The sequence below is a fragment of the Vigna umbellata genome, chromosome 5 (assembly GCF_029865625.1).
Source record: "Vigna umbellata cultivar VRB3 chromosome 5, Vumbellata_1.0, whole genome shotgun sequence".
Lineage (NCBI taxonomy): Eukaryota > Viridiplantae > Streptophyta > Magnoliopsida > Fabales > Fabaceae > Vigna > Vigna umbellata.
Window position 1 is genome coordinate 16,848,829 of NC_142169.1, and position 72,089 is coordinate 16,920,917.

The following is a 72,089-nucleotide window of genomic DNA, read 5'->3' on the forward strand; positions in this document are numbered from 1 at the left end:
ACATTTTAAAAATACTTGAAATTTTACGCTCTCCAGGAAGATATGTTCATCAAGAAGAAAATCCAATTACTGATTAACAAATTGAGAAAGTCTTTCAAAGAATTACCTTGTACAAGCCATCATAAGTGTATACTTTCCCAGAGTAACTACTTGAAGAATCATGACCTCGAATCACTCTAACAGGCACACATTGCTCCACACAATTCTGCAATTAAAGTTTAAGCATGTTAGGCGTGCCTTGGTAACATCTAAGAATCCTACTTGAAAACACATACAAAAATAATATACAAAAGAACAACTTGAAAATCATTGATACAACGCAAACACCCAATAAAAAATAATTCAAATATTATAGCATACAATGGAGACATTAAACAACACGAATAATCAGTAGTTTAAACAAGAAAATGAGTAACTACAAGCTTAACAAAATACTAATTTATTTAATTATTTTGAATATTGTGAATTGTGGTATTCACATATGATTAAATGGATTTTAAGCATAATTCAACTTTATAAAAACTAACTTATAAAATAAGATTTACACCTATATATATACATACATACATATATATATACATACATACATATATATATATATATATATATATATATATATTGTAAATTAATTTTATCTCTAGTCGATGTGAAACTTTCAACACACAAATTGTGATTTTCATGTTTGCATAAATATTAAAGTTATAAAATAAGTAAACAAAAAAAATATGCAATTCAAAGTATTTGAATTGTCTATGAAATGTTTGAGACTATAAGACTAAGGCATATCTAGCATGAGTGTGACCAATGTTTTTGTAATGTGCTAAACAATTTATCAATGTACCTATAGGCATACATAGTTCTGCACCTAGACGTGCAGTCCCTTAATCTTCCAAGTTATCTTGTATCAGTTTTCTATTATAAATAGAAGATTGTAAGAGGGATCTCTTAAGCGCTCTACAAATATATTTACTTGTTTTAATCTCAAGTGATGCAATTAATATACTAGCAAGAAATTATTAACAAAAATCAAAAGTATTAAGAGATAACAAAAATGGCAAACCTTGAGAGCTAGGTTCCCACGCTCCAACTTTTGATCCTGAATTTGACGCTTATCACCAGTAAGATTATGACCACCTTGACCAGTGTACACAACATCTTCAGCATTGTCCTGGTCATCCTCATACATGCCCGACAAAACAATTGCAATAGCAATTGGAAATTCAAAGCTATACTGTGACAATGAAAGCGGGGAAAAAGAACAAGGAGCATAGGTTTAGGTTTATATTGACAATAAGAAATTCCAATCAAACTCTAAATATGTATTCAAATTATTGAAAGATCAATACAAGAGACAGCTAGAGAAACTCTCCATGCACACCAATACAATTCAAAAAGTCATACCACCTAGTATTCCTTTATTCCTTCATGAAACAAAGTACTATTCTTTATCTTATTACTAACCTTAACTTCCATCTCTAGGATATATCTATTTTGGCCTTCATGCACACTCTAGTTGGCTAATCCATGTTGGATCATCAGTGGAAACCCATGAAAGCAAATACTTCAAAAATGCAAAGTACGACGTTGTACCTATGTCAAATACTAATACTCCTTGGATACTAAGTATAGTATCAGATGCCCAACAAAAGGTCCCAACAATTATAGTCTCAAAATGTGCTCTCGTTCCACAAGACCAAAAGGCAAACCAAGTCACAAACTCTATCACTGTTTTTTTCTTCTAGTGCCAACAATAGAGCATTATTTGATTTCCAAAAATCAAATGAGGATTTATGATGCTGTATTATGCATGGGTAACTTGGACTATAATGTTGAGCACATTTAAAACAAAGTTCCTTGATTCCATTCATCAACTCCCGATACAACTTGCTACATTGATTTGCTTCACCTCCTCTATCCATTGTTTATACTAATTATCCAAAAATAATCAAAACCAGTATAACTTCCCTAGCCACAATCTTCAATTGGATTCAAGGTTGTCAATGCAACAATTCCCCAAGTAGGGCATGCATTTTTCCACTTACCATCCCTCCAAAGAAAGGCACCCAATCCAAACACTACTCTTTTAGTCACACATTTACATCAATGGCTCCTCCATCAAGCCATCCAAAACACAATCAATAGATTGATCCTCCAACATTGGTGGAACCAAAACCATCAAAACCTCAAAAGTTTTTATGGATTTACTGCTGGAGATCTTACATTAACAAGAGATATGACCAAATTATAATATATGTGGTGCAAATCTCATCTAAAATATCAAGTTTGTGAAGTCTAAATAGGCTTAAATTTCAGTTTCTAAGATAGTATCACAGTTTATCCATAAAAAGGTTATTAAATTTATTATGTCACCCATTGTCAAGCCAGTTATAAATATTTAGTCTCACATCAAGATATTGAGTCCTCATGATAAGAGAGCTTATTCAAGATCTCACCTCAACTAAAGACATGTCCAATTTATACAACACAATCGATCAACCTCAAACCCATTAATGAGGACTCAAATCTCTCCTATAGTTCAACTACAAACCAATATAGTGCATTACTTTTATCTAGTGCCACATCATGACTTGCACATGAATATGCACCAACTAAATGTGCATCTTCAGCAGTGTTCCCAAGAAAACAAAGTAGGTCTATGTTAAGAAGTGGACTTTAAGCCTAATTTAGACTCCACAAAATCGGCTTGCAAAATGAGGTTTGCACCCACTTATATATTATAAATTGGCTTTATCTTTAGTCGATGTGAGACTTCCAACAGTCTCAACCTTTGCTACCCACCTTTTTCTCCAATAAATGAAGCAAGTTCAACACACCGTGATTGTCCCTAGATAGCACTAATAGATGAGGTATAAGACTATTAAGAGAAGGAAAGGTGTTTCATGCCTGCATTCAACCTTAATAAATGAGGTGCTAGCCAGCATAATGCATCTACAAACAACCAAGCAAGAATAGGATGAACTAAATGAAAAATATGTTGATGATTGAAGGGAAAAGTCCATCAAGCTATTTTCAATAGTAACAATTGAGTTGTATGTTCCTTTGGTGTTTCATCATGACAACACTCCAATTGATCTTTCCCTTAGAGGAATGCTTCTTAATTTTTAATATTCATATCATCCAGCCTCTAAAACATCATTTTTATTTGCATACACCCAACTCAACCTAAAATTGACTATTATTGAAAAAAAAAGTAAATTTTCAATCAATTAGTGATTACAAAAAAGAACATAAAAAACATGTATTCAAAAGGAGAGTAAAACACCAACGATAAGAAATTACTATCTATTATTATATATTCAATTTAGTGAAAGAAAAGGTAATTCATTATAATAGGGTAGACAAAACTCTCCAAGCTCCGATCAAAATTCCAAAACCCTTGTTCCCCAGTAACGTACTACTATTTTCTTTTTCCAGTAACCAACCCTATGAAAATAACATTTATAATTATGATCTACAAAATTTCAAATTAGAGTATTAATAAAATACACTATAGAAAAAGATATTTCATTACCGCTTTGGCATAAGACTGGCCCATATAATCAATGCCATTTAACCAGTGACTATGAAAACCAACTGCAACCATTTCAGCACGAGAATAGAACTGATACCCAACTTCAATACCTATCATAAGAAGTAAAATTAAATCAGCTGAGTAAGGAACTACCAGCACTACAAAAGTTTATCAAGAGGCAGTGTCTATCAGTGTGAAGGGACAACAAGAAATAAATCCACTAGGTATATACGCTAAAAGTAATAGCAATGAAAGATGGCTCTTGGCTACCAACCTGGAATGCTGCCAATTCTTTTCTCAGAGTACAGTATTTCATTATTTTCCATCATCTGCAAAAAAAAATGCCCAAATTGGAGATGGTGTTAAAAGAAAACAAGTTCACCTTACAAGGTACAATTAAATTGATTTCAATCAATGAAATTATCCAAATCAACCAAATGATAGTATAAATAACAATAATAAATGCATAGATATGTTTAAAACAGTTAATTTTATTGTAGACATAACTGAAATAGTCCATTGAATTGTTTCAAAGATACCGCTCATAATTAACTAATTAACAAAGTGAATTGATAAAATATTAAGCATCCATCGGTAAACAAAATAATGGCAATGAAAAATGGATAGTGTAATCTTATGACAATGCTATTGACAAGGGTCAAAACAGTAAAATGCTATACTAGATCATAAATAGAAAAAAGAATCACAGGACTTATAACCAATATTCTACCAAATAAAATAAAGCCGATGAATTTTCACTTGCCTTGGATACGGCCTTAAGATCTGGTCGTTTGGCAGGTTTCTTTGAATCTACATGTGGAGCACCTTTCTAAACAAATTAATAGATGAAGACTTTCAGTTAGTTCATAGTAAGACAATTATAAAAGAAAAAATCATTAGCAAAGCAGAAAAATGTCCACCCGCCTACATGCTACGCTACACAGTTTTAGCACAACAATAAAATAAAGAAACATTATCAACATCCCACCAAACATGTCCACCCACCAGTTAACCATTCCGTCATTAGACATTTCAATAATATCATAACACTAGCCCTACATTAGACACACTTAACCATTAGAGCCAGTAGTAATAATAAATATCGGAATATAATCACATTCATTTACTCTTATTCACTTGTGGAACAAAGTTAACAATATTTATACATGTGTGACAAGTGGACACTGAAGGGAGAATACCCAGAAGTACACCAATTAGTACTCTAAAAAAAGTCATCCTGAAACTTGCAAGAAAATTCTTCTAATGATCAATCAAAAGTTCAATCACATCAAGCAAAAAATATCACTGCCAAACCTAGCAGAAAAATGACATAATAGACCAAGACAACACACACAAACCAAACAAAAGAACATGCAGTCCAATGCAAAACATTAATAATCACAATTCTTAGATTAACTCCCCGAAGAAAACATTCAGATGCTTCTTTCACTTAAAACAGGTACCTCAAGAAGCTTTTTATAGAAAATATTTAGGACCAAAACAGAGGGAGTCATGATCACACTCATTATAATCCACAATTAACAAGTAATGGATAATCAGACACACCAACCTTTGATTTTGAAGCCTTCTGAGAAGACTTCTTAGGAGAGTTAGCATCCTTAGGCTGAGTCTCAGCCCTTACACACCTTTTTTCTTCTTCCTACACATGACAGAATTACAATTTCAACAAATCAGCATTGGATGGCAGAAACACATTGTCTTACACTGTAACTCACCTGAACAAATTGCAGATAATGTTTATTGAATAAACGTATGGTATCTTTAACTTTAACTGTATCACTCTTATCTCCAAGCTGTCCAACCGCATTCTCTACTTTCATCTCATCCTTGCCACAAGCGAATGGCTTTTTCTTCAACAGTAAAACAGACTGTTCCTCCACCACCAAACTCTCTTCAGGGCCACTCTTTCTACTGCGCTTCTTACCCTTCCCTTCTTTAACATTGTCTTTGTCCTCCTCTTTAACTACCACTGCATTTGGTACGGCTAGTGACTTCTCCGCTTTCTGCAGAGCTTGAATTCGAGCGCTCGATCTCCGCGGCGCTGTTGGAGAAGCCTTCGATTCTTTCAATTTCTTTAAATCCTTATCTTCTTTAACGCCATTCGTAACAGGGGAATTTGATTTAGTTTCTTTAACGCCATTCATGACAGGAGAATTTGATTTTACACTCTTCTCGGCTCTGGTGGAAACCATTAATAGATACTGATAAACAATGTGAAGAGCTTGCGCAACCTTAAAAAAAAATCCTAGGGTTTGGAAATATGGGAAATACGAAGAAAGAGAATGCGAAGAGCTGGCTAACGCCCAAGGGAAGGGTTTTTTTTATTTCGTAGGTAGTAATAACGCCTTCACTCTAAGTTCAGAAGCGCCATTTCCGATATATTGGAAAATTGGAAAATTTTCCAATGTCTCTCTTTGTTCTTCAACCGGTTTATCTATATTTTTTTTTCTTTTCATTTCTGGCGTTTAGGTTCCCGCTCTCAGCTTTGGATTTTGATCTCTCTCTCACCCATAAATGAAACGCGGACTTACAGTGTAAGGAAATTAGGGAATTTATAGAAGTTTGAAATCCTATTAATTACTTATATTAATTTTAAATTGGACTGGAGAACATGCACTTTTACTATTTTGAAAATAAGTTATGTATTGAGATTTTTAAATTATTATTATGTATTAATATAATTGAATTATTTGGCTTATACATCTATAATAAAATTATTTCATTTAATAGAGAATTTTTTAAAAGATTTTAGGTTACAGAATTCAATGTATTTCCTTCTAGTGTAAATAAACAGATTTTACTGAGATAAAATTTAGATTGTGGTTGTTTTTTTTATATATTTTTGAATGAGACGGAATTGTGAGTAACATATGTGTTTGTTTTTCATTATTAAAGGAGATGTAAAAGCCGAGTTCATCTTTTGTTTGGTGAGATTATTAGAAAGGATTGTCGCTTCATATTTTCATTTTACAACATTGGCTTTTGTGTTTCTTTATTATGTCTATTGATTTGATTGGTGAGAAAGATATGTTCCATTCGGCTTTGGTGAGAGAACGTTGAATTCCGTGGTAGGTTTAAAAAGATATATGTTAGATGCATTTATTAATAAATAATAATATTATTAATTTTTTAATTCACAAATCATTAAAATGATTTTTCAATCAATCATATTTTATTTTAAATTTATTATATTTACTAAAACTTTGTTCTAAACAGATTATATTTTTGTTAATTATAAATTAGTTTTACTTAAATAAAATTTATTTTCTATTCATTTTAATTATAAGAACAAAAAAATAATTTTATATTTTAATCTATTGAAACGTTTTTTTATCTTTCAAATTTATCAAATTATTTATGAAATTTAAAAAAAATCAAATTCTTTCATATATCTCTTAAAATAAACAATACTATAATCACATTTTTATTTCTTCAAATTCATCTCATTGTTATTCTTCAAATCCTCTTCTCAATCCAAACACATATTTAATTGATATTAAATAACAACAATAAATGAACAACTTTTATATTTTTTTTATAATTTGCACACATGGAAAAATCAAAACCAATATGATTTTACTAGAAGTCTTTAATTGATATTAAATAAGAACAATAAGTAAAAAACTTTATGTCTTTTTTTATAATTTGCACACATGGAAAAAGCGAAATTAATACTTATTTTTGTGATTTTACTATAAGCAGTAAAGAAAATTAAGACTTTTTCTAATAATCTTTTAAGAAAAATAAATCAAATGTTTTATTTAATTAAAATACTTTGATTTAATTTAAAAATAAATTTATTTTGATGATTAATATATTGGATTAATTGTTCTCTTTTCTATTATGTATTATTTGAACTATTTTGATTAATATATATATATATATATATATAATATATATAATATATATATATATGATATTTGTTTTGGTTTAAAATATAGTGATTTCAAGTTAAAGAGTTCAAGTATCAATGACCTTAAATTGCATTCATATTTTATAAAAAAATTATTACAATATTATGTCTTTGATTTTGTTAAGATGTAAAATATTTAAAAACCGACTTCACTGTCTTAGTTCATAATGTTTATTGATAAAAGAATCTTTCTGTGATATTTTTTCTCTTTAATTAATTTAATTATATTTCTATTAGTACCAACACCAATTTAATTACCCTACAATTTATTGTGTTTTTACTTAAACGAGTAGATTTGGGAGAGAAATAATATATCGATTTGAGAAAACTTTGAGAGTAAATTGTGTGTTATTTTTTCTGAAAGGATTTGAATGTAACTTAAAGTGAATTTGAAAGTAAAGTTTATAAGAAATTGATGATGTGATAGATAAAAAAATATTTTAATAAATAGAAATTAAAGATTACCAAAATACTTTTAGTGATAAAAATAATATAAAATGATATTTATTAATAAAAAAATTATAAGTAGAAAATTAATTAAAAAATAAAATAAAAATGTATAAAAGTAAACTTAATTTATTTTGTTTAAAATTAATTTAATCATAACTGGTATAATTTTTTGGTTTTTATAATGAAATTGAATATTCATGATAACCAAATAATATACTTTTATCATAATTCATTGTGAAGTTCTTTAACATATTTAAATATATTATACTGGATTACTATTAGAATAAGTTATCGTCTTAAATGTTCGTTATTCTTGATAAGTTACCAATTTTTTTTAAAGTATGTTAAGATAAATGAGTTCTAACAATTTGGTGTTGTTACTAATTTGTCACACTAATATAATTGTCATATAATATATTATTCACTAAGTAAAATATAAATAATTTTACTGGCGGAAATGGTAAGAAAGGTAAGATGATTTCATAATGATGGTCAAAAACCTCTTTTAGACCTTAGTATTAAGCATTAACCAACTACACATCCATTCCTGGGTTTCCATTTTCACATAAAATTTTGGTACACAAATTGTTCAAAGTTGGTTCATCTAGAGACACTAAAAGCTTCTCTTTATTAGCTTTATCTTTGTTTTTCTTCTTGATTTCATCCTATAAATCCTCTTGATTAAACTAATCTTCAAAATTTATTAAGCCAAAGTTAAGTCATTAAATTGCGTATCCAACTAATAAAATTGACCAAATTAATTTTCGTGATACCTTGCTCGTCACTAGTTTAGTTATTTATTTATTTCTCTTCTAAATTTTTTCTTTATTAATGATTATTCTGGCTAGTAATATGCACATTGAAGAAAAAAATATTTTGATTATTAGAAATGTTTTAAAATTTATTACAACATATTTATTTATTCATATCATCATTCATGTATACATAGATAGAGTTATTCATTAATTGAATTTGTCTTACACAATTATATCTTTTGAATTGTTCTGGAGTGGATTTGGACCTGATAGGACTTGTCGCTTAATATGATAACTATTACTAGATTGTAAGAAATTGTTATGAAGTGGATTTGGACCTGATGGGACTTGTCGCTTAATATGATAACTATCACTGGATTGTAAGAAATTGTTGTGAAGTGGATTTGGACCTGTCGGGACTTGTCGCTTAATATGATAACTATCACTTGATTGTAAGAAATTGTTGTGAAGTGGATTTGGACCTGACGGGACTTGTCGCTTAATATGATAACTATCACTGGATTGTAAGAAATTGTTGTGGAGTGGATTTGGACCTGATGGGACTTGTCGCTTAATATGATAACCATTACTGGATTGTAATAAATTGTTGTGGAGTGGATTTGGACCTGACGGGACTTGTCGCTTAATATGATAACTATCACTGGATTGTAAGAAATTGTTGTGAAGTGGATTTGGACCTGATGGGACTGTACGCTTAATATTATAAACATCACTTGATTGTAAGGAGTTTGAATGATTGATATATGAATCTTTTGAACCCCTCCTTAAAATCTGATCAACTTTTCTTGTTTGCATTGAGTAATGATGAATTGGTTCTAGACCAATTAGTCTCTCTTTTACACTCCGAGGAAAGTTTCTGGCTATTGCATTGTTAATGAAGAATGCATAAAGAACAACGGTAACAATGGATGCATATGAAGCCATAAGAAATGTTGCCATTAAATCGATGAAAATATAGTTAGGTGGATTTAACTTGAGAAAAACTAGTAATATATACAGGCTCAATTCAATAACTTAGTGAATGTTTGCGTTGTCGTTATAACTTCGGAGGTGCTTGTATCAGTACACTGTTAACGTATCAAAAAGTAAGGAGTTAGATCTTTTTGTGAACGTCTTTTTGAGGGTCATGAATTGTAACTGAAACTTACTATTATTAAAGTTGTTGTTTTTTTTAATTTTAATGATCAGAAAATAGTACTCCCCTTTTTGGAATTTTATTTAAAAAGGCGATTTCAAATAATTCTTGTGATAATATTATTCAATCTACAATGTGATATATTTGTGAGATAATTTTTTTTTAATAATGAATGTTAAAATTTTAGGTTTTTATTTTATTTTTTATTAACATATTCACACATTTTAGGTTGCTTATTAGACGTATATATTTGAAATATTTTTCAAAAAAACAGGGATGTTAACAGTTTTTAGTTGCTATTTTAACTTATAACCATTCATTATATTTTAATGCTACCATAAGTGCTTTATAGCATTTCTCACGTATAACTTTATGTAATAATACAAAATTTATGTAAATACGTTTTCCTCCCAATATTTTACTGTTTATTTTTTGTTATAATATTAATTATCTATATTTCGTGTAAAATAATTTATCTTTAAAAGATACAATTCACTAACCTTCACATAAAGTCAAATCGTGATGTTTCGTGAATATAAGTTTTAGATTTGTAATCTATAAATTCTTAGTTATTTTGGAAATATGAGTTTTATTAAAAATGAGATTCTATATTGTTTTTGTTGTAAAATGAACATTTAGGATCCACCCATGATGATGTGATGCTAGTTTAATTCTATATTATTTTGGTTAATTTGGAATTCAAGATGAAAATATAGAAAATAATTTTTCCTTATAAAACCCTTTTCATTTTCATTTCCCTTATTTTTAAAACTTTTATAAACAAGGACTTTTATATTAATTGTTTCAACTACCTTTAAATAAAAAATCAAAATAAGTTATTTAGTAATTATAGTTGTGTTGTGGTTAAAATGGCTTCAAAACAGTAATACGATCATTTTATGCATAGTTAAACACGCGTCAAGTGAAGTATGTAGTTATCTTAGGAATTTAAACAAAAATTAAGATAAATATCATATAAATATGTATTTATATATTAAGGAGTGTTATTGTCTGAGACAATTGATAACATTAATGCAACATCCATTCACTTAATAAGAAATTCACATTATTTTTAACTACAAATCTTAACGTGATGGTTTTAATATTACTTATGTGTTTTATTTATATAGAATTCATTGGGATAGATAATACTAATGAGATATGAGTTCATTTTACATAAATGATTTACATCACTTTCAATCTAAAACTTTAAAATAAGGAGTTCACTTCACATAAATGATTAACACCACTTTCAATCTAAAACTTTAAAACAATAAGTTTATCGTATTTTTTTTTTATTTTGTATAAGGTTTAGACCTATATGTTTAACTTTCTCATATTTATTTAACGTGAGACCTTAGACTCACACATAAGATTCTAAACATATATGAATTGTTTATTTTGTGTACACAAATAACTTCTATTTTATTTTTCATAATATTTTAACATTGTATTAAAAATTCACAATAAATAACACCAATATAAAAAGAATAGAAAAGAAAAAACAAAATCGTATTAAAACATGATGAAGAAAAAAAGTAAATATAAAATAAACTAACAAAAAAAATTCTCAAATAAATTAGTAAAAACAAAAGTATTTATATATTGTGGAGAGTTATTTGAGAAATAAAACATAAATATATGATCAAAATCACGACCCCCAAGAAAAAAGTATTGGGAAAGAAGAGTAACATCTATGGAAATGTTTTCCTTGAAGCCCTATGGTTAGTCACATCGTATAAGCTCAGTTTCGATTAAGGCCATGAGAAAAAAGATATGAATCCTACAAAGTAGACTAAAGTCAGACTTCACATCTAAACGTTACCTACTCTTATGAAGTCAACCTTTTTGTGTAACAATCATATTTTAAGAGAAGCTATATATAGAAGAAAGCTTGAAGAAAAGTTGTTGATGAAAAGTGCAAAAAAGATGACATGCAAAGAATAGAAACGTAAAAAGATAGAAAAGCTCAAAGTGTTCTTATATCGTCTGAAGCTCAATATTCTTTGAGAGAGAAATATTAGTGAAAGAGAGAAACACATTCAAGTGTCACATATTATATTGTTTTATGTTTCGGTTGGGTAGAGATCCCTTACTCAAAGCATTCAAAGTTGTTCACTCTATCCTCTACGCCACGTTGTTCTCTCTTCTTTCCTTGTCCTAGCCGTGGGGAGGGTGCCTGCAGAAGACACTCTGATGCACAAGTCAATGACTTTGCGTAATAATCTTGTAATAAAGATTAGTAATTAGAGTTAATTACCTGCCTTTTTCGTTTATAGATATTATATTGAGCTTACCATTAGGTCTGACTCATTTACTACCAATAAATGACATTATTCCTATTAATTATCAATCAATGACTATTATTCTCATTAATTGTCCATTAATAGCTATTATTGCTCAGATTACTTGTCATTATTGACTATTCCAAATCGGTCGGTCATTTCGTTGTGAAGGGTCGACCGCCTAATCTTTGGCTGACCGATGGTCATACAGTACAGAAGCCCTCCAAGCCCAAGCAAACTATTTGGAAGAGGTGTGTAGGGATTATTATGAGCTTAAGATAAGCCCCTCACGTTGTATTAAGGAGTCTATTTTCGATGCACTTTAAATCTTCATTCCTCTCTACTCTGAGCAGCGAACACTAAGAGTTACGAAAACCTTCCCTTGGTCGAAGAGGCTTAAGTGAGAGCTACAGAAGCGTTCCTCACCGAGTTGCAGACTTTAGGAGCTATGGAAGCATTAGGTCAAAAAGACTCAGGTGAGAGCTACGAAAACATTCCTCACCGTGTAGTGGACTCTAGGAGATACATAAGCGTTCCCTAAGTCAGAAAGACTCAGGTGAGAGCTACAGAAGCATTCCTCACCAAACGACGGACTCTAGGAGCTAAAAAGCGTTCCCTAGGTCAAAAATACTTGGGTGAGAGTTTACGAAGAACTCCTCACCGAGCAATGAGCTCCAATTGGCCAAGTGGTTTGTATGCAGAGTCTTGTCCTCTACACTGAAGAATAATAATTCGAATTTAAACGATCAAAAAAAAGTTAGACAATCAGACTAACACATTTATGACTTAAACAATTAATATTAGTGTATTTTGTTATAAGGCCGAACGACTAGGCGAGCGAGACCGTTCGGTCCTAGGTTGAACGTTTGAAGACAAAAATGATAAATCCATATTAGGATGTGTCATGGCCGAGATATTAACGATTAATGCTTGTGATCAAGCGGGAGAGAGACCAAGGTATGTCCGGGCTATATCCTGCACAAAAGAAAAATGGTCTACCATGACCTAAAACCATGGGATAGGAAGACTAACACATTTTCGAGCAATTAACATTGGAGCCTGTCCATGTTTAGATAATTGCATTAGGATGCGTTGAGACCAAATGGTCACAACCATTTGAAGACCCCATTCACGGAGGGTGCTTCTGGTGAGGGACTCCAATCACGAAGTCTTTCCTTTACTCAAGTCTTAGATGGACTATGTAAATTGTTTTACGATATCCCTTATCGTGTATGAATATTCCATCCGTAGATATGAACCTGAAAAGTAGCCTCAAAATACACAAGTCAAAGAGTAAAATTTTATCGCTTCTAGTTAATACAGAGATGACCATGTTTACATTAGAATGGAGACAAATAAGAAAGCATTCCCTCTGAAGTGCATTGAAAATCTTCCAGCATTCATTGTAGAATTTAAAATACCCTCTTTTTCATGAGGACAATAAGTGGTCAGTTCATCAATTAATTTATCATTTTTTTTTATTTTTTTTTGCACTTGAACATAAAGGTTATTTGGTAGATGGAGAGGAGGACGACTGTGCCGCCTATTCGAAAAATGCAGTTGCAGAGGAGCATGGATTAATCGTTGTTGAAGTACCAATTGAGAGTTATGTTGTCCATGTTGGGCACCAGGGCATATGAGTTAGGGTTGGCTTTGAGAAAGTCCTTAGCCAGGTCAANGTTCCGGGTGTCCGTTTTGGACGTTTCTTAAGTCGTTTTGGAGGTTTTGGACCCTTCCGGAACTGTTGGTGATGGTTTCAAAGCCATTTTCTTTGTCTAAGTATGAGTTACGGGGATTTGTATTGTTTAGTGGTTCTCTTGAGACTATTATTGTTTAGTAATGTGTATTGGATTGATTAATGTTGTTTGCTTAACAGATTTTTTATGCATGTGGAATGTTGGAATGTATAGTATGATGTGATTTATGTGGGAAGTATGTAAATGTATGAGGTATGTGGGATTTGTTGTGATAATATGGTGATATCTGGTTATTCATGATTTAGGTTAAGTTTCAAAGTAACAGTATAATTCATGGACGAAATTCCATGATCCTCAAGGAGAGGATACATGGTGGTGTTTTGGGGTTGTATAGAATGATTACATGGTAGCTCAGTTTTGGGGGTCATCCTGAAACTCCAATGGTCTTTCTTCTCACGTAGAGAGGATTGAACATGTGGTGAGGAGTAGCAGGAGGTCCTAGTCTTGGATGCTTCCATATGATCCAAGGTGAGTGATAACGGATTAACCTCGTGATTGTGGCCGGGCGGGAGTGCCCAGAGTTCCACCGGGCGGGAGTGCCTAAAGTTTCACAAGGCACTAGTGCCAAAGTTTCACCCGGTGGTAGTGCCAGGGCGGGAGTGCCCAAAGTTCCACCAGGCGGTAGTGCCAAAGTTTCACCAGGCGGTAGTGCCAGGGCGGGAGTGCCCAAGTTTCATAAGGCGGTAGTGCCAGGGCGGGAGTGCCCAAATTTCATAAAGCCACCACGAGTGCAAGACCCGCCATAGCTCGGTAATCATTCTAGTCCGGTCGAGTCGGTCTATAAAGCAACAAGTCGGGATTTAAAGTAACAAGTCTTGTGATGTCAGTTTGCCATGTTTGGATGAATGTTTACATGTCATGGGAGTGTGTAAAATATGGATCAATGAGTATGCTTTAATTGTTCGAATGATTGCATAAATTAACTGTGTTGTATGTATAACATGCTTTTTATATCTAGCTCACCCTTGCATTGTTTGTGTTATGTGCTGTTTGGGTATGTTTCTTTGGCGATGATCATCCACTTGGATGGGAGCAGATGTTGAGGAGGAAACTTTGGGAGCAGCTCTTGATGGAGACGGCAGTGCTACAGCTTAGATGACTAGTTCTTATTTCGTAAACTCGTTTTATTTGGAAGGATGTTTTGTGTATTTTAAGTTTTAAATTTTCCGTAATTCCCATAGAGAAATCCTAATACTCTAGTTGTCAATTCCGCTCTATTCTGAGGATGATTGTAATCCTTAATTACTCTTGACTGCTTTCCTATATTATGCATGATGATGTCTTTATTATATATGCATGATGTATATAATTGGGATGTCACATTAATGGTATCAGAGCAGTTCGTCCTTAGGATGACCTTTGTGTTATGGGTTTGCCGTGTCTTCTCTGTGAGGACTTGAGGGTAGATGGTATGATTTACCATTTCTTTCAAGTCTATATAGTAAGGTATATCTAACTAGAAGTTTTAAGAATAGAAAACGTCTTGATAAGAGTAATGAGGGTGCACACTCATGACTTTTACCATAGATGGTTTTCCTTTCTTAAATCTGAAGGTTTGAGGTAAGAATGAGTTAGAGTTTTAGTGTTGTTTCCTGTAGTAATTCCTGTCTTGCTCTTGCTTTTGTGGTAGTGTATTGTGCTCGATAGTAGTAGAGGAATGCATATTCAAGGGCAACTTGAGTTGTATACCTTTATTGGAATTGGTTTAAGCCTTTGAGACAAGTTCTTGTCTCGAAGATAGGAGTTAGAAGACTAAAAGTTAAGCTTCCGAGGACGAGTGAAGATATTGGAGTTTAGAAGTAATGTTATGGGTGAAGAAAATTTCAAGAAAACAAAGTCAGAAGATCTTATATCGTACGTTCGCAAGAAGTTTAGAGGTTAGATTTAGAAAAGCTTTGGATAAGCATGGTTGTAACAAGGTTTGAAAAATGAGTTGGGTTTAGTATATCAGTGACGTCAGCAGTCAGAAGAAAGGGAAGTGTGGGCGAGAAATGGGGTGACGTTACGAGAGATTGGTAACATGAATCTAGGTATTAGTGATGGTTGGAATCTGAATAAGCAGGTGGTGGATGACCTAAAGTTTAAGTTAAGAAAGGAATAGGAAATTCTATAGTGGATTAAGGGGAACAAGTATCAAGAAGGAAGTAGAAGGAGAATATTTCGAGAGGCAGTCAGATAAGGCAGAACATGAGGTCTTTGAAGAAGAATGATGTATTGTTAGGGTCTTAAGTGAAAAATTTGAAGGAGATGATCAAGTTTTCTCAACAAGTGAATGATTCAGAGTCAAGTTTAGTTGGATGTTTCAAGATTAGTAGTTCACCCAGAAGAAAGGTTTGAGCATAGGCTAAGATGAAAGGTTTCAAATGATGAAGACAAAGGTATGTCTCTGTCAATCAGTGTCTTGAGACAAGACCTCCTAGATGATGATGGTTGCTTCTTAGCGTTATCACCTGTGGAAGCGACTCAAGTTCCAAATCATGCGGCGCAGGAGAAGAAGGTAGTGGCGTATGCATCAAGACAACTCAAGGTTCATGAGAAGAAATAACCCACTCATGACTTGGAGTTGGGAGCTGTAGTTTTTGCCTTGAAGATTTGGAGACACTACCTGTATGGTGCGCAATTTCAGGTGTTCAGTGATCATAAGAGCCTGAGATATCTCTTTGATCAGAAGGAACTTAATATGAGGCAAAGGCGATGGATGGAGTTCCTTAAGGATTATGACTTTGATCTTTTATACCATCCTGGGAAAGCCAATGTAGTGGCAGATGCATTGAGCAGAAAGGCAGTACATATGTCTTCATTGATGATCAGAGAATTAGAACTGGTAGTAAGTTTCAGAGATTTGAGGTTACAAGTAGAATTTGAAGCTGACAGCATCAGATGCAGTAATTTGGTGGTATCCAATGACTTGTTGAGGAATGTTAAAGAAGAGCAGTCGAAGGATATTGAACTTCAGACGTCAGCTAGATTGATTGGAACTGAACAAGGAAAAGATTTTTGCCTTGGGGACCGACGGTATTTTGAGATTCAAAAGCCGAGTCTGTATCCCTAGCAGCTCAGGATTGAAGAAGTTAATCATGGAAGAAGGTCACAAAAGCCATTTTAGCATGCATCCAGGTATGACGAAGATGTATCAAGATCTCAAGAAGTCCTTCTGGTGGTCGGGTATGCAGAGGGACATGGCACAGTTTGTGGCTTCTTGCTTAATTTGTCAAAAGGCAAAAGTGGAACATTAAAGACCTGGAGGTTTGTTGCAACCGTTGGAGATTCCAGAGTGGAAATGGGATAACATCGCGATGGACTTCGTTACCCATTTGCCACGCACTATTCGGAAGCATGATGCAATATGGATAATAGTGGACCGATTGACCAAGAGTGCTCACTTCTTGGCAATTGATTTGAGAATGTCTATGACAAAGTTGGCTCAACTATATGTTAAGGAGAAGAAAGGTTTTAGAACAGATGATAAAGGGTGGTTGTAGTATAAGTTGTTAAAGAGGGTATCGAGAATGATCAGAGAAGTTTGGGTTGGTTGAGATGTTTAGAGTTATGAAGTTGCATGTTGTGATAGAGTTAATTTTCTTTGGATATGGTTTTATGGTGATGTTTAGTGTTCGGCTGAGTTTGATTTATTTTGACGACTCCGAGTTGAAGAGGACAATCCTTGAAGAAGTGGAATTCACTTTGGAGTGGGGTCTTAGGCAACACCTGCGTCCGAAATTTTTGGGTGGTTCCTGTTTAAGTCGTGTAGTGCAAGAGGAAGATGGAGGTTGAGTTAGAGCAAAAATATTTGGACTCAGTATAATCATAGGGAGAACTACAAGGTTGGAGAATCACAAAAGAGAAATAGAGGACATGTTGGCATAGTCTAGTGCAAGTCTTAACAATCAGGAGTGATTTCAGGCATGGTCGTTTTGTAGAGTAGGAAACAATGTTGAGGAAATGGAATGACAAGGCTATTATGCAAGGGAAGAGTTTTCAGGGTTTTGTAAGGCCGTATAGAAGTTCTGAAACAGGTTCTTCGAGGGTGATCATTTGCTGATTACAGTTGTCAGGAAGGAAGTGTTCTTTTAAGTAAATTGGTGAGTAAGGAAGTATAAGGATCAGAGTAGCGCAGCAGATGATGGTGAGCATGTTATTGTCAGTAATAGGTATTCATGAAGAGCTTTCAAAATTGTGGATTGGTGGTTTGTGAGGGACGAGTTTTTAAACAGTATTGGTGTTGTTATATGAGCATGAGTCGGGAGTGTTGGTAATCTTCAAGAGTCAGAAGTGAGTTTAGGTGTGAAAGAAACGTGTATCAGGTAGGGAAGATAAGTGAGCCTTCGGTTGCAAGCTACAGGGTCAACTTTAAAGTGAGAAAGTATTAATGGCTTTGGAATGGGAAGAGTGGGACAATGGACGAAGGAGACGATTTGAGTTGTGGTTTGAGTTATAGTGGCAATCTAGAGGTAAGGTTATGTTAACAGACGATCAAGAATAAGTATCCGTTGCTGAGAATAGATGATTTGATGGATCAACTACACGGAGCTACAGTATTCTCTAAGATTGATCTGAAGTTGGGCTATCATCAAATCTTAAGTGAAAGCGGATGATGTGCAGAAGACGGCGTTCAGGTCTAGATATGGTCACTACGAGTATGTGGTTATGCCGTTTGGCGTGACTAATGCTCCAGCCAATTTCATGGACTATATGAATCGAATTTTTAGACCTTCTTGGACAAGTTTGTGGTAGTATTTATAGATGACCTACTTGTCTATTCTAAGACACGAGAAGAACATGAAGAACACCTTAGTGCAGTACTTGGAGTACTGAGAAAAAGAATATTGTATGCTAAGTTGGCTAAGTGTAAATCTTGGACGGTAGAGTAGGAAACTCTACCGGGAGTTAAAGGACGAGATAAAAGAAACTTACTTGTTCCGGTAGACTTAATTTTCGAGGACGAAAATTTTTTGTTGTTGGGGAGAATGTAAGACCCGTAAATTTTGGGAATGGTGGGGACATGGTGGGCACCACTTTTTCATTTATTGGGCTGCATTATTGAAGGGGAAGGGAGGAAGCTGAGAAAAGGGGGTGTCTTCATTTTGGCATGGGAGAGGGAGCGAGAAAGCAGCCCGAGGAAGGGAGCCTTCCTTCCTCCATTTCCAGCCGTCCAAAGAACACCATGGGAAGCTGTACCAACTTCGGAAGGGCTGAGAGGAGGAGCTGGGATGGGCATCTGGTGAGAATGGAGTCTTTTGCAGTAAGATCTGGGAGAGGAAGTGAAGAATTGTGGAGGATGCAAAGAGATCTTGATCTGCACGTTTGGAGGAAGATGGATCACAAATTTTACAAAGAAAGTCTTCAAGAGGTAAGGGGAGCTAGATCTTTTTCTATGGGTTGTATGAACAATACATGTGTTGATCTTTGTGTTACTATGTTGTTTGGATTGAAATTGTGCTTTTGATATTTGTTGTATGAACTGTATGCTGGAAATTGTGACTGTGGATGTGGTTGGACTGAGATGATATTTGAGATTGGTGTGTTGATGTATGTATTCTGTTGAAGGGGTGATCAAATGGAAGGTAAGGAAAGTATACACTGTTTTGAACAAGCTGATAGAGTTTTGGGTCACTTTGAGAGGAAGTGAGGTAGTGATTTTAGGAAGTAAGGATTTTGAGTACATGTGGGTTATTGGGATATCTTAGGTAAGTCATTTGTGACTTGTTAGAGTCATCAAACTGATCAAAACAGGTGCAAAATGGTTGCTGTCAACTGGTATGGGGCTGGACGACTTCTGGTTCGCGCCCGGCGCCCCCGGTGGCGCCCAGGCGCGAGAGTCTCGCAGAAAGTCGCGCCCAGCGCCCCTCTTGTGGCGCCCGGGCGCGAGGTGTTCGCAGAAAGTCGCGCCCAGCGCCCCTTTTTGGCGCCCGGGCGCGAGGTGTTAGGAAAAAGTGACTTTGTCTTTGTTTTTGATAGTTTTTGGGGTTCCGGGTGTCCGTTTTGGACGTTTCTTAAGTCGTTTTGGAGGTTTTGGACCCTTCCGGAACTGTTGGTGATGGTTTCAAAGCCATTTTCTTTGTCTAAGTATGAGTTACGGGGATTTGTATTGTTTAGTGGTTCTCTTGAGACTATTATTGTTTAGTAATGTGTATTGGATTGATTAATGTTGTTTGCTTAACAGATTTTTTATGCATGTGGAATGTTGGAATGTATAGTATGATGTGATTTATGTGGGAAGTATGTAAATGTATGAGGTATGTGGGATTTGTTGTGATAATATGGTGATATCTGGTTATTCATGATTTAGGTTAAGTTTCAAAGTAACAGTATAATTCATGGACGAAATTCCATGATCCTCAAGGAGAGGATACATGGTGGTGTTTTGGGGTTGTATAGAATGATTACATGGTAGCTCAGTTTTGGGGGTCATCCTGAAACTCCAATGGTCTTTCTTCTCACGTAGAGAGGATTGAACATGTGGTGAGGAGTAGCAGGAGGTCCTAGTCTTGGATGCTTCCATATGATCCAAGGTGAGTGATAACGGATTAACCTCGTGATTGTGGCCGGGCGGGAGTGCCCAGAGTTCCACCGGGCGGGAGTGCCCAAAGTTTCACAAGGCACTAGTGCCAAAGTTTCACCCGGCGGTAGTGCCAGGGCGGGAGTGCCCAAAGTTCCACCAGGCGGTAGTGCCAAAGTTTCACCAGGCGGTAGTGCCAGGGCGGGAGTGCCCAAGTTTCATAAGGCGGTAGTGCCAGGGCGGGAGTGCCCAAATTTCATAAAGCCACCACGAGTGCAAGACCCGCCATAGCTCAGGTAATCATTCTAGTCCGGTCGAGTCGGTCTATAAAGCAACAAGTCGGGATTTAAAGTAACAAGTCTTGTGATGTCAGTTTGCCATGTTTGGATGAATGTTTACATGTCATGGGAGTGTGTAAAATATGGATCAATGAGTATGCTTTAATTGTTCGAATGATTGCATAAATTAACTGTGTTGTATGTATAACATGCTTTTTATATCTAGCTCACCCTTGCATTGTTTGTGTTATGTGCTGTTTGGGTATGTTTCTTTGGCGATGATCATCCACTTGGATGGGAGCAGATGTTGAGGAGGAAACTTTGGGAGCAGCTCTTGATGGAGACGGCAGTGCTGCAGCTTAGATGACTAGTTCTTATTTCGTAAACTCGTTTTATTTGGAAGGATGTTTTGTGTATTTTAAGTTTTAAATTTTCCGTAATTCCCATAGAGAAATCCTAATACTCTAGTTGTCAATTCCGCTCTATTCTGAGGATGATTGTAATCCTTAATTACTCTTGACTGCTTTCCTATATTATGCATGATGATGTCTTTATTATATATGCATGATGTATATAATTGGGATGTCACATAATGCATGAACGATAAAGTGCTTCGATGCTTATATACCTTATTCTTGATATTTGTGCAGTTCACAAAAGTACAAAAGACTTTATCATAATCACTACACACAGGAAAAATACGTTGAGAGGTATAAAGAACATTATGGGTATGTTTCCCTTGAAGACTTCTACTCTAACACATCATACAAGCTACGTTTTGCTAAAAGCTATGACAAAGCATTGTACCTCTACAAAGTAGACTTGAGTTTGACTTCTCACCTAAAAAGGTCATTTCTCAAGAAAAGCTATAAATAAATGGAAGTTTGAAGAAAATATAAGAAGGATAATATAATGAACTTGTGAACATTCATACAAGCTTATTGTTGCTCTACATCGTCTGAACTAAATTTTCTAAGAGAAATAACCATAGAAAAATCTCAGATTTTATTATATTGCCTGTATCCTCTCCTTGATAGTTATCATCTATATTTTCTCTTAACACTCATTGTGTTGTACATTATGAAGAGAATCAAAACACTTGATGTTTAGCTCAGTTGAGTTAAACACTCTAGACAATTGTCTAGGATTGAACCAAAATGGTTAAAATACTTGTATACTAAGAGTGATTAAACTTAGACTAGTTGTGTTGACTAGGTGAACCATGAGTGATGCTAATACTCGTTGTAAACCTAAAGAGATAAAACTTGTGTAATATTTTTGAAGATTAGTGAAACCCCTTAAGAGTTCTTAAGGGATAACTGGACGTAGCTCAGGTTGAGTGAATCAGTATAAAATTTATGCTTTATTGTTTTGCTTCTTCAAACATTTTCCTTAAAACTATTTTTAAAGACAATCGTCTAAACATATATTTTGACTATCAATCTTTTGAAAACCTATCAGATGTTGATTTGCGAAAAATTTTAAAAATACTATTCAACCCCTCCCCCTAGTGTTTTCTTGTGATTTTACATTCCTTGTCAAAAGAGTGAAGGCGCTAACCATGTGGGCAATTTATTTTTCAAGAAAGTGGTAAGACTACATGCCATTTCAAGGAGCATTACATCCGATAGAGATGTAAAAATTGTAAGCCATTTTTGGAAGGTATTGTGAGGTAAGTTAGGTATAAAACTTCTCTTCTCTAAAATGTGTAGTCCTCAAAGATATGGATAAATCAGAGTGGTAATCAAACTCTTTTTCAACTCCTTGGATGATTTATAAATAAAAATTTGTGAACTTTGGAGGAATGGATACCTCATGTGGGATTTGGTTATAATAGGATAGTTCATTCTACTACTTGTATGTCTCCATTTGAGGTAGTCTATGGTTTTAACTCACTAAGTCCCTTCTATTTGTTGCCTTTTTCCTAATATTGATTTTATGACTAACAAAGATAGTCTTGTCAAAGCTAATTTTTTTTAGTAACTTGCATAAGGAAGTGAAGGCACAAATTGAAAATAAAACGAAGAAACTGGCTTCTAAAGCTAAGTAAAGGAGGAAGAAGATGAAGCTTGAACCCAAAGATTGGGTGTGGGTACACCTTAGGAATGAAAGGTTTCCTTCCAAAAGGAAATCTAAGCTCCTTCCTAGAGGAAATCTAAGCTCTTTTCGAAAAGAAATCTAAGCTCCTTCCTAGAAGAGATTGACCTTTTCAAGTTCTTAAGAGAAATAATGATAATGCTTACATTTTGATCTACCTAATGATTATGGAGTAACTTACAGTTTCAACATTAATGACTTGTATCCGTTTGATGAAGGTACTAATTTGAGAAAAAATTCACTTTAAGAAAGGAATGATAAATTACTATCCATTGATTCTATAGAAGAAGAACTTGAGGAAGAGTTATTGCAATTCAAAAGACCTAACAAGGTCAATAAGCAAACATTTAGAAGAACAAATCTTCTCGAGATTCATGATGTTCCATGAAGATTGTAATTCAAAGGACATGAAGATCATGGCTTGGAGTACAATTATAGAATAGTTTAGACAATTCAAAGTATTTGTAATTTTCTTATAATTTTTAAGTAGGCTGTTTCTGTTTTTAAATTTTTAAGTTATTTTTGGATATAATGTGTTTGGGTTTTCTTTTAGGGTTTCTTATGTGGGTTAAGCATTTGTGGCTTTATATAGGGATAACAAATACATATTGGTTGGTCAATAAATGAATTTTGAATTCAATAAGAGAGAATTCTCTTGGTTCTTGTCATAGAACTTTAATTCTTATCAAAGATAGACTTCTTAGTAAAAAATCTTCATTGACTCATTAATCTACTAGATTGTGATGTCCTAACTCTGGTTCTTATCAAACATGAAAATCTTTGTAGTGAATCTTCATTGACTCATCAATATGCTAGATTGTTATGTCCTCGTCTTAATCTTAATTTCACGTTCTTCTCTGATTTATTTTTGTTTATCTCTTAAGGATTCAAATTTAAAAACAATATTATTTTTTTCTATCCCATTTACAAACAATATTATTTTTTCCTGGATAGAATCGTATCACTAATATTAGATTTCCTTGCACTACACCTTCACTTTGCAATTCCTTCACCCTTTGCACTGCCTTAATTTTCGAGAGCTTCAACTGATGCACTCTATTTTGGTTCATAGATTCCTCACAACCAATGTTGTATGTCATAGTTTCCTCACGCCTAATAATCCTTTAAAAGGAATAAGTGTCATAAGACAGTGTCTCACCAAATCAAGCCATAAGTACAATTTTAAATAACAATCTATAAGCATGACTTTGGCAACAACATCTAAGTTTCTTGTATTACATCACAAATTGCGACCACATTTATAATCAACTTTTAACAATATCCAATATTACAATATTATCTAAACCGAATGCATGTGAAAAGCATAATGAATTCTACAATGATTTTTCATTTTAGATTTTACAATCCGACATATGTATTTCACGATAATCCATAATATATAAAAAGTATAAAAGATTGAGATACCAACATTTATTTAGTGTTAATAAAAATTATCTTGGTAAAATAGAATAAATTAGACTCAAAACTAATGATGTTTTCTGGAATTGTATTTTTGTATAAAATTCCACACAAATTTTCTTTTCATTTTAATAAAATTATACTTTCACCAAAGTAGTACCTTCTAAGTTGAAAAAAAGAACATTATATTTTTTAATTGAATTTTTATTATTTAATTATTTTAAGGTGATATGAATATTATTTCATATAATCATTTTAATGTCTTCATATTCGAAAAAAAATGATATTAACGCCTTACATTTTTTAAAACGTGCAAAGAGAAAAATAAAATAATCAAGTTATTCAATTAACAAAAAATTAAAAAACATAACTTATTTAAAAAATATAAAATTTTTAAATACTTAATAGACAACAAGTTTAATAAAAATTTAATTAAAAATATTTAAATTTATAAAAACTTAAAATTTAATTAAAATTAAAAAATGTAGAAAATATTATATATAGAACATGATGCTAAATAAAAATGTACGATTTCTTTAATTTTAGGTTTAATTGCTTCCTTTGTCCCCAGTTTGGTTGAATTGTGTCAAATTCATCCTCATTTTTAAAAAAGTTTCATTGTCGTCCTCACGTGGTATAAAAGTGTCAATTGAATCCAAACATAGAAAAAATTTGTGTCAAAGTAGTTATTTTTCCTATATCTCTGTGTCTTCCTTTCATATGTCACTTCTCTGGAGCTATGAAAAGCCTTAAATTGGATAAGGTAAAATGAATATCTGTACTTGATTGTATGAAAGGAAGACACAGATATATAGGAAAAATGACTACTTTGACACAAATTTTTTCTATGTTTGGATTCAATTGACACTTTTACACCACGTGAGGACGACAATGAAACTTTTACACCACGTGAGGATGACAATGAAACTTTTTAAAAAATGAGGATAAATTTGACACAATTCAACCAAACTGGGGACAAAGGAAGCAATTAAACCTTAATTTTATTATTTAAAATGTTTTGTTGAGTGTATACCACCGTGAAAGGGCTAATAAAATAGTTTCAAAAAGAAAAAAAAAAATACATAAAAGGGTAATGTAATGATTTAGTTGAAACCATGGCCATTGCGTGAGAAGCATCCCAAAGACTTCCGAGTGACGCCAATAATACCCTTGCCTTTTCTCCCTTCTCTCCCTCTCACCCTTTATAAACAGATTTCTGTGTACGATTTGGTGACTCACTGCAACGGCATGGAGGATAGTTTCAGAGTGCGAGTAGAGAGAGCCTTTGGTTCTCTTCCAATACCCTCTTCTTCTATCAACTCTCTGTGGTCTCTCACCGAAGACGAAATCGATAACGCACGCTCCAAACGAACCCTCCAACCCCAACCCTACCCTTTTTCCAGTTCGCGGGTTCAGCCGGAGGACCTAGACGATCTTGAAGACGACGACGTCGACGAAGAAGCACCACGTGGACCCTCTAAACCCCCCGATTACGATGATGAACAGTGGCAGATTAGGTCTGGTATTGGCCAAGATTGCACCCTCGATTACGAGGTATATATACCATTCATCCCTCTTTATTCTTTTCCCCCAATAATATTTTATCATGAACTAACATTATGCAGTTATAATTTTAATTCAATCAATTTGATGATGAAAATTGCTTCTTTTTTTCCTTTTTGAAAAAAAAAATCATTTAGACCTGCGATGAAGGAAAGCTTTTTCCTTTTAATTTGGGTTTACTATCCCTCTTTTTTGTGTGTGAGGAAATTGTCTAGGAAGAAGATTTAAATATATTGAAGAGTCTGTTACTGTTACCACTTAGTCCCCCCATGGGTTCACTGTTGTTCCACCTTAACTAGCTGTTGTTCCACCTTAACTAGTGGTCTCTAAATTTGAGGGTTTTTTGGTTTAATGTGAAAATTTGTGTAGGAAGATGAGTTTATTGAAGAGTATATTATGAAGGTGATGGACTAAGATTGTATACTTAAATTTCATATATAATGAAACACGTGGATCTAATCGGATGGGGTTGTTTCATTTTAGTTAAATGGTTTTGTGTTTGAACCCATGGTATGCCTGCACCAAATTCCTTTTATTGTGGTTGTTATCATTTGTGTAAGCAAATATATAATTAAACTTGAGAAGGGCTATCTGTTTTTTCTCTGTGATTGTTGTTTTTGTTGTCAGTTTTTGTTACCAGTTTTTCACTGTCAAAGTTTGGATTGGAAAAGAAAATTGAGTGAATCACACTTTATGTAGGAAGAGGAAGATCAATATGACAAACAGGCTATTGGGAAAGAGGATTCGGGTGATCGTGTGTACATGAAGGATGTAAAGGACGATGGAGTTGAGATTAGTTCTAGCAGTGTTTTCCCCACCTCGTTTAGAGATTTTGTGCGAGATCCGCGTGCAAATCATTTGGCTGCAAGGATTAGGCTGAAGCAGGATGATGAAGCCGCTAAAAAGATTGATGCTCTACATGTCTCTGAGAAATCCACACCAGACGTAGGCAGTGGCGGAGATGTTACTAATCCCAAGTCAATTTTGAAGAGTAAGGATAATTCTGGGGAGTCCAGGCCTCAGAAACGGGTTCGGTTTGACCCTGAATGTGATGATAAAGATAATTATGATGATGATGGGCACGAAGAAGCTAGGGATGTTCGCATGAAGACCTCTTCAATGGAAGAGGTTCCTGCTTCGGACCAGTTGTCAAAGTCACAAGAATTTAATTTAGCAGTTCCGGATTACATTCGAAATCCTTCCAGATACACTCGATATACCTTTGATGATTCTCCTAGTGAAATGGATGACAAATCAAACAAGGAAGCATACATGAGCTTCCTTTCGCAGTTGAATAAGGGAACTGCATCTCAAGCGGATGATGTTCTGGATGATCTTCCATCTGTGACCTTTATATCAAAGAAGAAATCCGGTGATTCCTGTATGCGTGACAGTGAGATGGTTTCAAAGCACAAGCTTGATGATGGCGCCGTGAATAGAATAAGCTTCCCTGTTGGCATTGCTGCTGGTGACTCTGAAAACAGTGACGTTTCTGCAATGGAGGAGGATGAACAAGAAGTTGGGGATGTTAAAAAGAGCATGCAGAAGTTCAACCGCAAGTACAGGAAGAAAACCCAAGAGGAGTTGGAGGAGCCAATTGTGTAATATGATGTAGTTAGTTAAGAAACCTGTGTTATTTGCCATAATCAGACTTGTACCTTTTCCCCCTTTGTGTCTCTCAGACTAATGGTCCCATTCATACATTTGTTGAACGACATCATGCGCCTTCAGTTTCTGGATGGATAACTGCTGTAGATGTAAACTTTAACTCAAGCTTTATAACAAGAGGTAAAGATTAAGATGTGTTAAAATATTCGTATGTTTAAGAGTATCAAATGCTGAAGAGTTGCCCGTAATTTTCATTTGGTTTAATTCGTTAATTTCAATCTGTTTCGCTGAGTTTATAATGTGGCATGTTACAATTACGTTTTTAGGTTGTATATCACAATTGTATGCAAGAATTAAAAGCATGTGTGTAAAGTTGAATCACGACAATGGGACCCTCAGACAGGAATTGTGTCATTTATTTCCTACAATGGAGTAAAAGACTGTCACTTCTTTCACCCCAATTATTTCTTCTGCACCTCCCCAATAATTTTAATATCCACTGAAAAGAGAAAACACGTGCACCTCCCTCGCAGTCTAACCTCACAGTTAGGCCGCCGCTGTAACCGCTGTTTGGTGGGTGTTGTACAGAGGTCGAGTTGAATGAGATGCTGAGGGACATTCTGGTGGGTTATTTTGTGGACCGTTCTGAAACGTTTCTTCGAATTCAGAAATATGTTTTGGCTTATTAAAATTTATAATTAACATAAATTATATAATTTAAAACAAAATTTCATTCTTATTTTATTGAGAAACTCAATTACAAATATATCTTATTGAAAACAAAAACTTAAGTTTAAACACTATACCAAATGTCTCGTTATTCATCTCCCTAACATCATATATCTTCCTCACCTGTATTAAATATGTTTCCGTATAATAGATAGAATAACTTTTCAAAGAAGAAAAAAATACAAACTCAAACAACAATTTAAATATAGTCGAATTTTCAAAACATGTCATTAGAACAATTTATATAATCATAAGTTAACTCAATGTTAGGAGTCAATTTGTAACTCTTGCATGCATCTTACTAATACAAGTATCATTTTTTATTACTTTCTTTAGAGGCCTTGACATATACAATTATCACATTCCATTACTTCCCTTGAGAGCCTTGACGAAGTATATAGGTGTCACTTCTCATTATTCTCCTCGAGAGTCTGGCCAAGTTCACCTCTAGTACAACTACGTAGAGTTACCTTTCATCACCTTTTGCTAAGTCACCACATATAAACACGCAAGAAGACAATAAAAGAAAAAATGTAAACTCCTCTTATCTTTTACTCTTCACTTCTTTCTTCTTTCCCATAAAAACTCAACCTCTTTTAAGACTTTCTCCCTTCTTCCTTAACTTGCCATTGTTTATATTTAAACACTCTAGCTTAACTTGCCATTGTTTCTATTTAAACTATCTACCTAGACTTTGTTCTCTTATATATTTATAAGTCTAATATTTTCAAGGAAAATACAATATTTTATTTTCACTTATTATTATCTAACAAAAATATATAATTATATTTAATAATATCTTAAGATATCTTTTAATTTATAACAATATAATAATATCCAAGATTATCAACTCATATACAACAATATCTAAACTATCTTTCCTAATTGAATAATTATTCACAAAATCTTATTTCTTAGAAAATCTTTTACAAATAAAATAAATCCTTTATATTATAATTAACAAACCGTTTTATTTTTTACTTAAAATATTTAACCATATTTATATTTTTTTTAATTATTAAAATTTCCATTCAAGATATGTGATAGGGAGGTTAGTAAAGAAATTGAAGTTTGATGACAATTTTGCATTTTATATAGTATGACACATACATTATGTGTACAATCGAGAAAAATTGAAATTGGTAACAGTGGCAAAATGGGCCAACCTAGCTTGTTTAAGCCAACCCAATATTGCCCCTCTAAAAATGGGCGAGGTCAAGCTGGTGTGCCAGTTGAAAACAGGTTAAACTTTACAACTCGACCTGGTGATAAGTGTCCCATTTAAGTGAATTTTAAGATAATTTTGACACATCTTGTTTTGATTTTGTTTATCTTATGCTTAATTCACCTGTATTTAATTTGCTTTTCAATTCTTGATATCAATAAAGAATCAAATGAAAAATGAACAAAATAGAGGAATTTTAAGCAATTTCTGGCAAACTGAATTTGGTGCGGCTTCAACATGAAACTTAAGGCTTGAGCCACATGAAGAAACCCACCTTAGAGGAAATCCTCAAGCATTGCATCTGAGGCTAGGTCATAAACAATCCTTCCCATAGAAGTTATCTCTGGGGCTGCAATACAAAAGCATGGGGCTTAAACCATAGAGGAAATCCATGTTGGAAGGAAACCTTTGTAATTGTAGCCATGACATCATCGCTGAAGCCACGCCCTGGACAATTTATAAATACAAACCTCATGTCCTTATTTTAGGCATTGAGTGGATGATCAAATATGTAATAATAGAGTAAGAATGAGTTTGTGAGGCTTGAGAGAGATGCTTCCATTGTAAATCTTATGTTTAGATGCTGTTAGGATTACATTGCAATATTTATGAGTAGTTGAACTCTCTTGTGTCGAGGTTGGATGTAATCAATTTTAATTCTTTGTACTTCTACTTCTTGGATATTTATTTATGCTTTCATTCAATCCGTTTATGAATTAGTTTGTGCTTTTTGTTAGATGAACTGATCACTTGCCTTATTTCATTAGCTTGGGATTGAGTAGGAATTGATTCCAAGTTGTGGTCCCACCAATTCTTCTCGTATTTTTAGATGCTAGGAATAGATCTAAGGCTCTAGTTGGTTATAAAGTCTTGATCTTAGTGCAAGTGATTCATTTAAGCAGTCAATGAGGAATCAAACATAAGTTCGATGAACTTAGACTCTAGGTGTTAAGAATGGACCTGGAGTGGTGCATGAGTACATAGACAATATCAATAGTGGTGCACTGGAAGAGGATGGGATGAAATCCACTCATAGCCTCTACTTCACTCAATCTATATAATATATACTATTATCAATATTTTTCAAATACAAAATCCCAAAAGAAAAATTACCAATATGCTTGTTAAATCCCACTAGATAGGATAACCTCATTCTATTGTACTACAAATGACTTGGTACACTTGCCAATTGGGCTCAATTAAATAAATCTTTTAAAACTTGATATTATGTGGTTTTATGGATTTTTGGGCTTAAACCTAATGAACATAAAAATTACAATCCAAGATTACCCCATTAATATTTTGGATGTGGTTAACGGATATTTAGTTCAAGTATTTGGTAGTTCTAACCATTATTTTTGTATGTAGATATCTTGTAAATATTGGATTTGTATAGTTGTAAAGTTTCATTTTTTTTACTTTTGTATAAGTTTTGTTTTCATTTTCTATTTTGCTCACACAAATATTTTAGTTTTATGTTTTTCTCTCAAACCAGAGGAAAGTTAAAAGATATATATTTGTATTTTTGTTTGGAATGTTATGTATTTTCGACTGTTTGTTGAAAGAAAAATTCTACATAAAATATGCTCTTTAATTAAAATATGACAACTCGAATCTCTACTGATTGTTTGATGTATAAATTTCTTTACAGTTATTCAATTGAGTTGATTATTTTTTTTATTCAATTTTATTTAATTTGAATGTAAATTCCTAATTTTTGGAGGTATTTGGAAGGTGCAATTTAATTCTGAAAACACCAAACAAATTGCAGATGACTTGTAGAGGGTTACTCTTTACACCACCTCCTATTGCTCCCTGCACCACAACATTTTTTAAAAATTTCAAAACAAACCTTTATATTTTAAAAAATCCTACACTTCCACTTCTTTTTTCAACGAATATGCCACATCCATTAACGGATGTGTCCACATCAGTTTAAGCATTATAATTTTTTTTTAGTTTTTAGTTAATTAATTTATTGTATTAATAATAATTATTTAATTAAATTAAATTAAAATTAATTTACAAAATATATTATATTAATCTATAAATTAATTAAAATATATTATTTAAATAAACTAAAAATTAAAAAAAAAACTTAAACGGATATGACCCGGATGTAGCACATCCATTTATTATAATAAATTAAAAAATTTTATAATTAATTAAATTAATAATTATTATTTAATTAATTAAATAAAATTAATTTATTACGTAATTATATATAAATTAATTTTATTTTATAAAATAATTATTATTAATTTAATTTATGTATTATTTTTTAATTAATTATTTAAATATTTTTTATATAATTACCTAAACGGACGTGCAATCTTTTCTTTATTATTTTTTTTTAGTTTTTAGTTTATTATATTTTAACATAATATATAAATATTATTTAAAATGTTTTAAATTTATTACATAATTATATATAAATTAATTTTATTTTATTTAATAAAATAATTATTACTAATTTAATTTATGTATTATTATTTAATTATTTAATTAATTATTTAAATATTTTTTATATAATTACTTAAACGGATGTGTCACGTTAAGGTTTTTTTTAGTTTTTAGTTTATTAATTTATTTTATTTTGAATTAATATCGAAATATTATTTAATTTTTTTATATTTTAAATTAATTTATAAAGTCTTAATTTTTTTTTGTTTTTTTATAATATATTATGTAAATAAAAAATATTATTAAAATAAAATCTAAAATAAAAACAAAAAACTAAAATATAAAAAAAAAGTTAAAATATGTAAACGGATGTCAACATCCGTTCACAGATGTCAACATCCGTTGAAGGTGAAACAGATGTTCACATTCATTTTATAGCAAGGGTAAATTGGGTATGGGGTGGTGTAAGGAGCATTTGGTGGTGGTGGATGGAGCAACACTCTGACTTGGACCTTTGCTACTTGTTTGATAATAACTTTCAGGGTGTTGCTCCCTCCACCACCCCAAGTGCTTCTGCACCTCCCTATTATTTTCTTTTATTCTAAAAATATTCTACATCTCCCCACTATTTTCTTTTATTCCAAAAATATCCTACATCTCCCCACTATCCTCAACAATCTTTCTCTTTTTCTCTCTGCAATAATGGAGCATTCATATGGCTTATATTTAAAATTGTGATATATTAGGAAACTTCAATATTAGTGCTTTTACCACTTCCATTTTATAAACTTAAAAGTTAGATGAAAATACAAAATAATAAACATAATAATATTAATAGTAAATAATAATAATATATTATTATTATTATTATATACTAACTTTATAATAACGAAAGAACTAAATAAATTCCAAATCTTTAACAAATAACTTTTCTTTTATATTTTAAGTATTTAATAATGTTTTTATATTATTTATCTAATAAATTAAATACTTTATTCAAGTTATTTAAGTCAAACATGTCGGTAAGTTAAAACATAATATAATGTTAAAAATTATAGATATTAAATGTAAAAAAAAACACACATATATAAACATTTTTCTAGAAATTTAGAACAAAATTTTATCATTTATTAAGTAATTTGAAGAAAAAAAATATATTGAACAGTGAAAATAAGATTGAATCAAACTTATTTAAGGGAAAGTGTAAATAAAATTTTGCAATACATCAGAAGTTTAAATCTGAGCCATGTGAATGCTCCATTAATCTGGAGAGAGAAAGAAAAAGATTGTTGAATATAGTGGGGAGGTGTAGGGTATTTTTAGAATAAAAGAAAATAGTGAGGAGGTGTAGAGTATTTTTGGAATAAAAGAAAATAGTGGGGAGGTGTAGAGTATTTTTGGAATAAAAGAAAATAGTGAGGAGGTACAAGAACACTTGGGGTGGTGGAGGGAGCAACACCTTAACTTGATTTTTTTTTCTTTACATTCTTGATTAAAAGATTTAATTTGAATGGAAGAAAAATTTTTTTTGGAGTTATGTGGAAGATGCAGTTTTTAAAACATCAGACAAATTGCATAAATACTAATTTTTTATTTTAAGTGTTTCAAATTTTAAACTTGTGGTACTAGATGTTGTGATTATAGTCTAGTTTTCAACACTAAACTTAAAAGAAATATTTGAATGAAAGTTGGACAGAACCTTAATGATTTGCTGCAATCAATAAAGAACAAAGCAGATTAAACGCCAATTTTGGTGTTGAGCAGAAAACTTACAAGGAACTTTGACATTTTTTTTTCTCTGTTATTTTGTATTCTACATATTATTTGATCTTTTTGAACAAGCTAGAAAGAAAAAGTAAGAACAAGGCTAAAAAAGATTAAAAAGAAGTTCTTCGTCAACAAGTGAGATGCCTGATCAAACTGATAAGGAGATGGTAAAATCATCATTTAAGGTTTTGATTGATGGGCCTTATGCTTTAAGGAGATTGTGTCATGCACCTAAGACCTAGACATTTTTCTAGATTTTTCATTTCACTTATAGCAAGAGGAGTATATTCTAAATATGCATTTCTTAACCTTATTCTTCACATTTATTTTTAGGAAAAGATAATGAAGATTCTTGAGCTCACATATACATGTTGTGCAACAAAGGAAACTAAACTAAGGAGGCTTTAAATCCTTGACCCTTACTTAAAAGACACAACTAGTCAATACTAAAGTTAACCAAACAAGTCAAGGATATAAACCAGAAGCATAATTTGTCAATGTTGAAGCTGGTTGCCAATTCCATAAATTTGTCAGTATCGAAGCTAGCTAATGAGTGCATATTTATTGTTGGGTACAAACAAAGTTCCACATCGGATAAAATAAGAGATAAACATAGGTTTATATACACATAAGATACCTCTATTGGTAAGAGGCCTTTTGGAGTGGTACCAAAAGCAAATCCGTGAGGGCTTGGCCCAAAGCGGACAATATATTACCAGTGTTGAGATCTATGTGTGTGTGTGTTGAACCTCCCTACAAATGGTATCAGAGCTCATGATTCAGGTCTGGGGACCGGGCTCAGTTGAGTACCTCCTGTAAGGGAGGTGGAGGTAGGAGAACCATAGTCCTTAGCAAATCACAAGTGTGGAGATCTATGTGTATGTGTGTGTGTTGAACCTCCCTACATTTATGCTCTCATTTAGCCTCTAATATTGGATTCTTCATTGGTTTTTGTACTTTAATAGAATATTTTAGTTTTGCAACTAAGTTGAACTCATTGAGGTGTGAAAATAAATTAGTTAAAGTTTCATTCAAGAATAGCAAATGATCAAGACCACAAGGAGGCAATCCAAGCATAGCATGAAAAGGTAAAGAAATTTGGTAAATTTGTTTTTTTTTCGTAATTTTTGTTTGAGAAATATTTTGGGAAATTTGTAAAACTAGTTAGGAAACACTTTGGCTAAGGAAAAATAAGGTATTTAAGTTGTCCATTGAGACGTACCTCTCTTTCTTAGAAGTCTACTCAACAAGTTTTCAACTTATTTCTTTTCAGATTACCTTTTTAAAAAATGTCAAAATAATTTTTTCATATGAAAATAATCAATAATGTGATTTTCAAATGAAATATGATTATTATCCTCAAGTTATCACACCTTGTATATGATATAAGTAAGTTGACTATGCGTCAAATAAATTATCTGTATCATACATTATCTTTTTTGAAATATGAGCAATAACCATATGGACCATCCTATAGGGATGTTGGGTTATTAATGGATGGAGTGAAAGAGAAACTAGAAGTTATAGATGAAAGGTTGCGAGCTGATCAAAGAAGGAAAAATATTATGTATGAGTGATATGAAAATAACAAAAATGTTATGCAACATGATGGATGATGCAAGTAACAATAACTTTTTAGAATTACCTCTAAGTGTTAATTCCACCATCCACTGTTTTCCAAGATTTCCCGATACTATAAAGTTTAGAGCACTTGTAAAGTTAGCTATTAGAGCGGAACATATGTCTCATGATTTAAGTCAACTAATGAATGGCAATGCTAGGGAGACCGAGTTAGATTTTTTTTCAAAGATAATGGTTGAGCAGAATATTGAATTCAAGAAAATGAGAGAGGACATATATCAGAGGTTGTAGAATCAGATAACTGATGTGAACAACATCAAGATTCAGAAATCGAATCAACAACCAGCTATAGATAACATTGTCATTTACGCGATCAAATTAATATTATTAAACTATAACAACTTCAATTTTGCTAAAATAGTAACTAACAAAATAGAAAGGGTAAATTCTACCCTAAGTTGTTTTTCAACAAATACAAAATTGATTTTTAAAAAATTAGTTTTTATTAAAACTATACAAAAGGGTTAGTAACACAAAAACAATAAAGAAGATAAAGATTAATAAAAGATTAAAAAACAAAATAACAAAAGATAGAAAGAAATAAATTAATAAAAAGATTTAAAAAAATAAAAACAAATATAAAGAAAATAACTTGATTTCATTGTTTTTTAAAATTATTTAAAGATTAAAATTATTGTTCAATTAACTAATGTGTTAGATTTTCAAATTAATCAATGCAAATTCTCTTTGTTGACATTATCAATTAATTTTGTTACAAAGATTCATATTATGAAAGGAATTGAAAGACTACTTATGGTATATTGTGACAACAAATCAAGTGTATTGTAGCTTAACAATAGTAAAAGTTAGAGCAAATTAAAACACAGTGACATTAAGTTCCTGGTTGTTAAAGAAAGAGTACAGAATAGATGGATTCCATAGAACACTTAGAGTCATATATCCTCTTAAAAATAAATAATTATAAATATATAGATAAATTTATTGACTTACTATTGTGTTCGTCTCTGATTTATATAAGTGCAAATTTAAATACAAGTAAATGAGTATTATTTTATTAAGATAAATGCCTAGTCAAAAATAGAAAGTGTAAGAGTGTCATTTAAGAAATTTTTTTAGTTCCTTTTTACTTTTTACTCATTTTGATGGGGTGTATTTGTTAGCAGCATGTAGCCATTTTTTTTCTACCCAAATAAATATTTAATATTTCTTCTACGTAAAATTTAATATTTCTAACCATAATTGTGAAAACTAAATCAAACAAATGAATATACAGGACTAAGTTATCGATCCCTTAATTCTTGAATATTCAATTAATTCAAAACTTGTACAAAATCAGAAAAAAAAATGGTTAAAAATCCCCAAATTCTAATAGCACGTTTTGGAAATAATTTTTAACTTAATCTAAAACACTTAAAAAACACTTTTAACAAATATAACACATTAATATTATTTTACTAATAGTTATTCATTTGCAGATATAATAATACAATGTTTAGCTTAATATAAATAAGTACTTTTTGTTCACATCCCTTAATTATTATTCACTAATACTAAGGTTAATCAAGATTCAACCACTACTAAATCATTAAACCTTAAACAAATGCCTTGATCAGTTACACAAGTTTTTTAAAAAAAAAAACACTTTAGATATTTGAATCTTTAAAAACTTCTAAATATGAAATATACCATATACAAAACCGGTTATTCCTGAAAAATATAAAGCAGGTTATTTCGAGAAAAACATATATGCCTTGCATTTGCACAAAATTACAAGGTCCCTTTGCTATCATTTCAGGTGAGGTCAATGTATACACTTGCTACTCATGTTTAAAAAATGTCTATCAAAAAACCCCTTTAGTTTTTCAAAAAGAAAGATCACATACAACTTTTCCTGTGAAGGAATGAACAGCGTTTAGAATAATCGCTTCCTGCAGTCGGCGGCCCCACAATAGCATGGCATTTGCTTGATCTTCCCATCGGAGCCCAACACGCTATCTAGAGCGTAACCATAGTCATACGTTAATTCCTGCAAGCAATTCAAGACATTCAAGACATTGGTATAAATACTCCACAGAAAAATTTGGGAGAAATAAAGAAAATGAGATACCTGCAAAGGAGGTATGTTGTCCGCAGCAAACAGCATTACACGAGCCAACCTCAAATCATCGTGTGTGCTCAAAACACACTGCACGAACAGATTAGGCTCACAACAATGGTTTATAAATCTAGCAATATTTCCAGTAGATCCAGCATCAATGCAAAACTCTGGCACACTTTCGGAACTTAGATCATCATATTTGTTCAATATATCTTCAGGAATTTCTCCATCTTGTGACCGCCTCTGTTCAAATTTACATAACCCAAGAGACAAGACATGTTTAGATGAAACTAAAGTAGCTGACAAAAACGATGTTACAAGACTTGATAGGATTCAATACCTCTCTACCACCAAGGCCCTTGATCGTTTGCAAGCCATCTATCTCAAAAATATAATTGTTTTCCAACATGCTATCCATGTCTTCCGTTCTAGCAAGTATTCCTGTGTACTCACAAACTGGTGCTCCAGAAGGTATAAAATCCCAGGATCTGACAGCCCATCCCTTTTTGGCAGTCCGGAAAACCTATGCAATAATTTAATTAAATATACCATTACAATGCCAATATATTTTTCATTGATAGTCCAAAAAATGTGGAAACCAATCAAATATGCTACCTCCAGACGATATCTAAGTCCTTTTTGAGAAGTTCGGTTGACACAACCAGGACCACAACCACATTTGGGGCCACATTCAAATACTACATCTTTAGCTTCTACTAACCTGTCAATACAGCATAGCCCCATCAAATACAAAAGCAAATAAATTCATAGGCACCTGACCAATCGAGTTTCTAACCTGCCACCATTCCGAGATACATAGGGAAAATCAGAGCCATTACGCAGAGCACATGCACATGTTGTTGGGTCATTACAGGAGCCTTTGCATTTGCATCCAGCGGCATTAGTTGGAAGCTTCACATTTTTTGCTACCTTAAGAGACTTGCAATATGTGAAACCTGTAACAATATTAAAAAACTAGACATCAAATATATACTCCCCATTTTTCTCTCAGTACATATCCTATGCTATGTGTAATTAGACTATAGCTAGGTTGAACGGTAATGCATTTAGGAGTCACTCTAAACAAGAGTTTTTTAGGAGTTCTGTAAAGGGCGGATTTTCAAAGAATTTCTTAAAAACTTGTATCTTTCAAGCTATTTGTCATCTTTATTTACTAAATTGAGTTTTAATTTTTTTTTAAACAACAATAGCTAATATTATCTATATTATCACAAAATATCATTTAACATTAATCTAAAACATGAGTATATGATAAAAATATTTATTTATTATGAAATTAATTATAATATAAAAATTTTAGTTATTTAATGGAATGGGAGGAGGGAGCAAATGGTATGGTTGATAGTTGAAACCTCAAGATTTTGAAACAGAGGTAATGAAATTCAGTACATAACATAGATGAGGAGAGAATCATGGAAAGAAGAGTTGCTGACTAATAACAGATAAACGATATCATAAATTTTGTTTTCAAATTCCTCCCACTTCAGATAAATATGAAATCCGCACTGAAGCACCAATACACAAGTTTTTAGGGTATGTATTCTTGTTGAGGACGTAACTGTTACAATCTGTTTTATTAGCTATATTATTTCTAGTCTTGTATATATAGATTGTATTCTCAACATAATAAGATGAATTATTCTACCCTAAATTATAACAAGGTATCAGCGCCTGGGAGCCGCCTCTGACTACGCACACCAAAATCCTAGACGGCAGCCTTCATTGTTGCCACCACTTGTTCATAGAACTTAGAAAGGTAAAGGGAAAGCTAACCACTTGACTGAAGATGCTCCTACAGAAGATCTCAAATTTACAAAATGGGATGAAGAGGACTCTATGATCATGGCATAGCTATAGAACTCCATGATCCCAGAAATCACTGATACTTGCATGTTTCTTAATTCTGCAAAGGAGATTCGGAATGCCATGGAGCAGACATCTCCAAAGTTAAAGATGATGCCCAAATATATGTGATGTGAAGGTGAAGATTATTGCTACAAAATAGATAAACAAGACTGTTACAGAGTATGCCAATCAACTCAAATCCCTATGAATGGAATTAGACCATTACAGGGTCATAAGAGCCAAGTGCTTAGATGATTCAGCAATGCTCAAAGAGTATATTGAGCAAGATAGAGTCTATGATTTCTTGGTGGGGCTTAACGAAGTGTGGCATACCTTCTATAACAAGTCTCACCACACGATAAATGTTGGAAGCTACATGGAAAGTCACCTAGTAAAGATTGGGGATCCCATAATTGTGACAAGGAGTGGGGAAAGAAAGGAGACAACACTAGAAAGGGAGGACAAGCACACATAGGTGCTTCAATAAATGAAGAAAATAAAGGAGGGTTGATTCAACTTAACGAGGATGAAGTAGAGCAGATGAGATCATTCCTCAAAAAGATGGATAAGTCACCAGGTAGTTGTTGTCTGGCACATTCAGGTACATTTGGTAAGATTTTTTCTTTTGGACTTAATGCCTCTGATAAAAACCATAACCCATATTGGATACTAGATTCCGGGGCCACCGTCCACATGACACCACTACTTAAACATTTTTCAACTTACATACATCCCTTGTCCTAGCAACAAAAAAATATCCACATTTGATGGCTCTCTGATGACTATAGCAGGTCAAGGAGAAGTCCAAATAAGCCAGTTACAAGTTGCATTCACACTAGACCTGATGTTGCATTCATTATGAGTCTAGTTAGCCAGTTCATGCACCAACCAAAGGAGATTCACTTACAAGTTGCTCTAAGAATTTTGCAATTTTGAAAGGAACCCAAGGAAGGGGAATATTGTTTGAACGAAATGAGAATGTAAGTTTGGAGGAATAACCAAATGCAGACAATGCAGGGTCAATTATGGATAGAAGGTCAACTACGAAATATTGCACTTTCCTTGGAGGGACTTGAAAGAGTAAAAAACAAAATGTGATAGCTAGATTCAGTGTTGAAGCAGAGTTCAGGCATTGGCACAAGGAATATGTGAACTACTCTGGCTGAAGATCTTGGATGACTTAAGAATAAAATCAGATGAACGGAGGAGACTTTATTGTGATAACAAATTTGCTATTAGCATAGCTCATAATCTAGTGCAGCATGATAGAACCAAACATATTGAAATTGACAGACATTTTATCAAAAAAAAGTTACAATGGTCTGATTTTCACTCCTTATGTCTCCTCGCAAGGCAACCTCGTAGATATTCTAAGAAGGAACTGAAGAGCAACAATTTTAAGAGTATTGTTTCCAAGCTAGGAATGTAAAATACATATTCACCAGCTTGAGGATGAGTGTTAGAATCTATTTTATTATCTGTATTATTTCTGTTACGATTTGTGTTTTATTGTTTCCTTATTTAGCAGATTATAATTACAGTATATTTAGGGATATTCTTGAATCCTAGAGATCTCGTTGTCTAGGAGCTATTGATTATACTTCCTAAAATAGCTTTCTAGCCTTGTATATATAGATTTTATTCTCCGCATAATAAGTGAATTATTCTACCCTAAATTATAACAGTAACCAACACAAATACTTTTTGATAAATTTGAGATCCGTATCGGGAGAGTGTTCCCCAGATTTAAAAAGAACAACCTGATACAATCTGGTTTTGGAACTATTCATTTTTGGATATGTTTGGGATAGGAAACTTTTAGTTTTCTATTTGAAGCAGGGAGGAACAAACATTCAGTTTCTTAATCCTTGACAAGTTCACCAAGACCGCTTGGTGCAGTGCATGTTCAATGTCTTATTCCTTCAGTTCTATTTTTGTCTTCATCCAGTGGTATTTTTCTTTCCTATAAATATAGGCTATTTTTTACTTCATTTTATCCTAATACTTTAAACGTGTACTGCACTCTCAGATTTCGTTGAATTGGCTAAAAAAATAGTGAAAACTAAACATGCTCCTTTACCTTACCCACTGAAGATAGACATGAGAACACTTCATCAGGAGGAAAAGTAACCCTCTAGACGGGGGATTTAATTTGGCAGATAGAGACCATCTCAAAACTATACTTAAAGTGATGAAAAATACAGGGAGTGGTTTATTGTCAGCTGATGTGTGTGTGTGTAAAAGGGTAAGTATAAGTACATCTCAAAGAGATTAAGTACCCAGACCTAAAGCTAGGTACTTCATAAAAGTAGCTTAATGTAAGCTGTACAGCAATATAATAGTCATAATGTTAAGACTCCCTCAAAATGAAGCATGTAAATTGTATGCACTAAGCTTAAAACTTATAAACTGGATTCTAAACCCTCTCAAGGACTTAGTGAGAATATCTACATACTGGTTCTCAGAGTTGATAAATACAGTAAATAGTTCTTTAGACAACCACTTCATCCTGATAAAATAACAATCAATCTCTATGTATTTGATCCTTTCATGAGATTGGAAGCAATTTGATTATGGCTTTTTAAAAATGAAAATAGCATTTAGGTTATTCTATGCACTATATACACACACATACATATCCCAAGCCTACTGTATCTTATATTTTTCGAGTCAAATCATCATATCGGATGTGTAGCATCTAATACTCATAGCATTCATGCAACAATGAAAATCAGATGGAGGGTCACTGGTCAAGGGAGCAAGGATGGAACAGTAGGAAATGGAATGATGCTTTCACCACTGAATAGTGAAATGTATATGGTTGGTCTACATCATTTCCAATTAGAAATCACTTGAGGAGTTTTAGAATCAGTTACAAAAGTCAACAATTTTCGATTATCTGACAATTAACAATTGTAAAGACAATGCAAAACTAATTATACAAGGGTCACACACACACACATATATATGTGTGTGTGTATATATATATATATATATGTTTGTATTGCAAATACTTTGTTTAAACTTGCCTGAGGGTGGAACAGGGGGATCGTCTACCACATTTGTAGCTGGAATGGGTATATCTTCTTGACCTCCGGTGATATCCTCACAAACCAATCTAAGCAAAAGTGAAACAAGATTTTAAGCCAACATAAGTTGAATAAATCACATTAAATTTTCAATTTATATGCCGTTTTACCCTCTTATTTCTGCTATAGATTGAGGAACACGTCCATGAGTAAAATAAACCTGTTAACAGAGTAAGATAAGCAAAGATATTTTAAAGCCCCACTGTTTACATTACAAATTAAATTACCTTTGTCTCAAATCATGATCAATAAATAGCAAATTCATAAAACAAACTATTCAATATAGTAATCTCCCGTGTCTGAAACACACGTAAGGTAATATATTTATAATGCAGAATGATACAAATATATATGAGAACCAAACATAAATATGGTAAATAGAATATATTGCCAAAAAAATATCAACAATATCTACCAATATCAAACAATAACAAAAGTCTATGTTTCCCTAATTAATATAAAACGCAATATATCTAACACTCCCCTAGTGCATACAAATTGTATGTACCAAGCTTGTTACAAATATAATCAATTCTTGGTCTCCTTAAAGACTTAGTAAAAATATCTACTAAGTGATCATTTGAATTAACAAACTCAATCTTGATATCTCCAAATACAATTTTTTTCTTGAATGAGATGACAATAATCTCAATCTGTTTGCTCCTTTCATGAAAGACAAAACTATAACCTATATGAAGAGTCGCCTTATTGTCACATAAATATCCTTTGAGTGACATTTCCAAATTCTAACTCTTTAAGCAATTGCTTAGGCCAAACAAGTTTACAAGTGACTGAGGTAATAGCTCTATATTCAGCTTCTAAACTAGATCTTGCCACAACACTTTGTTTTTGCTCTTCTAAGACATGAAGTTACTACCAATGGAGACACAATATGTTAGGTACCTAGGTTTGGAACCTAACAAGAACACACTCAGAACATAGAAACAACAATGGAAGAATGTGTTTTTCTATTATTCACCATAAAAGAATCCTCTTTACAAAGAATGGGTCGGGGGCATAATGGTTGAGAGCATAACCTCCCTCTATAGGCTAAAGACCTGACTTTACACAAAATACACTCGATCCCCCCTATAGAGTTACAAGAGCTCTATTTATAGCAACTCTAACCCGCTCCCCTTTTTACAACTGACACCCCCACACCCTTAACTCCTAAACCCAATCTATCCTAACACAATACTTGAAGGTAGATCTTCTATCAAAAAGAGATCCTTCCCAACTAGCATTTGAATAGTAAAATTTTTTTGTATAGTTATTGAAACCATTTAACAAACATTTTCCAGGAAATCCTTTAATGTACTTTAATATGCGAATGATTGCATTCCAATGATTTTCACATGGGGAATTGAGAAATTGGCTCACCGCACTGCAAAGGAAATGTCAGGATGAATAACTATAAGGTAATTTAATTTCCCAACCAATTTTCTAGATTGCTAAGGATCTGAAATAGGCTCATCCTGATTTGGTAGGAGTTTGATAATAGGATCCATGGGAGTGTCAACAGGTTCAAATTCATACTTCCTTTGAGATATAACAATATCAACGTTAGATTGTGCTACCTCAATGCCCGAGAAGTATATGAGTTTGCCAAGATCTTTGGTTTGAAAATAGTAACCAATATTTGTCACTAGTAAAGTGATCTAGGAGATGTCATGGTGGTCACAGGTGGTAAAAACAGTCATCAACATATACTATCAAATAGACACAACCATCACTTGAGTGATGGTAAAAGACTTAATGATTTGCCTCCCTTCAAGTCATATCAAATTGTTGGTTGAACCACATTGCTAAGTTTGCCAACATAGGCTCTAAGAGACTGTTTCAGGCAATATAAGAATTTACGAAGACAACATACAAATCTAGAAGACTCCTCCTGAGCAACAAATTCGGAAGGTTGTTCTATATAAATTTCTTCCTATAAACTCCATTAACGAAAGCATTTTTTCCATCAAGTTGATAAAAAGGTCATTGTTGAAGAGCAGTCATGGCCAGAAATAAACGAACATAAGCCATTGTTGCCAGTGGAGAAAATTTATCTCTCCATAATCCAATCCAAAAATTTGAGTCTAGTTTTGAGGTGATCAATAGTACCATGATGACCAACTTTGATAGAAAAAACCCTTCTGCAACCAACAACAAATTTCCCAGATGATAACGGGACGAGCTCCCATGTTCCACTATTCTAATGAGCACATAGTTCATTTAGCATGGCCTAACACCAACCATGATGGGGTAAGGCATCTCCGACAGATTTAGGAATGGACACAAAAGAAATAGACGAGAAAGATGTATAGAAGGGTGAAGACAATCTATGGTAACTCAAAGCAATATAATGTGGAGAGAAATTACGATTAGAACATATAACTTTATGAAGGACAACTGGAAGATCAAACTCACTTGTCAGAGCTAGAGGAAACAATATAGTTGGCACTTGAAGTGAGTCACTTGGTGGTTGTTGGAAATGATGTTTTTGACAATAAAGTTGAAGTAGAGGTGGAAGAGGAGAATTTGACAATGGACTAGACATAACTAGATGATCACAAACAACACGAATATTGACTGTAATAGACAAACACATCAAAAGAAGGACCCTTAAAATAAAAAGAAGACTCATTAAAGGTGACATCTACCAATAAAGAGAATGACAAAAACACTTATATCTTTTTTGTGATCAAGTAAATCCTAAAAAAACATATTTGTGATATTTAGAAGGTAACTTATCAAGACAGAACTAAAAATTATAAACGTAACATGTAGACCCAAAAACTTTAATAGGTAAGAGATGTAAAGGTGCATGAGGAAATAAAATAGAATGAGGAATTTTGTTATTTAAAATTGATGATGGCATTCGGTTAATAAGATAACATTCGGTAAGAATAACATCACCCCAAAAATGTTGAGAAACCTCACCATGAATTAAAAGTATGCGAGTTGTTCCAACAAGATGTCTATTTTTGCTCCCCACCACCCCATTTTGTTGAGGTGCATAAGCACATGAAATTTGATGAAGAATGTCATGAGAAACCATAAAATGCTTAAAAGAATGGGAAAGGTATTCACGACCATAATCACTTCGCTAAGTTTAAATAGAAATCCCAAATTGAGTTTTAATTTCATTATAAAATGATTGAAATAAAGAAAATAACTCAGAACGATTTTTCATTAAAAACAACCAAGTGCATCTCGAATAATCATCAATAAAAGTAACAAAATACTAAAACCCTAAATTAGACTTGAGACAACCAAGACCCTAGATGTTAGAGTGAACTCATGCAGAAGGTGACGCAGCACGTTGTAAGAAATTACAAGGAAAAGAACTATGACTATGTTTCCCTAATTGACATGACTCACAACAAATTAAATAAATTGAACAAATTGGAAACAAGTTGCTACAATTTGGCACGACTGGAATGACCTGACTAAGCATGAAGAGATGGAGACTACATAATTGTGTCAACATGTGTAGAAAGGCAAAGATGACAAAGGAATTACCTATCCTGCAGTAAAGTCCTATAAACAAAAAGAATTTTTGATAAAAAAAATAACAATCAAGAGAACGGGTTAGACAACTAATGGATAATAAGTTAAAAGGAAACCTAGGGACATAAAGAACATTAGCAATGGTTAAAGATGAAAAAAGATTAACAGTAGCAACACCATGAGATAAGGCTCTAAACCAATCAAGAGAACGGGTTAGACAACTAATGGATAATAAGTTAAAAGGAAACCTAGGGACATAAAGAACATTAGCAATGGTTAAAGATGAAAAAAGATTAACAGTAGCAACACCATGAGATAAGACTCTAAACCAATCAACCATTGTAACGGTAGATAAATTATCCCAAGAAGATAAAGAAGAAAACAAATATTTGTTATCAGTAATGTGATTTGTGACACCTAAGTCGAGAACCCAAGGTCCAAGAGAAGAAGGTTGAGTTAGACCAGCAAGAGATATATTTGTGCCTACAACAGATGCAGTGGAACAAGAGTTCTAAGGATCCTCATATCCTTTGAGAAATTCATTGAAAAGAGCAAATTGGCCCACACTATCAGAAGAAGCAACGAAAGAAGCTATGAGTAGAGAAAAGCTCTAAAAAACCAAGATTCTCCAATCAAGACAACAAGCATAGATCCTAAAAAGGATAAAGAGACGACTTCAGCGCAACTAACCGTTGGCTAGATGATATGATCCTATGCAGGAAAAAGTACACTTGTTTCTGAATTTGATTCCTCCCATAGCATAAACAAAGAAAATCAGAGAAGAACCAGTGTTCTGTGAGTCAATAAAAATTCGCCGCAAAAATCCCAATCTTAGATAAGAACCAGTGTTCTGTGACAAGAACCAAGAGAATCCTCTTTCAATGAATTCAATATTCAAATATTAACTATCAAAAATGTTAGGCTCTAGATACCGAATTGAATATAGTAAAACTAAATATAGGATTAATCTCTCTTGTGTCCGAAAGATATATAGGGTAATATATTTATGAAGAAGAATGATACAAGTATATATGGCAACCAAACATAAATATGGTAAATAGAAGATATTGTTAAAAACAATATTAACAATATCTACCAATATCAAACAATAGCTAAAGTCTATGTTTCCCTAATTAACATAAAACACAATATATCTAACTCAAACTAATAGGTGACAAAACAAGAAAATGTTTTCGATGAAATTAAGGAATAATGCTAAACCTGATTTGTGGTTAATGTAGGTTGCCCTTCAAGCCTCCTAAGTCGAAACTTAAAGACTTTAAATCCAGATAGCCCTGTCTCACACCAATAATTGACAACCTGCAAATAAAGAAAGAAAAAAAAGTGCGTAAGGAATTTTAATTATAAACCTTAACTTGCATACAAATGTTGCCCCTGTTTTCCATCTCATTTCTTAATCGGCAATTAAAAATTGCAACATTTGCGTCACGAGCAAATGCCACTATGAGAACAACTACAATGCAATAGGAATTAGAAGAAAGTCAACATAAAATATGTCAACATAAAATATGACCAAGGCTAAGGAATTAGAAGAGTTAGGGTGATAAGTGCAATGATTAGAATGTGATAAAGGACCAAAAAAAGAGTTGAGGCTAGAATAGGAATTGTGCATTTTGATTTGGGCATTTGTATTTGTTTCTAATTTTTTTTAAATAGAAAATTTATTTGTTCACTAACCTTTTTAAATTAGATTGTTATTGGATGGGCCTTGTAGTCTTAAGTCCATAGTATAAATAACCTTTTGAAACAAGTTTTAAACTCTTTTCAAATAAAAGCTTACGCTTTATGAGAAATTATCTCCAAGTCCTAGTGAATAACTCTTTATTCTTGTTTTTGAATTGTTAATAAAAAGTGGTGAATCTACTTTGATCTATTAATCATTCTTAATTATGGCGTCTTCATCAACTTATATCCTTCCAGATTTTTTATCTTTTAATCGTTTGGTAGAAACTATCATTCTCCCTACTTAATTAGGTGTTCATCACATGGGGATGCCCAAAAGATATTTGGGTACACTAGAAATCAAGGTCTAGCAAGAGACCAAGATGAGCAATGAACCATATTGATAAAGTAAAAGGTATGTGCATCAGTGGTGAAAGAAGACATTAGATTGTTGTAATCAACAACCAAAGGATCATGCTTAACAAGATACATCTATATGTTTGTATTCTCAAGCTTGATGCCCAAACAATTTACACTACAAAAACAATAAACATTGTCGGAGTAGAGTTTTTTGGCTTTGACCCATAACTTGTAACAAGTTGGAAACGTTGATATTGAGGTTAGAGGTTGAAACAAATAACAAATGGAAGAAAAATGTGAAAATTTGTTGCCAATGATCCCAATCTTACGCACGAGTATAAATTGCCTGATTACACCGGAAGGTAGCGCGTGAATAGCAGACGCCTGATTACAGCAGACTAAGATAGCATGTGTGGCAGCACGTGGTGAAGAGTCTGGCACTGATTTCTACAGGACTAGTTTTTGCTCGAGGAGGCGATCCAGATTTGATGGTCGCCAAACAAAACTGTGACCACAGATTTTTGTGGAGGGTGGCCAATAGTGGACAGAGACAACAGACAATGGACAATAGTGAAAAAGACACTGCAGATAACTGAATTGAAAGAATTGTCTCTCCAAGTTCTTAGCATGTTTAAGGGATTAACTTCCAGATAAGTTAAAATTGACTTATTTAAATAACATTTGAGGAAAAAAAAATAGAAAGTCACAATATGCTTTGTGTAGAGGATAGAAGAAATCGCAACACATTGAAAATGGACTGAGATGTCTTCGCTTAACAAAATCCTTCCCCAAAAGTGTGACAATTCAAATTTAACATTTTAAAAATACTTGAAATTTTACGCTCTCCAGGAAGATATGTTCATCAAGAAGAAAATCCAATTACTGATTAACAAATTGAGAAAGTCTTTCAAAGAATTACCTTGTACAAGCCATCATAAGTGTATACTTTCCCAGAGTAACTACTTGAAGAATCATGACCTCGAATCACTCTAACAGGCACACATTGCTCCACACAATTCTGCAATTAAAGTTTAAGCATGTTAGGCGTGCCTTGGTAACATCTAAGAATCCTACTTGAAAACACATACAAAAATAATATACAAAAGAACAACTTGAAAATCATTGATACAACGCAAACACCCAATAAAAAATAATTCAAATATTATAGCATACAATGGAGACATTAAACAACACGAATAATCAGTAGTTTAAACAAGAAAATGAGTAACTACAAGCTTAACAAAATACTAATTTATTTAATTATTTTGAATATTGTGAATTGTGGTATTCACATATGATTAAATGGATTTTAAGCATAATTCAACTTTATAAAAACTAACTTATAAAATAAGATTTACACCTATATATATACATACATACATATATATATACATACATACATACATATATATATATATATATATATATATATTGTAAATTAATTTTATCTCTAGTCGATGTGAAACTTTCAACACACAAATTGTGATTTTCATGTTTGCATAAATATTAAAGTTATAAAATAAGTAAACAAAAAAAATATGCAATTCAAAGTATTTGAATTGTCTATGAAATGTTTGAGACTATAAGACTAAGGCATATCTAGCATGAGTGTGACCAATGTTTTTGTAATGTGCTAAACAATTTATCAATGTACCTATAGGCATACATAGTTCTGCACCTAGACGTGCAGTCCCTTAATCTTCCAAGTTATCTTGTATCAGTTTTCTATTATAAATAGAAGATTGTAAGAGGGATCTCTTAAGCGCTCTACAAATATATTTACTTGTTTTAATCTCAAGTGATGCAATTAATATACTAGCAAGAAATTATTAACAAAAATCAAAAGTATTAAGAGATAACAAAAATGGCAAACCTTGAGAGCTAGGTTCCCACGCTCCAACTTTTGATCCTGAATTTGACGCTTATCACCAGTAAGATTATGACCACCTTGACCAGTGTACACAACATCTTCAGCATTGTCCTGGTCATCCTCATACATGCCCGACAAAACAATTGCAATAGCAATTGGAAATTCAAAGCTATACTGTGACAATGAAAGCGGGGAAAAAGAACAAGGAGCATAGGTTTAGGTTTATATTGACAATAAGAAATTCCAATCAAACTCTAAATATGTATTCAAATTATTGAAAGATCAATACAAGAGACAGCTAGAGAAACTCTCCATGCACACCAATACAATTCAAAAAGTCATACCACCTAGTATTCCTTTATTCCTTCATGAAACAAAGTACTATTCTTTATCTTATTACTAACCTTAACTTCCATCTCTAGGATATATCTATTTTGGCCTTCATGCACACTCTAGTTGGCTAATCCATGTTGGATCATCAGTGGAAACCCATGAAAGCAAATACTTCAAAAATGCAAAGTACGACGTTGTACCTATGTCAAATACTAATACTCCTTGGATACTAAGTATAGTATCAGATGCCCAACAAAAGGTCCCAACAATTATAGTCTCAAAATGTGCTCTCGTTCCACAAGACCAAAAGGCAAACCAAGTCACAAACTCTATCACTGTTTTTTTCTTCTAGTGCCAACAATAGAGCATTATTTGATTTCCAAAAATCAAATGAGGATTTATGATGCTGTATTATGCATGGGTAACTTGGACTATAATGTTGAGCACATTTAAAACAAAGTTCCTTGATTCCATTCATCAACTCCCGATACAACTTGCTACATTGATTTGCTTCACCTCCTCTATCCATTGTTTATACTAATTATCCAAAAATAATCAAAACCAGTATAACTTCCCTAGCCACAATCTTCAATTGGATTCAAGGTTGTCAATGCAACAATTCCCCAAGTAGGGCATGCATTTTTCCACTTACCATCCCTCCAAAGAAAGGCACCCAATCCAAACACTACTCTTTTAGTCACACATTTACATCAATGGCTCCTCCATCAAGCCATCCAAAACACAATCAATAGATTGATCCTCCAACATTGGTGGAACCAAAACCATCAAAACCTCAAAAGTTTTTATGGATTTACTGCTGGAGATCTTACATTAACAAGAGATATGACCAAATTATAATATATGTGGTGCAAATCTCATCTAAAATATCAAGTTTGTGAAGTCTAAATAGGCTTAAATTTCAGTTTCTAAGATAGTATCACAGTTTATCCATAAAAAGGTTATTAAATTTATTATGTCACCCATTGTCAAGCCAGTTATAAATATTTAGTCTCACATCAAGATATTGAGTCCTCATGATAAGAGAGCTTATTCAAGATCTCACCTCAACTAAAGACATGTCCAATTTATACAACACAATCGATCAACCTCAAACCCATTAATGAGGACTCAAATCTCTCCTATAGTTCAACTACAAACCAATATAGTGCATTACTTTTATCTAGTGCCACATCATGACTTGCACATGAATATGCACCAACTAAATGTGCATCTTCAGCAGTGTTCCCAAGAAAACAAAGTAGGTCTATGTTAAGAAGTGGACTTTAAGCCTAATTTAGACTCCACAAAATCGGCTTGCAAAATGAGGTTTGCACCCACTTATATATTATAAATTGGCTTTATCTTTAGTCGATGTGAGACTTCCAACAGTCTCAACCTTTGCTACCCACCTTTTTCTCCAATAAATGAAGCAAGTTCAACACACCGTGATTGTCCCTAGATAGCACTAATAGATGAGGTATAAGACTATTAAGAGAAGGAAAGGTGTTTCATGCCTGCATTCAACCTTAATAAATGAGGTGCTAGCCAGCATAATGCATCTACAAACAACCAAGCAAGAATAGGATGAACTAAATGAAAAATATGTTGATGATTGAAGGGAAAAGTCCATCAAGCTATTTTCAATAGTAACAATTGAGTTGTATGTTCCTTTGGTGTTTCATCATGACAACACTCCAATTGATCTTTCCCTTAGAGGAATGCTTCTTAATTTTTAATATTCATATCATCCAGCCTCTAAAACATCATTTTTATTTGCATACACCCAACTCAACCTAAAATTGACTATTATTGAAAAAAAAAGTAAATTTTCAATCAATTAGTGATTACAAAAAAGAACATAAAAAACATGTATTCAAAAGGAGAGTAAAACACCAACGATAAGAAATTACTATCTATTATTATATATTCAATTTAGTGAAAGAAAAGGTAATTCATTATAATAGGGTAGACAAAACTCTCCAAGCTCCGATCAAAATTCCAAAACCCTTGTTCCCCAGTAACGTACTACTATTTTCTTTTTCCAGTAACCAACCCTATGAAAATAACATTTATAATTATGATCTACAAAATTTCAAATTAGAGTATTAATAAAATACACTATAGAAAAAGATATTTCATTACCGCTTTGGCATAAGACTGGCCCATATAATCAATGCCATTTAACCAGTGACTATGAAAACCAACTGCAACCATTTCAGCACGAGAATAGAACTGATACCCAACTTCAATACCTATCATAAGAAGTAAAATTAAATCAGCTGAGTAAGGAACTACCAGCACTACAAAAGTTTATCAAGAGGCAGTGTCTATCAGTGTGAAGGGACAACAAGAAATAAATCCACTAGGTATATACGCTAAAAGTAATAGCAATGAAAGATGGCTCTTGGCTACCAACCTGGAATGCTGCCAATTCTTTTCTCAGAGTACAGTATTTCATTATTTTCCATCATCTGCAAAAAAAAATGCCCAAATTGGAGATGGTGTTAAAAGAAAACAAGTTCACCTTACAAGGTACAATTAAATTGATTTCAATCAATGAAATTATCCAAATCAACCAAATGATAGTATAAATAACAATAATAAATGCATAGATATGTTTAAAACAGTTAATTTTATTGTAGACATAACTGAAATAGTCCATTGAATTGTTTCAAAGATACCGCTCATAATTAACTAATTAACAAAGTGAATTGATAAAATATTAAGCATCCATCGGTAAACAAAATAATGGCAATGAAAAATGGATAGTGTAATCTTATGACAATGCTATTGACAAGGGTCAAAACAGTAAAATGCTATACTAGATCATAAATAGAAAAAAGAATCACAGGACTTATAACCAATATTCTACCAAATAAAATAAAGCCGATGAATTTTCACTTGCCTTGGATACGGCCTTAAGATCTGGTCGTTTGGCAGGTTTCTTTGAATCTACATGTGGAGCACCTTTCTAAACAAATTAATAGATGAAGACTTTCAGTTAGTTCATAGTAAGACAATTATAAAAGAAAAAATCATTAGCAAAGCAGAAAAATGTCCACCCGCCTACATGCTACGCTACACAGTTTTAGCACAACAATAAAATAAAGAAACATTATCAACATCCCACCAAACATGTCCACCCACCAGTTAACCATTCCGTCATTAGACATTTCAATAATATCATAACACTAGCCCTACATTAGACACACTTAACCATTAGAGCCAGTAGTAATAATAAATATCGGAATATAATCACATTCATTTACTCTTATTCACTTGTGGAACAAAGTTAACAATATTTATACATGTGTGACAAGTGGACACTGAAGGGAGAATACCCAGAAGTACACCAATTAGTACTCTAAAAAAAGTCATCCTGAAACTTGCAAGAAAATTCTTCTAATGATCAATCAAAAGTTCAATCACATCAAGCAAAAAATATCACTGCCAAACCTAGCAGAAAAATGACATAATAGACCAAGACAACACACACAAACCAAACAAAAGAACATGCAGTCCAATGCAAAACATTAATAATCACAATTCTTAGATTAACTCCCCGAAGAAAACATTCAGATGCTTCTTTCACTTAAAACAGGTACCTCAAGAAGCTTTTTATAGAAAATATTTAGGACCAAAACAGAGGGAGTCATGATCACACTCATTATAATCCACAATTAACAAGTAATGGATAATCAGACACACCAACCTTTGATTTTGAAGCCTTCTGAGAAGACTTCTTAGGAGAGTTAGCATCCTTAGGCTGAGTCTCAGCCCTTACACACCTTTTTTCTTCTTCCTACACATGACAGAATTACAATTTCAACAAATCAGCATTGGATGGCAGAAACACATTGTCTTACACTGTAACTCACCTGAACAAATTGCAGATAATGTTTATTGAATAAACGTATGGTATCTTTAACTTTAACTGTATCACTCTTATCTCCAAGCTGTCCAACCGCATTCTCTACTTTCATCTCATCCTTGCCACAAGCGAATGGCTTTTTCTTCAACAGTAAAACAGACTGTTCCTCCACCACCAAACTCTCTTCAGGGCCACTCTTTCTACTGCGCTTCTTACCCTTCCCTTCTTTAACATTGTCTTTGTCCTCCTCTTTAACTACCACTGCATTTGGTACGGCTAGTGACTTCTCCGCTTTCTGCAGAGCTTGAATTCGAGCGCTCGATCTCCGCGGCGCTGTTGGAGAAGCCTTCGATTCTTTCAATTTCTTTAAATCCTTATCTTCTTTAACGCCATTCGTAACAGGGGAATTTGATTTAGTTTCTTTAACGCCATTCATGACAGGAGAATTTGATTTTACACTCTTCTCGGCTCTGGTGGAAACCATTAATAGATACTGATAAACAATGTGAAGAGCTTGCGCAACCTTAAAAAAAAATCCTAGGGTTTGGAAATATGGGAAATACGAAGAAAGAGAATGCGAAGAGCTGGCTAACGCCCAAGGGAAGGGTTTTTTTTATTTCGTAGGTAGTAATAACGCCTTCACTCTAAGTTCAGAAGCGCCATTTCCGATATATTGGAAAATTGGAAAATTTTCCAATGTCTCTCTTTGTTCTTCAACCGGTTTATCTATATTTTTTTTTTCTTTTCATTTCTGGCGTTTAGGTTCCCGCTCTCAGCTTTGGATTTTGATCTCTCTCTCACCCATAAATGAAACGCGGACTTACAGTGTAAGGAAATTAGGGAATTTATAGAAGTTTGAAATCCTATTAATTACTTATATTAATTTTAAATTGGACTGGAGAACATGCACTTTTACTATTTTGAAAATAAGTTATGTATTGAGATTTTTAAATTATTATTATGTATTAATATAATTGAATTATTTGGCTTATACATCTATAATAAAATTATTTCATTTAATAGAGAATTTTTTAAAAGATTTTAGGTTACAGAATTCAATGTATTTCCTTCTAGTGTAAATAAACAGATTTTACTGAGATAAAATTTAGATTGTGGTTGTTTTTTTTATATATTTTTGAATGAGACGGAATTGTGAGTAACATATGTGTTTGTTTTTCATTATTAAAGGAGATGTAAAAGCCGAGTTCATCTTTTGTTTGGTGAGATTATTAGAAAGGATTGTCGCTTCATATTTTCATTTTACAACATTGGCTTTTGTGTTTCTTTATTATGTCTATTGATTTGATTGGTGAGAAAGATATGTTCCATTCGGCTTTGGTGAGAGAACGTTGAATTCCGTGGTAGGTTTAAAAAGATATATGTTAGATGCATTTATTAATAAATAATAATATTATTAATTTTTTAATTCACAAATCATTAAAATGATTTTTCAATCAATCATATTTTATTTTAAATTTATTATATTTACTAAAACTTTGTTCTAAACAGATTATATTTTTGTTAATTATAAATTAGTTTTACTTAAATAAAATTTATTTTCTATTCATTTTAATTATAAGAACAAAAAAATAATTTTATATTTTAATCTATTGAAACGTTTTTTTATCTTTCAAATTTATCAAATTATTTATGAAATTTAAAAAAAATCAAATTCTTTCATATATCTCTTAAAATAAACAATACTATAATCACATTTTTATTTCTTCAAATTCATCTCATTGTTATTCTTCAAATCCTCTTCTCAATCCAAACACATATTTAATTGATATTAAATAACAACAATAAATGAACAACTTTTATATTTTTTTTATAATTTGCACACATGGAAAAATCAAAACCAATATGATTTTACTAGAAGTCTTTAATTGATATTAAATAAGAACAATAAGTAAAAAACTTTATGTCTTTTTTTATAATTTGCACACATGGAAAAAGCGAAATTAATACTTATTTTTGTGATTTTACTATAAGCAGTAAAGAAAATTAAGACTTTTTCTAATAATCTTTTAAGAAAAATAAATCAAATGTTTTATTTAATTAAAATACTTTGATTTAATTTAAAAATAAATTTATTTTGATGATTAATATATTGGATTAATTGTTCTCTTTTCTATTATGTATTATTTGAACTATTTTGATTAATATATATATATATATATATATATATATATATATATATATATATATATATGATATTTGTTTTGGTTTAAAATATAGTGATTTCAAGTTAAAGAGTTCAAGTATCAATGACCTTAAATTGCATTCATATTTTATAAAAAAATTATTACAATATTATGTCTTTGATTTTGTTAAGATGTAAAATATTTAAAAACCGACTTCACTGTCTTAGTTCATAATGTTTATTGATAAAAGAATCTTTCTGTGATATTTTTTCTCTTTAATTAATTTAATTATATTTCTATTAGTACCAACACCAATTTAATTACCCTACAATTTATTGTGTTTTTACTTAAACGAGTAGATTTGGGAGAGAAATAATATATCGATTTGAGAAAACTTTGAGAGTAAATTGTGTGTTATTTTTTCTGAAAGGATTTGAATGTAACTTAAAGTGAATTTGAAAGTAAAGTTTATAAGAAATTGATGATGTGATAGATAAAAAAATATTTTAATAAATAGAAATTAAAGATTACCAAAATACTTTTAGTGATAAAAATAATATAAAATGATATTTATTAATAATATTATTAATAAAAAATTATAAGTAGAAAATTAATTAAAAAATAAAATAAAAATGTATAAAAGTAAACTTAATTTATTTTGTTTAAAATTAATTTAATCATAACTGGTATAATTTTTTGGTTTTTATAATGAAATTGAATATTCATGATAACCAAATAATATACTTTTATCATAATTCATTGTGAAGTTCTTTAACATATTTAAATATATTATACTGGATTACTATTAGAATAAGTTATCGTCTTAAATGTTCGTTATTCTTGATAAGTTACCAATTTTTTTTAAAGTATGTTAAGATAAATGAGTTCTAACAATTTGGTGTTGTTACTAATTTGTCACACTAATATAATTGTCATATAATATATTATTCACTAAGTAAAATATAAATAATTTTACTGGCGGAAATGGTAAGAAAGGTAAGATGATTTCATAATGATGGTCAAAAACCTCTTTTAGACCTTAGTATTAAGCATTAACCAACTACACATCCATTCCTGGGTTTCCATTTTCACATAAAATTTTGGTACACAAATTGTTCAAAGTTGGTTCATCTAGAGACACTAAAAGCTTCTCTTTATTAGCTTTATCTTTGTTTTTCTTCTTGATTTCATCCTATAAATCCTCTTGATTAAACTAATCTTCAAAATTTATTAAGCCAAAGTTAAGTCATTAAATTGCGTATCCAACTAATAAAATTGACCAAATTAATTTTCGTGATACCTTGCTCGTCACTAGTTTAGTTATTTATTTATTTCTCTTCTAAATTTTTTCTTTATTAATGATTATTCTGGCTAGTAATATGCACATTGAAGAAAAAAATATTTTGATTATTAGAAATGTTTTAAAATTTATTACAACATATTTATTTATTCATATCATCATTCATGTATACATAGATAGAGTTATTCATTAATTGAATTTGTCTTACACAATTATATCTTTTGAATTGTTCTGGAGTGGATTTGGACCTGATAGGACTTGTCGCTTAATATGATAACTATTACTAGATTGTAAGAAATTGTTATGAAGTGGATTTGGACCTGATGGGACTTGTCGCTTAATATGATAAGTATCACTGGATTGTAAGAAATTGTTGTGAAGTGGATTTGGACCTGTCGGGACTTGTCGCTTAATATGATAACTATCACTTGATTGTAAGAAATTGTTGTGAAGTGGATTTGGACCTGACGGGACTTGTCGCTTAATATGATAACTATCACTGGATTGTAAGAAATTGTTGTGGAGTGGATTTGGACCTGATGGGACTTGTCGCTTAATATGATAACCATTACTGGATTGTAATAAATTGTTGTGGAGTGGATTTGGACCTGACGGGACTTGTCGCTTAATATGATAACTATCACTGGATTGTAAGAAATTGTTGTGAAGTGGATTTGGACCTGATGGGACTGTACGCTTAATATTATAAACATCACTTGATTGTAAGGAGTTTGGATGATTGATATATGAATCTTTTGAACCCCTCCTTAAAATCTGATCAACTTTTCTTGTTTGCATTGAGTAATGATGAATTGGTTCTAGACCAATTAGTCTCTCTTTTACACTCCGAGGAAAGTTTCTGGCTATTGCATTGTTAATGAAGAATGCATAAAGAACAACGGTAACAATGGATGCATATGAAGCCATAAGAAATGTTGCCATTAAATCGATGAAAATATAGTTAGGTGGATTTAACTTGAGAAAAACTAGTAATATATACAGGCTCAATTCAATAACTTAGTGAATGTTTGCGTTGTCGTTATAACTTCGGAGGTGCTTGTATCAGTACACTGTTAACGTATCAAAAAGTAAGGAGTTAGATCTTTTTGTGAACGTCTTTTTGAGGGTCATGAATTGTAACTGAAACTTACTATTATTAAAGTTGTTGTTTTTTTTAATTTTAATGATCAGAAAATAGCACTCCCCTTTTTGGAATTTTATTTAAAAAGGCGATTTCAAATAATTCTTGTGATAATATTATTCAATCTACAATGTGATATATTTGTGAGATAATTTTTTTTTAATAATGAATGTTAAAATTTTAGGTTTTTATTTTATTTTTATTAACATATTCACACATTTTAGGTTGCTTATTAGACGTATATATTTGAAATATTTTTCAAAAAGACAGGGATGTTAACAGTTTTTAGTTGCTATTTTAACTTATAACCATTCATTATATTTTAATGCTACCATAAGTGCTTTATAGCATTTCTCACGTATAACTTTATGTAATAATACAAAATTTATGTAAATACGTTTTCCTCCCAATATTTTACTGTTTATTTTTTGTTATAATATTAATTATCTATATTTCGTGTAAAATAATTTATCTTTAAAAGATACAATTCACTAACCTTCACATAAAGTCAAATCGTGATGTTTCGTGAATATAAGTTTTAGATTTGTAATCTATAAATTCTTAGTTATTTTGGAAATATGAGTTTTATTAAAAATGAGATTCTATATTGTTTTTGTTGTAAAATGAACATTTAGGATCCACCCATGATGATGTGATGCTAGTTTAATTCTATATTATTTTGGTTAATTTGGAATTCAAGATGAAAATATAGAAAATAATTTTTCCTTATAAAACCCTTTTCATTTTCATTTCCCTTATTTTTAAAACTTTTATAAACAAGGACTTTTATATTAATTGTTTCAACTACCTTTAAATAAAAAATCAAAATAAGTTATTTAGTAATTATAGTTGTGTTGTGGTTAAAATGGCTTCAAAACAGTAATACGATCATTTTATGCATAGTTAAACACGCGTCAAGTGAAGTATGTAGTTATCTTAGGAATTTAAACAAAAATTAAGATAAATATCATATAAATATGTATTTATATATTAAGGAGTGTTATTGTCTGAGACAATTGATAACATTAATGCAACATCCATTCACTTAATAAGAAATTCACATTATTTTTAACTACAAATCTTAACGTGATGGTTTTAATATTACTTATGTGTTTTATTTATATAGAATTCATTGGGATAGATAATACTAATGAGATATGAGTTCATTTTACATAAATGATTTACATCACTTTCAATCTAAAACTTTAAAATAAGGAGTTCACTTCACATAAATGATTAACACCACTTTCAATCTAAAACTTTAAAACAATAAGTTTATCGTATTTTTTTTTTATTTTGTATAAGGTTTAGACCTATATGTTTAACTTTCTCATATTTATTTAACGTGAGACCTTAGACTCACACATAAGATTCTAAACATATATGAATTGTTTATTTTGTGTACACAAATAACTTCTATTTTATTTTTCATAATATTTTAACATTGTATTAAAAATTCACAATAAATAACACCAATATAAAAAGAATAGAAAAGAAAAAACAAAATCGTATTAAAACATGATGAAGAAAAAAAGTAAATATAAAATAAACTAACAAAAAAAATTCTCAAATAAATTAGTAAAAACAAAAGTATTTATATATTGTGGAGAGTTATTTGAGAAATAAAACATAAATATATGATCAAAATCACGACCCCCAAGAAAAAAGTATTGGGAAAGAAGAATAACATCTATGGAAATGTTTTCCTTGAAGCCCTATGGTTAGTCACATCGTATAAGCTCAGTTTCGATTAAGGCCATGAGAAAAAAGATATGAATCCTACAAAGTAGACTAAAGTCAGACTTCACATCTAAACGTTACCTACTCTTATGAAGTCAACCTTTTTGTGTAACAATCATATTTTAAGAGAAGCTATATATAGAAGAAAGCTTGAAGAAAAGTTGTTGATGAAAAGTGCAAAAAAGATGACATGCAAAGAATAGAAACGTAAAAAGATAGAAAAGCTCAAAGTGTTCTTATATCGTCTGAAGCTCAATATTCTTTGAGAGAGAAATATTAGTGAAAGAGAGAAACACATTCAAGTGTCACATATTATATTGTTTTATGTTTCGGTTGGGTAGAGATCCCTTACTCAAAGCATTCAAAGTTGTTCACTCTATCCTCTACGCCACGTTGTTCTCTCTTCTTTCCTTGTCCTAGCCGTGGGGAGGGTGCCTGCAGAAGACACTCTGATGCACAAGTCAATGACTTTGCGTAATAATCTTGTAATAAAGATTAGTAATTAGAGTTAATTACCTGCCTTTTTCGTTTATAGATATTATATTGAGCTTACCATTAGGTCTGACTCATTTACTACCAATAAATGACATTATTCCTATTAATTATCAATCAATGACTATTATTCTCATTAATTGTCCATTAATAGCTATTATTGCTCAGATTACTTGTCATTATTGACTATTCCAAATCGGTCGGTCATTTCGTTGTGAAGGGTCGACCGCCTAATCTTTGGCTGACCGATGGTCATACAGTACAGAAGCCCTCCAAGCCCAAGCAAACTATTTGGAAGAGGTGTGTAGGGATTATTATGAGCTTAAGATAAGCCCCTCACGTTGTATTAAGGAGTCTATTTTCGATGCACTTTAAATCTTCATTCCTCTCTACTCTGAGCAGCGAACACTAAGAGTTACGAAAACCTTCCCTTGGTCGAAGAGGCTTAAGTGAGAGCTACAGAAGCGTTCCTCACCGAGTTGCAGACTTTAGGAGCTATGGAAGCATTAGGTCAAAAAGACTCAGGTGAGAGCTACGAAAACATTCCTCACCGTGTAGTGGACTCTAGGAGATACATAAGCGTTCCCTAAGTCAGAAAGACTCAGGTGAGAGCTACAGAAGCATTCCTCACCAAACGACGGACTCTAGGAGCTAAAAAGCGTTCCCTAGGTCAAAAATACTTGGGTGAGAGTTTACGAAGAACTCCTCACCGAGCAATGAGCTCCAATTGGCCAAGTGGTTTGTATGCAGAGTCTTGTCCTCTACACTGAAGAATAATAATTCGAATTTAAACGATCAAAAAAAAGTTAGACAATCAGACTAACACATTTATGACTTAAACAATTAATATTAGTGTATTTTGTTATAAGGCCGAACGACTAGGCGAGCGAGACCGTTCGGTCCTAGGTTGAACGTTTGAAGACAAAAATGATAAATCCATATTAGGATGTGTCATGGCCGAGATATTAACGATTAATGCTTGTGATCAAGCGGGAGAGAGACCAAGGTATGTCCGGGCTATATCCTGCACAAAAGAAAAATGGTCTACCATGACCTAAAACCATGGGATAGGAAGACTAACACATTTTCGAGCAATTAACATTGGAGCCTGTCCATGTTTAGATAATTGCATTAGGATGCGTTGAGACCAAATGGTCACAACCATTTGAAGACCCCATTCACGGAGGGTGCTTCTGGTGAGGGACTCCAATCACGAAGTCTTTCCTTTACTCAAGTCTTAGATGGACTATGTAAATTGTTTTACGATATCCCTTATCGTGTATGAATATTCCATCCGTAGATATGAACCTGAAAAGTAGCCTCAAAATACACAAGTCAAAGAGTAAAATTTTATCGCTTCTAGTTAATACAGAGATGACCATGTTTACATTAGAATGGAGACAAATAAGAAAGCATTCCCTCTAAAGTGCATTGAAAATCTTCCAGCATTCATTGTAGAATTTAAAATACCCTCTTTTTCATGAGGACAATAAGTGGTCAGTTCATCAATTAATTTATCATTTTTTTTTATTTTTTTTTGCACTTGAACATAAAGGTTATTTGGTAGATGGAGAGGAGGACGACTGTGCCGCCTATTCGAAAAATGCAGTTGCAGAGGAGCATGGATTAATCGTTGTTGAAGTACCAATTGAGAGTTATGTTGTCCATGTTGGGCACCAGGGCATATGAGTTAGGGTTGGCTTTGAGAAAGTCCTTAGCCAGGTCAACAAAAATGAGTTCCGCACTACATCCCATGTCGTCCAGGTTGTAGCTCTTGTTGTTGCTCCTCATCTTATAGTGGTTAACAATGAGTTCTGCACTGCATCACATGCCACCCATGCGTCGGTATTTTTTGCTCCTTCTCTGGCTTGTTGTGAATTAAAAATGTTCTGATAATTCCTTACAACTGTAGTTAAGGATAATAAAGCAATCTAAATCTCAAAAGCAAAAAGAAAGGGATTCATTTTATCCCCTTGAAATATATATATCAAAAAAAAGTTTATCCATATTTTGAGCACAAATATAGAGTTTTGGACTTATCTGTTCTTATATCGGCTTTTGTAAAAACAATGTTTTATAACCTTGCACTTAGTGATAAATAGTACAAGACTAAGAATGTTTTTATATTAGCTTTTGTAAAACAATTTTTTATAGCCTTGCACTTAGTGATAAATAGTACGTGAATAAGAATGTACAGGTGATGAATTTTTTATAACCGAAGCAACGATGTCGAGACCAAGCGCTCATCTGATTCCTCATGATTACAGGGGATGCCGCTCGGGCCCCACGGTAGACGCCAAAATGTTTCGGTAGAGTTGAGACCCCTAACTCAAAGCATTCAAAGTTGTCCGCTCCATCCTCTAGGTTACGTTGTTCTTTCTCTTCTCCTTGTCCTAGCCGCTGGGAAGGGTGCCTGTAGAAGACACTCCGACTCTCAAGTCAGTGACTTTCCGTAATAATCTTGTAATAAAGATTAATAATTAGAGTTAATTACTTGCCTTTCTTGTAACACCCTAATATTTTAAAGGGTATTACTAATAGTAGAGACTAAATTAATTTGATATCTCATATAAACAATCAAACTTTATTTCAATTACTCCAAAGTACAGTACCAAACTTACAAACTTTAAACAATATAGTCTTCACCATTGAAATTTCAACTTATAAGTTTTACACAACATAATCTTCCCAATACAAATTTATTCTTTTTACAAAAATCCCTGAAAGTTTTTTTTCCCCGCATCTCTCTCATCTCTAAGCTTTTTCAACCGCATCTGCAACATTATCTAATCACATATAACATGAGTTATATGATCATAGTACAAACAAATAAGGGTAAGCCAACCATATCATAAAATCATTAAACTTGTAATAAAAATATTATAATCATGTATTTCTGCAATTGATAAAATATCATTATTCCGATGTCATTAATTCATCATTATCAAAATCATCTTTTCCATTTCCATAAATCTTACAAGTGTACCATGCTTACTCATGAAGCCTTATGGTCAGACCGCTCTCTGCCTGCTTCCTTAAGCCTCACTTATATACTATGTCTTACTTTCTGAAGCCTTATGGTCAGACCCCTCTCTGCCTGCTTCTATATAACTTACGAATCATATGTTTATGTCAAAGCCTTATGGTCAGACCACTTTCTGCCTGCTTTCATAAACCTCAGGTGTTACATTGCTCATACCAAACTCTCATGGTATAACTCGAACATACTACTCCCGGTAGTAAACATCATTTCATAAGTAATGATTTCTCATATCCACTCCAACATTTCATAAAACCAACAATTCATACCCTCTTATCCACCTAACTCAATCATGTTCATTCTTTAATCATGAATTCATAATAACCCGTTTTGGTATCAATAAATTAAACATATTGCCATATATCATGCTTCATATTATAAACTCATTTTGCCCATAACGAGTATAACTCAACATATTTTCACCAAACAAAGATCATGGATCAACCAAAATATATCAACATATCGTAGGAACTACATATTAAAGTCTGGGCTCAATGTAATGATAAATAAAATATATATGAAATTTTTACCATGATAATATTATGCATCTACAATCAACTTGTTTTATTTTATTTTCATCCTAGTAGAGATTTTTCTTTACCCCAATTGGTCACCGGAGAGGACCCAGATGTCTGAACGCATCAAACTCACCTTCGACGCCAGCACATATGACTAGTCACAACTGACTGGACCAGACCAGGGCTGCTCTATGATCAGGGATGTGCCAACTCAGGTTTTTAAGGTTCCTCTATCCTACCAACAAAGGGAGGCCCTCAATAATTAATCAATTTATTTATTTAATTTATCTACCTTGTTGTCTTATGCTCTAAATCTAAAATGCCTAATTTTAATATTTTTACTTCCTCTCACAACAACCTCAAACAGTATCTGTATATCTATTTAATACTCATATATAAGCTATTACAGAACCCTTACTCCAGACCTTCTAACAAGATCAATTTCAGCCAACAAACTCATTCAATAAATTCATCACATCAGAACATGTACAATTTAACAGTTTCAGTTATAACACCCAATATAATAAAAGTCATAAAACAGTTTCGCAAGAGAACACCAGTTCAACATTCGTATATTTATAAATTCATACAAAAATAATTAGTTGCCCTTACCATCAAAATAATATTAATATAAAAATTCAGGGGAAACAAGAAGTTGAATCTGGCAGAGCCGGTTAGACAACTTCTCATCCTTCCACAAAGATGAAATAAAAAGAATAGATAAAACAATAAAATTTCTGGGGAAACAAGAAGTTGAATCTGGCAGAGCCGGTTAGACAACTTCACATCCTTCCAAAAATACAATATAAAGATATAAAAAAAAAACAACAAAAGCTTTGGGGAAACAAGAAGTTGAATCTGGCAGAGCCGGTTAGACAACTTCTCGTCCTTCCAAAAATACAATATAAAGATATAAGAAACAACCAAAGTTTTGGGGAAACAAGAAGTTGAATCTGGCAGAGCCGGTTAGACAACTTCTCGTCCTTCCAAAAATACAAAAGAAACAAATAAATGTTCTCATTCAAAATTCAAGACCATACAGCAACAAAATACTACATATTCAAGATTTAGGATTAGAGAAAAGCAAAGTATAAGAGTGGCTTCCCTTACCTCTATTACAGACTTAATCTCCTCGCTCTCTGAAAACTTCCAGAATATCCCCTTTGCAGTTAGAAATTCTTCCAACTCTCTTCTCTCAACATTTTTCTAAGTTCTTTGGTGTAAATTTTCAGCCTCCCCCCTTGGCTATTTATAGTAAAAAAATTTACTATTCATTTGTACTATTCATTTTTACTATTCATTTGTACTATTCATTTTTTTATTCATTTTACTATTACAAAAATAATTTTTTATTTGCAAATTGGTGAATTCTGATCTCAAAGCTACGTGTAACACTTATCCTTTCCAAAAATAATTTTTTTTTTTACTATTCACTTTTTACTATTTACTATTCACAATTTACTATTCACTATTTTTTTTTTGTTTTTTTAAATTTTTTTTTTATCTAGTATCTAACTTACAAATATTTTCAAGGATCTTACAATCTCCCCAACAACAATTATTTTCGTCCTCGAAAATTATTTATTTAAACAAAGACTATTTAACAAAAGATTACTTACAAAAGAGATATGAATTTTCGAAAACCATTGCTCTGATACCCAATAGTGTAACACCCCGATTTAGGCGTTACAATTTATTTTTCCACAAAAATGCATATATTACTTTTCTTTAACAATTTTCAACACCAACAAAATATTAAGTGTTGTATTACAACACAAGTCTTCTAAAATAAAATTTCACACAGTTCATAAACTTCTTAAATTTAAAATTCCACACAGTTTGAAATTTCAAAATATATTTATTTAGAAATCCCCCATGTCTCTTTTTTTTTTTTTTTTTTTTCACAGATCTCTCATCTTCTAAGCAAGTCTAGAACCATATGCTAATTCATCTGAAATAGTTTATGCTCCCGTATAATATGACACATTATACGATCATTGCATTCACATACACAAACACAAACAATAGGGTGAGCTAACTGAAACAAGCATACAATCCATTCACAATCCGTTAATAATACATCCACAGTATTCAATACAGTTAAGCACACCCACTCAACATATTATCACAATATCATTGCTCAACAATTTTACTATTCCACTTATCAAAGTGTTACAACTTCACCTCATCCGACCTACTTACCAAAGTAGTACAAACCAAGTTATTCTCTCTACTTATCAAAGTAGCACCGCAAGACAATATTGTCTACTTATCAAAGCAGCACAACAAGACATTATTGTCTACTTACCAAAGCAGTACGGTATAATTAATTCGCCTACTTACCAAAGTAGCATAAAACAAGATCTTCTGCCTACTTACCAAAGTAGCGCAGCAAGACAATACTCACATAGTTAATCTGCCTACTTATCAAAGTAGCCCGATTTATATCATTCTCTTTATCTCTTCATTCATCATCTCATCCTGCCTACTTATCAAAGTAGCGCAAATCACCCTGCTTACTTACCAAAGTAACGCAGACCCAACATCTACTCGCCTACTTACCAAGGTAGCGCAAACCAACATCATTTACATTATTTCAACAAATTATTCATAACCAACCACAACCCATCCAAAACTAATCATATTCAACAAACATAAGAGAACCGGTGAACTTTTCTCAATTCCCTTCTGTCTACTTACCAATGTAGCATAAATTAACAAAATTACATTTTCCTAACATATCATTCATAACCAATCACATGTCATCTCAACCACTAATACCAAACCAATCATGCTCAACAAGCACATAATAACCAATCAACATATCTCAGTTTCAATTCTGCCTTCTTACCAAAGTAGCACAAATTAACCAAATTACCTTTTTCAACATATTATTTATCGACGATCTGAACCAATCAAACTAATCAACAACATGTTTAGATCATATGGTAAGCTTTTCAGTCCAATCCAACAGTTAATGAGGCGGAAATCATCAATTTTTCTATAAATGATCCAAAAACATAAATTAAGCAATATTGAGATCCCTGAGAAGTTACAAAATTAATATCTCTAAATCGGTACCTCCGATCTAAAATCCGAACGGTCGAAGTATGTTCCTATCTGTTAGAAACCTCATACTAAAGTTTCAGGTTAATCTAACGGTTAACTAAGTAGATATGAAGGTTTTACCGAGGTAACTCAGAGACAGAAATTTAAGTGATTCTCGGTTAAACTCAAAATACGGAATGAATTCCTCTAAGCACAGACATCTAATTCCAAATCTGAACGGTCAAGATCACCTAATATGTCTTATGAACTCCATACTAAAGTTTGGGCTCAATCTAACGGTAAATGGAATATATATGAAATTGTTACCATTATAACTTAAGAACAGAATCACATTGTTCATCAAATATTTCAAACTTTCGAAATTTCTTTCTCTAAGCATAGACCTTCAATTTCAAATCCGATCGGTCACAGTGTATTAATATGTCTTAGGGATTCTATATCAAATTTTGAGGTTGATCTAACGGTCAAATAGGTCAGAATTCTATATTTTACTGAGACAACTTAGTAATTACAGGGGTAACTAATTTACTCAAACTTATAGGATTTATTTCTCCAAGTACAGACTTCTATTTTCAAATCCGAACAGTCAAAGTTTAGTAATATGTCTTAGGATTCACATATTAAAATTTTAGCTAAATCCAACGGTGAAAACAATTAATAGAAATTTATCACCACAGTAACTCGAAAATAAGAAATTATAATCATGAAAACCAAATTTTACACAAATCAATAGATAACTACCATTACCAAATTTTTAACATATTCATATTCTTATTCATGATCATAACAAGAAAGGATTAGCTCCCCTTCATCAAAGTCAAGCAATTGGAACCATATTTCTAACTACAAAATTCTAGAAATTAAGTTGAGTTAGCTCCTCTTACCTCATGAAGACTAAAACACCTTAAACTCTTCTTCAAAAAGAGCAACTCCTCTCCTCCTTGCTAGACCAAGTCAGCCTCCACACTTAGGACACTTAGGATTTCGTTCACCTCCCACCAAGGACCTCTCTACTCTCCTCCAAAACTCCAAATCTGATTTGGAATTAAAAGAAGATGCCTTAGACAACTAAGGACCCATGCACTTGGCACTTAACAATAATAAACAACCAATGGACCATCCTAAACCATTTTCCAGCCCTAAAACATGGAAGGAAAGTCTCCAAAGGGTCTCAAAATGTTCTCCCAGTGCAGAACACAACCTACTCACTCCAAAAAGTTGCAACTTGTAAAAATACACCTAAAATTAAGGTTGGACGCTAGCCCCTGGACAGTAAAACTGTCACGTTTTCCCCAGCTCAGTTAGACTCCTTCCCGAAGTCCAAAATATGTGTATGAGTAGTCAAATTGAAGCTCTTTGAGTCTAGTTTCCAATAAAACAAGAATCAACTCAATTGATATTTTACTAAGAATAATAATTTCACTCCCCAGAGTCCCAAAATATTTTCGAAAACCAGGCTCTGATACCAAAATGTAACACCCTAATATTTTAAAGGGTATTACTAATAGTAGAGACTAAATTAATTTGATATCTCATATAAACAATCAAACTTTATTTCAATTACTCCAAAGTACAGTACCAAACTTACAAACTTTAAACAATATAGTCTTCACCATTGAAATTTCAACTTATAAGTTTTACACAACATAATCTTCCCAATACAAATTTATTCTTTTTACAAAAATCCCTGAAAGTTTTTTTTCCCCGCATCTCTCTCATCTCTAAGCTTTTTCAACCGCATCTGCAACATTATCTAATCACATATAACATGAGTTATATGATCATAGTACAAACAAATAAGGGTAAGCCAACCATATCATAAAATCATTAAACTTGTAATAAAAATATTATAATCATGTATTTCTGCAATTGATAAAATATCATTATTCCGATGTCATTAATTCATCATTATCAAAATCATCTTTTCCATTTCCATAAATCTTACAAGTGTACCATGCTTACTCATGAAGCCTTATGGTCAGACCGCTCTCTGCCTGCTTCCTTAAGCCTCACTTATATACTATGTCTTACTTTCTGAAGCCTTATGGTCAGACCCCTCTCTGCCTGCTTCTATATAACTTACGAATCATATGTTTATGTCAAAGCCTTATGGTCAGACCACTTTCTGCCTGCTTTCATAAACCTCAGGTGTTACATTGCTCATACCAAACTCTCATGGTATAACTCGAACATACTACTCCCGGTAGTAAACATCATTTCATAAGTAATGATTTCTCATATCCACTCCAACATTTCATAAAACCAACAATTCATACCCTCTTATCCACCTAACTCAATCATGTTCATTCTTTAATCATGAATTCATAATAACCCGTTTTGGTATCAATAAATTAAACATATTGCCATATATCATGCTTCATATTATAAACTCATTTTGCCCATAACGAGTATAACTCAACATATTTTCACCAAACAAAGATCATGGATCAACCAAAATATATCAACATATCGTAGGAACTACATATTAAAGTCTGGGCTCAATGTAATGATAAATAAAATATATATGAAATTTTTACCATGATAATATTATGCATCTACAATCAACTTGTTTTATTTTATTTTCATCCTAGTAGAGATTTTTCTTTACCCCAATTGGTCACCGGAGAGGACCCAGATGTCTGAACGCATCAAACTCACCTTCGACGCCAGCACATATGACTAGTCACAACTGACTGGACCAGACCAGGGCTGCTCTATGATCAGGGATGTGCCAACTCAGGTTTTTAAGGTTCCTCTATCCTACCAACAAAGGGAGGCCCTCAATAATTAATCAATTTATTTATTTAATTTATCTACCTTGTTGTCTTATGCTCTAAATCTAAAATGCCTAATTTTAATATTTTTACTTCCTCTCACAACAACCTCAAACAGTATCTGTATATCTATTTAATACTCATATATAAGCTATTACAGAACCCTTACTCCAGACCTTCTAACAAGATCAATTTCAGCCAACAAACTCATTCAATAAATTCATCACATCAGAACATGTACAATTTAACAGTTTCAGTTATAACACCCAATATAATAAAAGTCATAAAACAGTTTCGCAAGAGAACACCAGTTCAACATTCGTATATTTATAAATTCATACAAAAATAATTAGTTGCCCTTACCATCAAAATAATATTAATATAAAAATTCAGGGGAAACAAGAAGTTGAATCTGGCAGAGCCGGTTAGACAACTTCTCATCCTTCCACAAAGATGAAATAAAAAGAATAGATAAAACAATAAAATTTCTGGGGAAACAAGAAGTTGAATCTGGCAGAGCCGGTTAGACAACTTCACATCCTTCCAAAAATACAATATAAAGATATAAAAAAAAAACAACAAAAGCTTTGGGGAAACAAGAAGTTGAATCTGGCAGAGCCGGTTAGACAACTTCTCGTCCTTCCAAAAATACAATATAAAGATATAAGAAACAACCAAAGTTTTGGGGAAACAAGAAGTTGAATCTGGCAGAGCCGGTTAGACAACTTCTCGTCCTTCCAAAAATACAAAAGAAACAAATAAATGTTCTCATTCAAAATTCAAGACCATACAGCAACAAAATACTACATATTCAAGATTTAGGATTAGAGAAAAGCAAAGTATAAGAGTGGCTTCCCTTACCTCTATTACAGACTTAATCTCCTCGCTCTCTGAAAACTTCCAGAATATCCCCTTTGCAGTTAGAAATTCTTCCAACTCTCTTCTCTCAACATTTTTCTAAGTTCTTTGGTGTAAATTTTCAGCCTCCCCCCTTGGCTATTTATAGTAAAAAAATTTACTATTCATTTGTACTATTCATTTTTACTATTCATTTGTACTATTCATTTTTTTATTCATTTTACTATTACAAAAATAATTTTTTATTTGCAAATTGGTGAATTCTGATCTCAAAGCTACGTGTAACACTTATCCTTTCCAAAAATAATTTTTTTTTTTTTACTATTCACTTTTTACTATTTACTATTCACAATTTACTATTCACTATTTTTTTTTGTTTTTTTTAAATTTTTTTTTTTATCTAGTATCTAACTTACAAATATTTTCAAGGATCTTACATTTCTCGTCAGGCATATATTTATAAATATTATATTAAGTTTGTCATTAGGTCTGACTCATTTACTACCAATAAATGACATTATTCTTATTAATTATCAATCAATGATTATTATTCTTATTAACTGCCCATTAGTAGCTATGATTGCTCAGATTAATTGTCACTGTTGACTATTCCATATCGGTCGGTCATTTCCTTGTTGGAGGGTCGACCGCTTGATCTTTGGCTGACCGGTGGTCATACAGTACATCTTAGAACACATATTCTCTTATTGAGAGTTAATCATCTATACCTTGTAGAAAATCCATCTGTGATTTTTTTGTAAGTTCAAAAGAGAACTCAAATACTTGGTTGTTTCTCTCAAGTAGAGTTGAACATCTAAACGTGTTATCTAAGGTTAGATCCTGAAGAGGCTAAACTCAGTATAGTTGTGTTGACTAGAGAACCAAGAGTGATACTAATACTTGTTATAACCAAGAGTGGTGAGAATACTTGGTGATATTCTGGAGAGGCAAAATATTATATGTTAGGAAATATTTTAAATAAAAATAACAGTAAACGATTATATCTTATAATAACTTTTTACAAAAATTCTTTTAAAATAATCAATTTTAGACGAAGAACTTTAATTAAATTTTTAAAACTTTTTGTGCAATAACTTCAAATAATTTCTAAGAATTAAAGAATAAGAGCAAAGATACATGAAGAGTTTTTAACTTCAACATGTTACTTTTAAGGTTGTACATAGTGTAACCACTTTAACATATCACTTTTAAATTATGTGAAGTCGGTAGTCACTTCACATTTTTTTTTGAATTAAGGAATGTCTGTGTGCTATTTCATGTGACAC

General features: G+C 32.3%; 4 protein-coding genes and 1 long non-coding RNA gene across 5 annotated transcripts in view; 2 read left to right on the forward strand and 3 right to left on the reverse strand.

Moving 5' to 3' along the window:
• The window catches only part of LOC124835679 (histone-lysine N-methyltransferase, H3 lysine-9 specific SUVH4), a 17,670-nt gene extending 11,646 nt beyond the window's left edge, over positions 1 to 6,024 (reverse strand). The window contains exons 1-7 of the mRNA XM_047310647.2: positions 5,269 to 6,024; positions 5,103 to 5,192; positions 4,296 to 4,361; positions 3,807 to 3,861; positions 3,533 to 3,642; positions 1,061 to 1,231; positions 107 to 205 (exon numbers count right to left, since the gene is read on the reverse strand). Of these exons, the coding sequence (XP_047166603.2) occupies positions 107 to 205; positions 1,061 to 1,231; positions 3,533 to 3,642; positions 3,807 to 3,861; positions 4,296 to 4,361; positions 5,103 to 5,192; positions 5,269 to 5,745 (1,068 nt within the window). The 5' untranslated portion in view covers positions 5,746 to 6,024. The remainder of the gene's footprint in view (positions 1 to 106; positions 206 to 1,060; positions 1,232 to 3,532; positions 3,643 to 3,806; positions 3,862 to 4,295; positions 4,362 to 5,102; positions 5,193 to 5,268) is intronic.
• A 2,869-nt stretch (positions 6,025 to 8,893) lies between these two features.
• LOC148197837 (uncharacterized) lies at positions 8,894 to 9,616 on the reverse strand. Its single transcript, XM_088115645.1, has one exon. It carries the CDS (start codon positions 9,614 to 9,616, stop codon positions 8,894 to 8,896), a length of 723 nt encoding a protein of 240 aa, XP_087971771.1.
• A 9,234-nt stretch (positions 9,617 to 18,850) lies between these two features.
• On the forward strand, positions 18,851 to 21,205 carry LOC148197838 (uncharacterized). The gene is made up of 2 exons (XR_015779980.1): positions 18,851 to 19,219; positions 20,951 to 21,205. It is a non-coding gene; the product is annotated as an uncharacterized LOC148197838 (long non-coding RNA).
• Positions 21,206 to 25,284: 4,079 nt separating this feature from the next.
• On the forward strand, positions 25,285 to 27,536 carry LOC148197839 (uncharacterized). Its single transcript, XM_088114954.1, has 2 exons — positions 25,285 to 25,716; positions 26,425 to 27,536. Exons 1-2 carry the CDS (start codon positions 25,411 to 25,413, stop codon positions 27,328 to 27,330), a joined length of 1,212 nt encoding a protein of 403 aa, XP_087971080.1. The 5' UTR covers positions 25,285 to 25,410; the 3' UTR covers positions 27,331 to 27,536.
• Positions 27,537 to 36,815: 9,279 nt separating this feature from the next.
• Positions 36,816 to 54,552, reverse strand: LOC148197840 (histone-lysine N-methyltransferase, H3 lysine-9 specific SUVH4-like). Its single transcript, XM_088116456.1, has 15 exons — positions 53,735 to 54,552; positions 53,569 to 53,658; positions 52,762 to 52,827; positions 52,273 to 52,327; positions 51,999 to 52,108; positions 49,527 to 49,697; positions 48,573 to 48,671; positions 46,832 to 46,930; positions 42,223 to 42,272; positions 42,053 to 42,141; positions 37,954 to 38,113; positions 37,773 to 37,878; positions 37,498 to 37,680; positions 37,167 to 37,400; positions 36,816 to 37,085 (listed from the first exon to the last, which is right to left on the reverse strand). The coding sequence occupies exons 1-15, from the start codon at positions 54,209 to 54,211 to the stop codon at positions 36,972 to 36,974; spliced, it is 2,103 nt and encodes a 700-aa protein (XP_087972582.1). The 5' UTR covers positions 54,212 to 54,552; the 3' UTR covers positions 36,816 to 36,971.
• Between the last annotated feature and the right edge of the window lie 17,537 nt (positions 54,553 to 72,089).

Excerpts from the sequence above, each read along its gene's own strand:
- LOC148197837 (XM_088115645.1), bottom strand. The coding sequence starts at position 9,616 with ATGGCTTCATATGCATCCATTGTTACCGTTGTTCTTTATGCATTCTTC.
- LOC148197840 (XM_088116456.1), bottom strand. The coding sequence starts at position 54,211 with ATGGTTTCCACCAGAGCCGAGAAGAGTGTAAAATCAAATTCTCCTGTC. Across the intron at positions 52,828-53,568 it reads AGAAGGCTTCAAAATCAAAG|AAAGGTGCTCCACATGTAGA; the intron begins GTTGGTGTGTCT and ends TAATTTGTTTAG. Across the intron at positions 52,328-52,761 it reads ATCTTAAGGCCGTATCCAAG|ATGATGGAAAATAATGAAAT; the intron begins GCAAGTGAAAAT and ends TTTTTTTTGCAG.
- LOC148197839 (XM_088114954.1), top strand. The coding sequence starts at position 25,411 with ATGGAGGATAGTTTCAGAGTGCGAGTAGAGAGAGCCTTTGGTTCTCTT. Across the intron at positions 25,717-26,424 it reads ATTGCACCCTCGATTACGAG|GAAGAGGAAGATCAATATGA; the intron begins GTATATATACCA and ends CACTTTATGTAG.